Source organism: Tachysurus vachellii, chromosome 19, assembly GCF_030014155.1.
Source record: "Tachysurus vachellii isolate PV-2020 chromosome 19, HZAU_Pvac_v1, whole genome shotgun sequence".
NCBI lineage: Eukaryota > Metazoa > Chordata > Actinopteri > Siluriformes > Bagridae > Tachysurus > Tachysurus vachellii.
The window spans coordinates 10,357,666-10,427,629 of NC_083478.1; the positions used below are offsets into that span (position 1 = coordinate 10,357,666).

The window sequence follows — 69,964 nt, forward strand, 5'->3', positions numbered from 1 at the left end:
CTCCTGTGAGCTGAGAGGAGAAAGTAAAAGAAGTGAGCAGGTTCTGTGCGTCTGAGCACACAGTAGCCTCGGATTCCTGTTCCTGGAACCAACAACCTGCCACAGTCAAAGTCACTATCATTTTGACCTGTATCTGCATGATTTTATGCGTTGTGTCACTACATTATTGGCTGATTAGATAACTGCATTAATAAGCAGGAATACAGTGCTTCAAATTAAAAAGGCCAGTGAGTGGATATTAGCTCACATTGTTTAAGATTATATAATTCTAAAGAGTTCTAAATGAATAAAAACCTACTTATAAACATTTAGAAGGAAAGTTTGAAAATGGTTCAATTTACTTTGTTTTCATTTTGTGCACACTTTCTGTGCCATTTTGAGAATACAATCAGCAACCTTGGACATAAGCACTGCTAACGCTTCTTTACTGAATAGTATTTTCTCCTCTCTGAAATGTTTTAATTCTAACCAGCTAAATGCTTTCCTATTATTGGCTCAATAATGCCTGAATAAAACAGGCCATTTTAAACAGCTGAAATTGATTCATTAGCTGAGCTTGATTCATCATTTGTGCTCAAATCACAGATTCTTTTGATGACATTCGACAGCTGTATGACATCAAACTCCTGCTACATCACAAGTCTCAAACGCTCGTTTTATTGCAACTTTGATGAATAAGGGCCAGGGGGTTTGTAGTGTTATACTGCTTGCATTAGCAGGACTGTTAACCCTGCAGGTTAAACCTGCACACTCAACTTCATTGTAACAGACCTTTTCAGAGCTTTTTCTAATACGAATTACGAATATGAATTAGCATTAATGGTATTGAAGCAGGAGTAGTAATACACCTACTGTCTCCTGCATCATATTTCCAACAAGATCACCCTCTTCTGACAATCAATCTAAAGCAATTTTAAATGAAACCATCTAAACTGGCATCAATCTTGACTTTTTTAAAGACCATTAAACAGCCAGAGGCATTAATTTGTACATGAGAAAGAAAGACAAGACTTGTCTATGCTCGAGCAGTTAATGTACACCACCATTGTGGCTGTGGCACATGTGGCGAGCTTGATTTATCACATTAAGTACTTTATGTGGAGAAGCTTTAATGATGCTTCATGATGATGTCAAGAAATTCAGAATCACAATTTGAAGAGTAGCAAATCTCATATTGTAGAGAAGTGGCCTAGTGTTAGATATTCTTCTAATCCATTGTTGTGTATAACCTAACATGAATCCATGGAGACTGATAGTTATTTTTGAACTATGTTTCTGCCTCAGAGTGGCATCAAGAAAAAAAATTGAATGTAACACATGAATCATCAGCATTGTCTTATAGTATTTAAGTGAACGTAATTCCTCATTAATGACAGAACGCTTTAATTAACCCCTCCATTTTCAAGTGCATATTGTAAAAGCATATCATACACAAACCTTCACTCAGACTGGTATAGTTGCTGACAGTGCTCTGGGATAACACGGATTCGTGCGAGTTTGTGCCAGCGGCTCCGGTCCTGTAGTTCAGTGCCTATATATGTGAGATAGTGCCTCTACTATGACTCCTCTAATAAAAGATTTGACCATTTCTGTCCAGTACTGTTTTACTGTGTGCCTTTGTTTTGCCTCATTTCTGTCCCCTAATTTCAGATGAATGTGACAGTAGACCTATCGCGTTCCTCGGACGATGAATAAATCCGGCCAGCACACAGAAAATACGACAAACGGATTGTGCTCAAATGTCACTACCATTCATTATGAATGAAGTAGAAGCCACCATAACATCTTCAAAGGTTGCCAGGGGCTCTTGTAAGAGAGGAGCAAATGATTTTCTAACCTTTCTGAGTTGCCAGTTATTGGTTCGATTTATGACTCCCCTTTCAGTAGCCTGGCAGTTAAGGGTCATATCATAGGATAGATGATCCAGTTTAATGTGCATAGAAGTATTTTTATAGTTTTTTTTTATAGCAACCTTTATTATATTTAATTTATTTCATTAAATTCATTCAATTCAGGACAGACTACAGTACAAAGTGTGCTGAAATCGTGTGTGTTTGTGTCTGCTAGACTCATACTTGCTTTGCTATCAGAATCTGACCTTTTAGGAATATTAGCTCTGTCTGAGTAAACAAGGCTAGCTATTACATTTAGATCATTCTTTTTGTTATTGGGGTGTGTTTTTTCTTTATTAGACATTATTAATCTGGACTATTAAGATTCATAAATTGTGTCAATTATGGGTAATAAACTGTAGGATGCTTAACATTCTGTCTTTATTCTGATAGTGTGTGAGAAAGACAGAGAGAAAATGGTATTTTTGTATCCGCTACCCTGGCAACTGGCCCTGACATTTTGAGAGATTTCATATCCTGTACAGAGCATCCTGTCATGGGTTTTTACCTTTAATGATTTCACATTTATGCCATGTCAGAGCTTGCTTTGTACTGATGAGTAACACAGTATAAAATAGAGGAAAAGCTACAAATTTAAGCAAATAATGTTACCTGGCTTTATTGATTGTTATACATTAATAATAGCTGGTACAATATACAGTAGGTTACAATTTTCACTGATCACTTGGATATCTATTCCGTATCACTTCCATTTAAAATTACATATAGTTATTACTCTTTTACAGAGGTTGTCAAGGAAAACACACCAACCCAAACCTAGCAACCAATCACATGCTGTGTCACAATGGACCCTATGAAGTACTGACATCTAGGGACATTTTCAAAAACTGCACCATGGGGGGAATAATCATGATTTATTTAAGTAACCTATCAGAAATGAATTTGTTCTAAAAACACAATAAGCATTTTTAATTTGAAAGCCTGTTTATAGATCTCAATAATGACTGTAGTTTGAAGAATTGCACTGAAGCATGTATCTAAGTTTTTTCAGCTTAACATACCCTTTAAAAAACACAAAAATTCAAATTTACTTATGAATGCAAATTATTCATCAGAGTCATTTCAGAAAAGAAATACACAAGACTGATTCTTTATCCATCATGCAAAATCTTGATTACTCCTTCCTGATGAGAAGGCAAAATTATTTTTAAAAGTCAATGAATTGCTCCACTGTTTACTCTTATGTAACACACAGCAAAAAAATAGTTAGTAAAATTGTTAAATTTTTTTAGTAGAGATATTACAGCCTGGTCCTCTCGCACTCGTTTCTGCCAGTGTGATGGGTATTAATCCGATAAGGACCTTCCATAATGCCTTTGATTGCCTTGACACTTCTAGGGTAAGAGAGCTTATCCTCATGAAATATACGGTCAGCATATTGGACTAGGCCACTGAAGTTCACAGGACTCAAGGTATTTTCTCATAACTAGTTACCTTTGTGGGATAAGGCATACATATGACCTGTTCTAGGTTATATTCAGACCGGGCATAAGTTATAAATATTGGGCTTAGGTAGCAAATCAAAGCATGTCTCTCAATGCTGAGCATGTGAAAAAGTAAGTTTAACTAATGTAGGAAATAAAGCTGAGAATATTTTGGACCTAGCTGTTCAAACAGATGTAAACTAAGCTTATGAACTTCCAGTGAGTCAAAGGATTAAAGTCCATAGCTATTCTTTAACACTTTTTAAAAACTATACTTAATATAATAAGAAATTATATAATATGTCTATCTTGAATAAGTAATCATATTGATCAGATTTCTGCATTAAATAACACATTTATTTCTATACAAGTTGATGTTCTGCCCAGTTCTCAGATAATGATAAAGAAATGCCTGACAATGAGATAACTCTGATATGTTAAAAACTTAAAATAGTTAAGTATGAAATAGATTATTATGCACATATAGAGTATTTCATATAATATACCGCTTGAATACCCAAAATGTTCTTTGGGAATAGTTCTATATGATAAACTAAAGGAAAGCTTCTGTTGATCTCCATCTGAACTAATTGAGTGAGACATGTTGATATGTAATAATCCCTGTTGTCATGTTATCCGAAACCATCCTTGTGCCGGATCCCAAAACAGTAGGGTACTGAGCACTAGGTCAAAGGAACACCAACGGCTTTTGTCTATGTTGAGTTGTTTTCATTTTTTTTTTTAGTTATACATATTTACTAATTAGATACAAGTTATAAGATACAAATCTGCAATAATATTGTATTGGATATTTTGAGTGAGAAAAGATGAAATGTAATAACGAACATTGTTGGTTGAGAAGCTGAATAAGAGCTTTTTAAACCCTTACGCACAATGGGTCAGCGACTCAGTGACGAGACGGACGATAAGGAAATCGATGTTGCTGAACTGCAGGAGTGGTATAAAAAGTTTGTGGTGGAATGCCCAAGTGGAACCCTTTTCAAGCACGAGTTCAAGAGCTTCTTTGGCGTAACTGACAACCAAGAAGCTGCAGACTACATTGAGAACATGTTCCGTGCTTTTGATAAAAATGGGGTGAGTAATGCAGTCATTTTTCTGCACTGATGTTAATTTTAATAGATTTATTGTAACAGTAAGACTAATGAAGTCTCATTGAGGCATAAAAGATTTGTTTTTATTATTATTGTATATTGGTTTTCTATAGTATTCCTTTTTTCTGTTTTTCATAGGACAACACTATTGATTTTCTGGAATATGTTGCAGCACTGAACCTGGTATTGCGAGGCAAGCTGGAGCATAAACTGAAATGGACTTTTAAAATGTATGATAAGGATGGAAGTGGTTGCATTGACAAGACAGAGCTAAAGGAGATTGTGGAGGTAATCACCTCCTGCCTCTTGATCAGTAGTTTTTTAGACCTGAATCAACATGGCTTGAAACTCTAAAGACCATTATAAAACTGACTGATAAGCTGAAATGTTAAAAGAAATTGATCAATGAAATGACAGTAGTTGTGTAACATAGAATTTTATTTAAGAGTTAAAGAATGATGAGCAGAAATTCAGTTTAACCTTCGAAAGGCCTGGTACTCACACACCTGAAAATATCAATCAAGTAAACAAATTATATTAAAGTTTCCCCTATTTAAAAAAAATAGATCAGTTTGCTATACGTTGTTTTTGAATCTAGAAAAGTTGGTAAGTTAATAATCCTTACTGCTCTTAAGATGCTTCACTTTGTAATATTTAGCCTGATTTTGTAGTCAATCTACCGAATGAAGAAGGCTTGCCATGGAGAGCTGGATGAGGAGTGTAACCTACTCACCCCAGACCAGGTGGTGGACCGAATATTTGAGCTGGTGGACGAGAATGGAGATGGTTAGATCATGTTTTGTTTTGTTTTGCTTTGCTTTGTTTTGTTTTGTTAATGTCTTCTACTAAAGCTACATTCACACTTGCAGCAGTTTTATAGTAGCTGTACTATTAAGTTGTTCCTACTAATGGTTGCCATAGAAATAACGTTTATCAGTGGGTGGTGCAACAAGCATTAAACTTGACAGCAAGTCAGTTTTCCTGATGCTAAAAACCATTCAAATTTGTCATAATTAAATAAAATTCCTAAAAGAATAATATCACGGATCTCATGTGCTCTACTACTGTATATTCATTCTTATTGGTTGTTGCTGTACCAAGTCTCTCCATATTATAGACTTTGTCGCATTGCTGCACACACCCACATCTGGTTTCCTGACTGACAGATGTCACTAGCTTATGTGGTTTTGTTCCTGTGAGTCACTGTATATCATATTTATTTAATGATTCCCATAAATAAAATTACAAGCACATAAAAACAGACTCTTTAAATTCACTGTTCAGGGAGTAGGGTAACAGTGTTTACACTACAGGAAATACTGAAAAGCTGTCAGACTCTCTCAAACATCTGAAACAACTGAACCCCAGATAATCAATTGGATTATTCATTGTCAACTGATCCTGAACTTCTTTGTATCACATATCAACTGAACAAAATTTGGGGTTGATCACTTTCCAATGCAGGAAAATTAGATGCCTAATGAGAAACCAAAGGGAATAAGAATGCTACATTTGCCAGTTGTAAATATTCTCCAAATATGGGTATTTAGTATGACTCAATATGACTCTAAATCAGGACATATCCGAACTGAATGAAACATAGTAGCAGGGGAATGTTTACATTTGGTGCACATAGGATCTATGTTTCAGAATACCTTAGACAACTTAGTAATAGAAATATGCAGGCAATGAAAAACTTTCTTAACTAAAATTGCAAGAGACCATGCCTAGTAAAAAATGAAGAATGAATATAAAATAATTTATTCATATTTTCATAGGTTGTCACCAATCTCTCTTTTAAACTGCCTTCATTGCAGAGAGGGAAACCTGGTTATTTTGTATTGTGGATATATTTCTGTGTGTGCCAAATTAAATGGTAAAAAATAAATAGCTCATAAATTGTTTAACAATCCCCATTAATCTTTATTCTCCATGCTATATAAAGAAGGAGTGATGTTGAGCTTGTTCTCTCTTTACATAGGGGAGCTGTCACTGGATGAGTTCATTGATGGCGCACGGCGTGACAAGTGGGTCATGAAAATGCTGCAGATGGATGTGAACCCAGGAGAGTGGATCAATGAGCAGCGGCGGCGAAGCGCCAACTTCTAAAGCTGTAAATCCAGAATCCAAATGCCTCCTCAGCCAAGTTTTCACGCAGTCTGTTCAGTTTTTACAATCTACCATAAACACTATTAGCTTTGTGAATAAAGACTATGCAGCGAGGCAACCTTTTCCGGAAGCAAAAATCGACCTTTAAAATGGCACAGAGATATGCACAAGGGAAATGCCAATTCTTTTTTCCCCTGTTCATCTGTAATATTGCAAATGCAACTTTCTGTATATCAAAACTTGCATTGTATTTTCTAATAAATTTTACTTGGCTTGGGTCGAGGATGGCAATTAATTAAACAAAAAATTAGGCATTTTTTTTATATATAGATTTAATTTAAAATAAATTAAACAGACATTATCATTCCATTGTATGTTTTGACAAATTTCCCAAATGGGTATTAACATGTTTGTCACTTATAAATAAGGTGGCTGTACACACATATGATGTATTTTTTGTGAATGTTTAAAAGCATTATCCATAGAAACACTGCATTTCACAAGACTTGTGAATTGTGTTCATACAAAGAAGACATGTTTGTTTGTTTGTTTTTTCAAGAAAGATTGCTTTTATTCAATTTTTTACGTTTCTTTTTAGTTTTATTTAATGTGGCAGATGATTTCCCACTGTAATTCAACCATGATACTATCCAGAGTATGTTGAGGGTGTAAATACAAAAGTGGAGATAAGCCCCCTGGAATGGAGTACTATACTCATTTAAGATTAATTTAATAAAATTTAAGAAATATTATGCCTGATATCAGACTCTGAGTCTTCAATATGGAGCCACTGCCATACAAAAAAAGCAGTGGCACTGCCATAAAATCAGTCCTGAGTGAAAAAATGTAGCAAAGCACTCAGTCTACCTGTAGCTTTTTGTACCAAATTAGTGTGTATGTGTTTGTGTGTATCTGTTAGAGGATTTTAACACCCACTTAAACAAACATTAATGAATACTAAAAAAATAATTCATACAGAAAGTACTAAATACCAGTCCAAGTTCTCAGAAAGATTTAACACTAGGTAACTGTGCTCCAATAAATTCATTCATCTATTTTCTGTACTGTTTACCCTACACAGAATCTCAGGGAGCCTGGAGTCTATGGGTACAAGGCAGGGGACATCCTGGACAGAGTGCCAACATATCATAGGGCACAATAGCACACATGGCCATTCACATAGTAAGGACAAATTTAAGTTGCCAATCAGCCTGCAGCACGTCTTTGCACAAGTGGAGGAAACCAAAGTACCTGGAGGAAACCCTTGAAGCACAGGGAGACAATGCAGGAACGGGAACTAACCCCCAACCCCAGATGCAAACATGGTAACCACTTTCCCAACAAAAACAAATTCACATCTCATTAAAATATATTTAACACTCTTAAGTTAAGGGGTTTGATTCCTGCCTCTGCTCTCTGTGTGCATGTTATGCCTGAGCTTCAGATGTTTCCTCCATGTACTCATGGATTGGCTGATTCATCTCCCTAAATTGTCTCTGGTGTGTGTGCAATTTTGCCCTGCAATGAATGTCCCTCTCTTTTTGCCATGAGTTCACTTGGTCCCCATAACCATGTGCACGATCATCTGTACCGAAAATTGTTGTAATAACTAAACAAGTATCACAAATGAATAGATAAACGTCAAGCAACTAAATCTAACATAACCTTGATTTTTTCTGATTTTGTGTTATGGCGTTTGAAGTTTGTGTTATGGACAGTTCAGTGTGCACCCTACTGCAGAGATAAAAGACTTCTATATATTTAGGGATAGGCTTGGGTGTGTTTTGCATGGCATCGAGCGTGGCTCAAACCGGCAACATCAACACACAGAGGAGTGGGTGCTACCACTACACAACTATTTGGTGTGACTACAGCTTGACTACAAGCAGGAAAACCCAAACAGAGGAGATACCATAACAGTGTACTAAAAGGGACAAATAAAATATAAAAATAAAAAATATGCTTGAGAAACTTTAAATGCTTCAGGGGTAGTTTTCACCAATACTTTAGTAATATTTTTATACATTAGTGCTCTCTTCTTTCAACTGTTTCTTTCTTTTTTCCTGGCCATGTCCTGTCCCTTTTCCCCTCTTTTTTGTATGCTTTTCCACAGGAAAGCCCAGAGGGATCTCTTAACTATCCTGCCTGGAAGGTTCAAGCAATCCAGAACAATCAGCCACGTGAATTCTGCCTGGACAACTGAGCTCTCCAGGATGGCTGCTCTCCCTCTGTGCCTCTGCCACCTTCTCCTGTTAAACCCCATTATACATTATCTAGAAATGACCACCAGAGTATCACATGACCACTATCTTCTCATTGGAATAATAAAAATACACCACCAACCAACAAAATGCATCATGTTGTAATTCTGCTATCTAATATCAGGGTTTCAATTATATTTCAGTAAAGTCACCCAATCCTAACTCCTTGCGTCGTTTAAGATTTTGAATAATTGTTTTTCTAAACTCATTCTTAACAAGGCTGAACTTTAGATGTCTTACAAAAACATAAATTGATTTATATTACAGTATATAAATTGACGTAATAAATAGTTACTGACAAATTAAAATTATAAAGTGTGTTAGCTAACCAGAGCTAGCTAATAAAGATTCATGACAAAGATCAAGGGCTATAGCTAATTTAAGTTAATTTAATTTAGGAAATTATATAGATTTATAAAGAACAGATTGACTTCAAACAACTAGACATAAACACTATGTCTGCTAAGTCTATTTTCACAAATAGAGAAAGTGATATCTTTTTCCATTATGTCTGACATACAAAGAGCCGCTGTTTGTTTGTGTGTGTGTGTGTGTGTGTGTGTGTGTGTGAGCGCGTGCGTGCGTGTGCCTCTGTCGCCCTCTGCTGGCGTCCGGCGGTGTAGAGCGGTTTCAACAGTCTAGGTGTAAGCTATTAAATACAAAATATAACGTGCTACGTGCAAAAGTGCTTAAAGCAGCATTGGTTCACTATGTCTCAGACTTAGGATACCATTAGCCTAAAAAATCTGTTTGGAGGAATTATAGCACTTTCTTAAATACGTACACAAACTGGGAAAATATGAGCTAGTTTAAGTGTTTCAGAAGAGGCATAATACTCTATTCTAGATATATACAAATATACAACATTGATTCTATAGATAGGTAGACAGACAGACAAACAGACAAGCAGACAGACAGACAGACAGACAGAAACCATCATCTGAATCATTTAACTAGCCGTCCCAAATGGCTCGAGTCATTAAATGGGCTCAAAAATTTCTATTGTAGTAACCTCCCAGTGGGCAGTCTCAAGAAGGTGCACGCTGATTGGCTATCCACACTTCCGAGCTCATGGACTTCCGTGTTTGCCCTTACGTTAACGCTTGGGGGATCAAAGCTAAGTTTATAGTATCGGGTCGCTCGTTTGTTAAAGGGCTAAAATCCAACCTCGACTGAAAGAGCTGGATTGATGAATAAGGATGGAAAGTAAACTGCGGTATAAGGAAGGAGATCTGTTCTCCTGCCCCAGCACAGACTCTTTGGCTCACTGCATCAGTATGGACTGCAAGATGAGTGCAGGCATTGCTGTAATGTTTAAAAAGGAGTTTGGGGGTGTTAAAGAACTCCTTGCACAACGTGAGTGTCCCAACCGAGTCAGTGTTTACATAAACCTTGACTATCAATATAAGTTGATTCATTATTATCTCCACTTGTCTTCTTACAGAGAAGCAACCAGGAGAGTGTGCTGTGCTTAAGAGAGATGGACGGTTTGTTTACTACCTGGTGAGATCATTATCATGGTTGAATCAACACTGTTTTGTTTTCATTGTGCTGTTAAATGACTAATTCTGTAAAGGTAAAGTAAAACCGGATTGTAGTTCCACTACTGTAATGTTTAACGTGACAATAATAGTAGTTTTGTAGGGAACTACTATTCATAAGTGTTATGCAAAGCAAAGTTATTCACTATATATTCCTTTAGTTAAAAATGGATTAATAATGTACTGAATAAAAAATGGTAGTGGCAAATATATCTGGTATAAGGAGAATAAAGTATTTCAGGATGTAATTGGGAAATAATCAACCTTGTGTTGGTAATCACCCAGCCATTGCTTATTATATAAGAGCACAGCTCATCATTGATTATCATAAAACAGCAGACAGTTATCGATTATATTCCTATAACAGCACACCTTATCATGGTTTAATCATTATGCAAATAAGTGTATCAGTATGATTGTATTGTTTGTACTTTTTAATTCAACCGTGTATCATTTAATCCCCAAAACAGATCACAAAGAAAAAGTACAACGAAAAACCTACCTATGAAACACTCAGACAAAGCTTGGAAGCAATGAAAGCACATTGCTTAGAAAATGGAGTCACCAGGCTGTCAATACCACGGTATGGTGTGTTTTTTTTTTTGTATATCACTGGCTCATATTAATGCTACATATCAGATTTTTCTATTTACTCATTATTGTTTAATTTCAATGTGGCATCAATATTTACAAGGAATCAGAACATATACATTTTTTGAAAATTATACTTTTCAATATATACTTGGGGCTTTAGGATTGGATGTGGTTTGGACAAGCTGTATTGGAAGAACGTGTCTGCAATCATTGAAGAAGTCTACCAGCACACAGATGTAACCATAACGGTATACTCCCTGTCTTCAGCCCAGAAAAGAGATTTATAATTTGAGTGCCTGGATCATTTTTGAATTAAAGCACCTGTTTCTATTCTTGGTTTAGAGATAGCATGGAGCCGCTAGAGCTTGTAAATAATTCTCTCATGCAAAACATTTATATCTGTATCTCTGAATAAATCAATTAATTACCTAATATTAATTATCATTTAAAAAAATTGAAACCCTTGTTTATAGCAATCCTTGTTTGTTTCCCTCTTTGGCACTTTTCTTTTGCTGGCATGTTCTTAGCAAAATTAAACAAAGATGCATATAATATATTGTGAGTGATGTTTTTGCTTTATGGCCTTTGAATAAATATACAATATAATTGTGGTTTTAAAAATAATTTGTCCAGCTGGGCAGAATTCCAGACTGTTGGGAATCACAAATTTTTAGCTGGTAAAACAGCTTTACTGAGTAAATATAATTTAAAGTGCATATACTCCACATACATTAAAGCAGTGGAGATTTTAAATATTCCCATCTGACCAGCTCAGATTTGCTTCAAAGATTATTGAACTAATTTCACATTCACTATAAATAGTGTGCAAAATTTTAGGCTTGTATCAGAATTTTTGAGATATTTTTAGATATACAGGTAATCACTTAAGTGATTACTGGACTATTTATTCTAGATCCATGAATCTTTCTGGGATTGTTGTCTAGCATGAAATGTTTTAACTTTTAAACCAGAACTTCCACAGATACCTGTTTGCGGCCTACTGATCACTGATACTATTACTACTACTAATAATAATAATATTAATATTAATCAGAATCATTATCATAATGTGGTATATAAATATATTACTTATAGTCAATGTTTTAACAAATATCTTTAACTTTCTGATTTATGGGGTTTTACTTATTACAATAAAAGGTATTATGTCTATTATTGTTAGTGTATGACTACCATATAAAGAATTGTACAATTTAGAACAAAATGCATGATAGATAGATAGATAGATAGATAGATAGATAGATAGATAGATAGATAGACATTGAAGGAAATATCTGATAAGTACTAATTACTGTTCAAAACTTCACGCCTGGCTTATGGGCTAAAGTGTCAGGTCTGAATCTGTTTTCTGTTTCCCATGAAAAAAATATAATAAGTGATCTCAAACCATGTGGTAAAATGTGTTACGGTCTGATGAAACAAATTCCAAAGGGTAAAATAATTCCATTATTCCACAGGGTATTTCTAAGGAATAGTCAGGACCCGACGCTGTAGTATCCATATGTAGAGTTGATTAGAAAATTCAAAAGTAACCTATCCAAAATACAAGGCAAAAACGATAACAGGAAGCAGGCAAAAGGTCAGTAACCAGAACAGACAGTTGGCAGGGCAAACAAGCCAGAAAACACAATCCAAAAAGCGAAAACCGGAAAACAGAACAATAGTCAAGAACAATGAGGCAGAAATAACAATGGAAAAACAACAGCTTTGAATTGCAGCAAGACGAGCAATACTTCACAAAGAACCTTCAGTAGAACTCGGAAGTAAGTGTTAAGTGTTAGTATTCTAGCAAGGGTTCCCTCTGGCCACGTGGAGAGGGAAGTTCTCTAGGATCACCTCCCAGTGTCATTCTTGGGTAACCCCACGATCTGTGGGGCAGGTCCATCTGGGTGGTATTTGTAAAAAGTCTTTGATTAGGGATGGATCCAGGACGTCCCTAGCATCAACCCAGGACTGCTCCTCTGCCCTCGCTGGTCAAGGCATAACCTTTGGATCTTTGTCGGTCGGTGATGAAGTCTATAACCAAGTGTGACCAGGGTCGAGGAGCATGGGGTTAGCTATAAAGGTGCAGTGTAAACTGGAAGTGTTAGTATTCTGGTAAGGGTTCCCTCTAGCAGTGTGGAGGGGGAAGTTCAGAGGATGTCTTTACAGTATGTTTGGTGCAGATCATCAAAAGGGCACCATACCCACAGTGCAGCATGGTGGAGGCAGCATGCTTTAGGACTGTGTTTCTTCATGCAGAACTGGGGTGTTTATAAAGGTGTAGAGAATCATGAATAGCTATAAATACCAGACAATTTTAGTTCAAATGTTCAGGTGACTGCTAGAAAGTTGAAGATGAAAAGGAATTTCACTTTTCAGATGACCCAAAGCATACATCCAAAGCCAAGGAATGGCTTAACCTATAAAAGATCAGTGCTTTTGAATTACCAAGCCAGAGCACTGAATCCAACTAAACAATCTGTGGAGAGTCCTGAATCAGGCTGTACACGCTCCAAACATTTGATGGGTCTAGAATGTTTTTGCAAGAAAAAGTGGGAAAATATTCCTAAGTCAAGATGCTGATAACTTCTGCAACTTTTCTGTAGCACTGTTTTTGTGCCACAACTCATCCTTTACATCTCAAAAACTAATGCAGGTTTAAGTCTGACATTTTGCACAATTTAGCAAATCTGAGACGGTCAGTCTTGAGCCTTTGGTGATTTCACATGGGATTTGCCTTGTCATGAAAGAACTGAAGTTATGAGTAATTATGACTCTATTTTGTTTCCAAAGTAAATGTATATATAGTATACATATAGTATAGTATATATAGTATACAGTGCCCCCTTAAATACTGTATATCTTTACAAATGCACAACATTGTTGGAATACACTAGAGTGGTGTTTAAATGAAATTTAATTTAATGTAAATAGAGTACAAGTGTAAATAATAGAGTAACATAAAAACAATAGAAGCTGGTGATTAAGTACAAGTGTGCAATATTTGTACTCCATTATTGTCCTATTCCATTTGTACTCCATTATTGTCCCATTACTGGACTATTCCGATACATAATCGTGGTTCTGTGTTGAACGGACATTGAACAGGACATCAAAACATTCCACCTGATAAAAGATGCACGTGCAGTGAGAGGAAAACTATGTCCCTTAAGAGTTAAATCCTAGGGGGAAAAGAGAAAAGTTTTAGTGAATGAAAAAAAGACAGCATTCTTATTATAAAGCTAACACAGGTTAAATTGAATAGTGCTACTGAAGCACAATTGTCTGGAAACAATTCTATTTCAGATTTTGGCAAGCATTATCCTATGACTTGTTCTGAAACAGATCTCAAGCTTTTGTGGACTTTTTTGGCTATTTGCAATCAGGTTCAGCTCCTGATTATAGACACTTATTTAATGATGCACCTACCCTAGTGAAGAAGATCAGTCAGCTTCTCATCATAATACTCATAGTTATCTTGACAGTCCTCCCATGGTGTAAAACTGTCTTCCTCATTTTCCACAAAAGTGGACCATACGTAGGTGAAGTCCAGTGGCCTCATCATCCGTAGTTTGCACCCTGCATTTACCAAGGCCTTCAGCCCTGCCTGTATTTCAGGCTCCTCCCACAGGAAGAGACGGGAGCAATGAATGTTGAGGCGCAGTGTTTTTCTGGCCCGCAGGATCTCTGCTAATTTATTGGCACATGCTACACAGGGACTGGATGATGTATACCAGGTGACTGTGTATTGCAGCGATTTGTCGTATTGAGGTAAAACCTGCTGGAAGAAGGCTTCCTCAGCATGCGCACCTGCATGCTCATCCTCCAAGTATCCACGAAGACCATCAGGTTCTCCTGCATCACTCTTTATGTCCACTTGATAGCATAGGAAGGTCTTGTTTCGGCCTGAGGAGTACTCAACATTTTTGAACTGAAACTTGAAGAAGGATGGGTTGAGACGATCTCTGCAGGTACAGATAGGAATGATAATCCACAATGTTTTCACATTACAGCATGTAGCAGTAATCAGTTACATGATATCTTTCCAACTTGCTCTTATGGTGGAACATATTATCACAGATTTTCATCCTGCCAAATTAAAAGATGTTAATTATATAATAATTAATGTTAATTAAATATATATATATATATATATATATATATATATATATATATATATATATATATATAATGCAGCAAAATATGTAACATTCTAGCTAGCTGCTTAGTTAACTGACACATTTGCTGTAGTTTTATAATGTAAGAAGATAAAATATAATAGTGTTCTATTAGAAACCTTGACAAATGGTTTCATATTTAGTGTTTAAAAAGTTTAATATGCCTGCTAAAGTCTCACTGGCGGTAGACAAATACACAAGCTATACTCTGTTAATAATAGCTTTAACCTTATTAAAACAACACTGATGAACGTTTGAGTATTATGTGTAGAACTTGAAATAAGGCAAGAAGTGTCAAGTCATGCCTACTAGTTGTGCTGGAAGCAGGTACGTATTATATTAATCACAGGCCACATCATGTTATACTATATTTTCCTTTATCAACTCCTTTAATAAAACCAACTTTATCTAATATTGGCTTTTACATAGTTATAATCTCCATCTTAGCAACATGGCAGCAAACTGTGTTAAGCTAAACTGCTTAGTCATTGATTTATAACTTTTACATAGTTATAAATCAAGTATTAAGCAGCATTGTTTGTCACTTCATATTATCTCCCGTTCGGTCTTAACCCAGACAGAACCTTATAATACTAAGGTGACTTGAATGCTTCTATAAATATCCACAGTTCTATATTTTCTTTAACAATGACAAATGGAGATTTGTTAATCAGAGATAATAGCAAGACTGACTGGAGTCCTTATGCAAGTTTCACTTACCCTACAATGATCTCAAATGGAGGTAGCTCCATAGGCTCCAGTTGAAATTCTCCATCCTCTGTACCACCTTGAGCTCCCTGAACTGTCTCTCCATTTCCCTTTGGCTTCTCGTCCTCTGGCTCCGGCTTGTTTTTCACCTTGTCCTTTACCTTCTGTTTGTCACTCTCTGTGTTGTTTTCCACTTTTTTCTCCATCTCTTTTTCAGCCTTGCTCTCCACACTCTTCTCTTTCCTTTTTACTATATTTGCCCTGCCGGTGGCCTTTTTCTCTGCCATGACTGAGATCAGTACCTAGCTTAGGTCAGAGAAGACACTGTAGTAACAGTGTAATTTGTGTGTCAGTAAGCCAAGGACAGGGCTAGGGACTAAAGTCTGGGAGTAACTGTGTAGAGCTGAGTCTATAGAGAATGTCACTGGAAAATTAAAGGGCAGCTGCTCTCTCCTGTTCACAAGCTATAAAAAGAACCTAGGATAATACAGGACATTGGGGTCTGCATACATGCTGATATTTTGAACCCACCACGTCAAGTGGACCAGTACCAGTGACATTGTTTCTGTCAAGGGGTGTCATTTCCAGCCCTTTCCTTATTTTTCATTTGATATACTATAATACAGTACATAATCCGGACATATGTGTTTGACTCCTGCATTCTGCTGGATATTAAAGTTGTGTACACACCAACAACACAGTTTATTAATAAACATTTTGGCAGTGTGTCCAGTATGAGTCAGTCCCTTCAGATACTTCCATAGACTAAACCCTAAGCGATAGCGCCCCCACACCAAGGCCAACTAAAGGTCAGTGAAGCCCTGGCAGTGGGACACATTCTAGTCAGGCCAAATCAGGTACATATTAATTAATGTGACATTTTAAACAGAAAGAAAATATTATTACCATAACAGTTTTCTTACTTGACAGGTATTCCAGCTCTTTCTTTAACAGATCATCAGTGTGTACATTACAGGGTGTACAATGCATTTGCTGCACTGCAGGATCAGCAAGCAAATTTTTAATGTAGTGTTAAGGGAAGATAATCTCCATCTTAGCAACATGGCAGCAAACTATGTTAAATTAAACTGCTTAGTCATCATTGCTCATTCTATCACATCTATTAGTTTCAATCCAAGAAGAATCTAATCGTAAACCTTTTTTGATAGTGTAATTGATGCAGTGGAGGAAAATGATCATAGAGCAGTTTATGACACATGGAGTTATTTTAAGTGCAGCATAAATCTGTAGCCATGAGCATATTAGATTTGTGTATATATACAGAGCAATCTTGGCCAGGGACTTTCGAGTTGGGAGTAATATCAGAACACAAAGACATATCATCAGTCTCAGTTTCAGTTAGGATAAAAATTGCCCACCTGCTCTCACTGACTTGGAAATTACTTAGCGAGCAGAGGGAAATTTAATTTGAGGTATCATGTCTTCTCTTCGTTAGATAGCCTAAATAAGCATGGCTCCACTGCTGCAGTCCTCCATGTCATTAAGTTACATTTATAAATGTAAGTGCTTTATTTTAAGTTCTTCCTCCAGTGTAATCACAATCTTTCATTCGTTTATTTTAGCTGCGTGGTGAATTCAATCAAAAACATGTTTTATTGTTGATTTTTTAAATATGAAACCCTCAAATTCCCCGACCTGTCTCCTAACATACAGCAACTACCACCTGGAATAGGCTAACACAACTTCCACCAAGACATTTGAAGCCAGCCTATCACATATTCTCAACTGCTGCTCATGCTGAATGACAGAGAATTTATTTAAAAATACAGGGTCCAGATTTCTTTAAAATCCAGTTCTTAAAACTGTGATTTACAGTAAGTTAAGGATGAAAGATTTTGATAAGTTTGAGATTCTGTGATAAGTGCCTCCTCGCCATGCTAGCTCTTAAGTATATATTGAGCAACAGAACAGATGGAAATACCCATTTGACTAATAATCAGATGTATTCCATTTAAAAATTAGAGAGGAAATTATTCAACTTGACAGCTAACTTCTCTATATGCTTTCTGCTCAAAACAAGGTGCATCCAAGCCTGAATTAATATACATATAGCCTAGGCTGTACACTGATGTACAAAGAAATCATGCATATTATGTAGTTTTTTTCCCTTTCCCTGTCAGTTTCTTTTCCTTTTCTTATTGAATAAGCTAATCTTTTTCATCCATTTGTCAGGTGAAAAGCACAATAAGAATAGTGTCTGCCATTTTCCATAATTGGTCAGAAATTAGCATGATGGCCACATTCAAAGATTCAAAAGTTTGAGCAAACCTTCTGTACAAGACTGGATAAGCATAGAATACAGTTAATCAGCTGTGAAACTCTTGGCAAGTGATCGATAGGTCCAGAGCTCACAGTGCTGTCTGTCTGTCACAGTGGAGTCTCCCAAAATCAGTATTATGTTTACTCATCAAAAATGCAAAAATGGAGAGATTTCTATTACACTTTTAACAAGTTGGAACCTTACAATAAGCATAAGTTTGAACCTTACCATGTTAAACACTGAAAATTAATGATCAGACACGCTTTGCATTGCCATTATAATTTTGCCACCCATTGTACATTGTTCTTAAATACAGTGTTTGTTTAGCAATTCAGTTTGAAATCTGTCTTAAATTGTTCACACCTGATTGAATGAACCTTTTCTAATTATCATATGAATTTAAAAAGGTTGAAAGGTTGCCATTTTCCTGCTCTTTGGTGGTAAGGAAAGCACTACCTGTCCACATTTTGAAAGTGTCACTGTAGTTGACAAGAGTATGCCCAGGCAGCATGGTCCGATTTTCCCTCTTGGCTCCTAGCCATGGATGGCTTTGGCATACACACACATTTTTATGGGACTGGCATCATACACATGGTGTATTCCCACCTTTTGCAAGTTTTCCCAAGGTCCAGATCCAACCCAACTCTGACCATGATGAAGTGCTTACTGAATGAATCAAGAAATTCAATTCAAACTGTTACTGGTTTTATGGGGTAAACAAATAAAGTGAGACATGGGAAAGTTTAACATTTATGCAAACAAAGATGTAATCTATTGTGGATGAATTATAGAAACACCAGCTTTTTAAAAATTCCCTATGCTGCTTGGTCTACTGGACGACTTGACCAGTGACGGCAGCACAGAGCCCTTACACAGGGGTATGTTTACCAACCATAGCCATATAAACCCATCATGAATTGGCTGCTGTTAGTGACAAGCATAAAGCATGAACTGGCCGTAAGTACTGTATGAACTTTTGAAACTTATGAACTCCTTATGACAGGACAAACACTCTTTTACCACACAGGAGCTGAGATTTGCTGAGAGCTGCATTTTCAAGCCTATTAACAATCTGTGAGGTTAATGAGGAACTTTATTATCATTGTTAATTTCTTAATCATTTATTTGGATTTTATAACAAGTGTAGTCATAGGTCAACATATTCCGTTTCAATGGCAGCAAATTTTATCATTTAGGACTACAAAAGGATCACTGTTGTGCCCTGATTAAGCCCATATTCCTGATGCTCAGCTCTATTCTTAGATTCTCTGATTGACAATCTGATAAATAAAAAAATGTAAATACAACCAATGTAAAAAACAAGTAGCGACAACAGCAGGTTACGTGTGTAGATCATGCCACATAACTGGTTCAATAACAGTCCTGTATACAAAGAGTTGCTTTAGTGTTGTGTTGGGTGACTGCAGTTTTATGCTCATAAATACTGGGTTTGAGGTATCCTTTAAAAAAATTTAAATCTACTGTCAGTATCCTTTTAAAGCAATTAAGACCACAATATGCTGTAGTTGGCCTTCAAAAAAATCAATGTATCTAAGTTTTTTGGAAGGAGTCTGCAGTGTTCGGGTCTTAGGGTTTTGCTTACAAGGCAGAATATTCTTTCCACTGCTGTTGTTGTAGCTGGGACAGTAAACACTTTTTTGGCCACTAGTGAAAGTAAAGGAAAATCAATAGACTTGCGCTTCCAGTACTGCAGGGGATCTTCATCTGTGGGCTCCTCGTGCAAATATGCAGCCAGCTCCTGCTCCATACTCTTAGCCTGTGTTGATGGCCTTTCTTTGATAAAAGAGAATAGTCTGCTGCGCTTAGATGGGGATGGCTGAGCATCTGAACTGGGCTCTGGTAGACTCACAGGCTGACTGTGCTTTCCCATCTCCTCCAGGAGAACCTGCTTGTGCCAGTCCCGGTCACTACTCCATGAAAGTTTAAACTGTGGGTCCAGGGTAGTGGCTGTCACAAACAAAGGATCCTCCAGGATGCCAGCTAATTTCTGGTCCAGAGCATGAGTCAATCCTGTTACCAGTCCTGCACACTGGTGTGTCACAACCTCTGCCAGGTGCTTACGAAGGCCCAGGACACTGGGGAGGGCAAGACTGATAGACACATGCTTGTCTCCTTGGACCATATCTGTGGCTTCCTCAAAAGGTTCCAAGATCTCAACTAATTCATGGAGCATGGCTTTTTCAACACTGTTGAGTGCCAAATCATTTCGGTCCACAATATCCTCTAGAAAATCCAATGATTCAAGCATTTGTCGCATTGTCTTTAGCTGGGTGTTCCAGTGTTTGTCTAAAGCTGAAGGGCACTGTCCATTTCCTACTGGTCCAGGAACAAACACTTTACTAAGTTTTTCAGGAGTCACTGTAGCAACAACATAGTTGTAAAAGCAAGCCGCTTTAGTGAGAGTGGTGGATATCTGAGGGGAGGAACAGATCCCTTCTTGTATGCACTGGCTCAGTGAATGGGCAAAGCAATCTATCCTACACCGACCCAAGCACTGATTTAACGAATTCTGCTCTTCTGCTCCACAAACAGCATTCTTACCTTCGCCTGCACAATTTTCTTCATCACTACTCTCTTCCTCCTCATCTTCCACAACACCATTAGTGTGGAGATAAAAACCAGGAAGGCCAAAAGTTGATCGGCTTACACAAGGGAAGGGATCGATAACGATTCGAAACACCTTACCCGAGATATCATGAACATGACAGATCTCATCAAACTCAGTGAGCATGCGCTGAGTGTCTCTATAATTTTTGAGAGGAATACATGATAACAGAGTGGATTTGATCTGCCAGTCTGGTGTTATGAAATGGCATGTCACACCCAGGTAGCCAGAACAGTTGTTGACAGACACAGCATTGTATGTGCATAGATCCAGGGTTATACTGCAGGAATCGACTCCTGAGAGAGCCAGCTTAGTCGCTAGCTGTACTTGGTAGCTGTAAGCCGGAAGGAGCTGCTGCTGTATGTAATGACTTGGCTCTGGGACATAACGAGGCTCAAGGAGCTTAAGTAGCTCACGGAAGCCTTCATTCTCTATAATCTGCACAGGCTGCAGATCCCGGATGATCATCTTGGTAATTGTTTCAGAAATGAGGGACTGTCGTGGATCACTTCGTTCAAATTTCGTTGTTCCTGCCACACTCTGAGAAGCTGTTCGACTGGTGCCACTTATGCTTGTGTAGGACTGTACCGATCCAGAATAGGCCTCTCTTTTGACATCTTTTTTCCTCAAAAACTCATCATACATTGCTTGATGCTTACGCTGAAAGTGGAAAAGAAGATGGCTGTTAGTGATTACTCCACATGTGAATAGTGAAACCTTCATGTATTGTTTGTTGTATATCATCCTCTGCTATCATAAAGGCATTCAATATATTCCTTCAGGGTTCCCACTCTTTTCCAGAGATCATTTTCCAGGACTTTTCCAGGACATTTCAAATTTAGGAAAAAAGACAAGGATCACAGATTCACGACATAAAGTAATATGTTCTTCTCTCCAGAAGTCTTAAAAACAACTTTATGGCTATTACTTAACTATAAAATTAGAAAAACACCAGATACACACACACAGAGCTTTTGAAGTTAAACTCTTCAATTTATTATAATGAACACATTATAACAACTGCTAAGGCCCTTCTTGTTAAACTTTCCCTTCCCTCTTCCCCAACTGCATTCTCAAAAAAAAAAAAAAAAACGGCATTATGAAAAATAACTGCAGAAGCATTCCCAAACGGAATAAACAACATTTAATTGTCTATCCAAAACATTCACTGCATTAAGCTCCAATGAACAGTATCCTTTTGAACTTTTTAATTTAGTTGCTTAAAAAGTCTCTTGCATGTTTTCCAAACTTTGTTCTAGAGCTGCTAACTCACTCACTTTTCTCTGTGACACTTTTGGATAGGCATTTGATTTTGACAGTAAGGTGAAGTCATGCTTTCTCTCTCGGTATTTATGAATGTGTCATTGACGCACTTTCACAAACGATTCGTTAATAAACGCATATTCAAAGAAACGCCACTGTATTGTATGTTGCTAAAAGCGTTCTGCTCCGACTTTGTTTGGAACTACTATGGTTAGTGAAGGATAGAAAGGAAGTCACTTAACTTCTTGTTTAGTGAACTGTTGCAAAAATCAATATCACATTTGCAAACGTGTTTTTAAGTTTATATAAGTAAACCTATTATAAGTTACCGGCCTTCGCCTTATGTTTACAACATGTTTACAACAGCAAGATTAAACAGCATAACAAAAAACTCAGCGTCCCTGAACAGAGCGCTTTCTGTTAATAATGTTAATTGTTTCGACCAGTTGTAAACTGTTCTTTAAATGATAAATAATTTTCCAGGACAAGATTTTTTCCAGGACAATTTATGTTTTCTCTCATTTTCCATGTGTTATCCAGGACTGGAACAATGGTCATTAATTTTCCAGGATTTTCAGGTTTTCCAGGACGCGTGGGAACCCTGTTTATGTTTACATATACCAAGATTTCTCACAGGTTTTTAAATAGTTAAAGGTTCCTCACTTCCTAAAGAGGGTCTTGAACCCTTTGCGATAGGGAAACCCAACAAACCTTTTTAATATACATAATCAATTGTCCATCACAGCAGCACTTCCAGACTTCATTCAAATGCTAATCAGAGAATGCTAATTCAAATATGTATTTGCAGTTGCACCGTCCTTATTAATGTGCTGCATAATTTGAGCCATTATTCAAATTCAATTACAAAAAATGCATTTGCATTTTTGCACAATGTATAACGGCTGCAAATAAAAGTCCATTTGACATTTCATTTTCATGTCTTATTAGTTATCATTTTGAAATATTGTAAAAGTGATAGCAATTCCCCAGTTTGATATTGCAGATTTTCTTTCTGTGCTCTAACTTGTCCAATAATTAAACTCAAATCCTGTTACATTTGCATTTTCATTATCCACAATGTAGCCCTGTCAATCAAATGCGGTGTGTGGGATACTGAAGAGAAATTATTTGTGTGCACAACTATGCAAGTATTTTCCGGACTATTTTCAAAACTAATTGCATATATTATTTGCAATTGCGTTTTTTGTTTGTTGCCACCTAAATATGGACATAACTCTAATAAAAATGCAAATTGCATATTGCAGTTTGCACTTTCGTTTACACAAACATACAATGTCTACTAAATTTTAAATGGAATAGCAAAGTCCATTTGCAACTGCATTTCCTATGTTATGAGTTATGACCATGTCATATTGAAACAGCAATAGCAATTACACCTTTTGATATGTCACTTCCTTCGTGGTGTGCATGGAGCCTCCCAAAATTTAAATGGAAATGCGAAGCCCATTTGCAATTGTATTTCCCATGTGTTGTGAGTTATGACCCTGTCATTTTGAAATAGCAAAGGCACTTATCTCCTCCGCTATTTCACTCCCTCTGTGTTGTGTATGCCAAATTTTCGAATAGAAACACAATTGCCTCTGCATTTGCATTTCCCATGCCTTATACAGAAACCTGTCAATCAGTGTTGGGGGTAGGAGCATACTAAGGGGCATGATTGTATTTCAGCTGATCAAATGCTTCTTGACAGTCATAGATCTAAGAGGAAGCTCAGAGGGGACCGTGCCTTCTCTGTTGCTGCCCCTAGGCTATGGATCAACTTGCCTCCGCACATCAGATAGTCACCCACTGTTTCCATGTTTAAAAACCAATTGAAAACGTATTTTTATTACCTGGGTTTTGTATAATCATGAATTATTACTGCTATTATTTTATTTATTATTATTTATTTATTCAATTATCTGTATTTTATGGTGTACAGCATTTTGTGTCAGCTGTAGCTGTTTTTAAAGTGGTTTATAAATAAAGTATTATTATTATTATTACTATTATTATTATTATTATTATTATTATTATTATATTTGGAATCTACACCAGTCCCAGGAGACAGCCAAGAAGGAAAACATGCCGAACAGATAATTGTGCTGATGCTTGTCGACACTGATTGGCAGGTTTCTCTTCAAGGCATCGGAAATGCAGATGCAAAGGGAATTGCTCTTCCATGTGAATTTTGGCAGATTCCATATGCAATGCAGAGGAAGTGAAAAAGGAGGTAATTGCTATTGCTGTTTCAATTGACAGAGCCATAAATTTTGAAATGGACTTTGCTTTTCCATTTGAAATTTGGCAAACATTGTACATTTGTGTAAACAAAAATGCAAACAGTAATACGTGATTTGCATTTTCATTTGAATCATGTTACAATTTATGCATCTACAAATAGAAAACACAACTGCAAACACAATACGCAATTGGTTTATAAAATAGTTTGGAAAATAAATCCCTAATTTCTTCTGTGCAAAATAGGGAAAAAACAGTTTACCTATGCAAACCACAGATGCATATTCTACTACACATGCATGTGGGCTATGATTAGGTTTAAAGGTACTGATTTGACAGGTGAAATGGTGTATCAACAGACATAATGTTGGTCACTGCAATAAATGAAATACTAAATTCACTGAACAAATATATTATCATCATTCTGATTTACTCATTTTTACAAAGGATTTTTATAATGATATATCTACTATTATTGTCAAGAACAATTTATAACCTTCTAGGAATTAATTATGTCAGCAAATTCTGTGGCTTAATTGTTGGACCTGACTGGTCATTGTGAAGCTTTTGTTCAATGGACCCGGACCTAGACCTGGACTTGGAAACCTTCCACCCAAAGCTTGTGAACTTGATGCCAGTTTGTATCAGGGTCATGGTTATTTATATTGCTCTGTCACAAACTCTTCCATCTTGCCAAACGTCCAAAAATCCCTTCAGCCAAAAACAAGAATAAATCAAATTTAACTTCAAGGCTCTGGGGTCCTCAGTTCAATCCTGAGGTGTGGTTATTGTCAGTGTGAGTTTTATGTGGGTTCTCTGGTTTATTCCCATCTTCCAAAAACATACCGGGGGTGTACTGGCTATGCAGAATTGACCCTGGGTGTGAATGAGTGTGTAAATGTGTTTTTGTGATAATAGACTCATCCAGCTGAATTCTCACCTCACACCTAGTTTTCCTAGTAAGGCCCTGGATTAGTTTCTGACCTGAAAATGTGCAAATACACATTCTGTAATACACAATACATGTTTGAATACGTTCATACGTCACTTACCTTTAAATGTGTAACGAAGTTAGAGGTAACTGTCCGCTTTGCCTGTATTCTTGTGCCACAGGCTTTGCAGTTAGACTCAATTTTGCCATTTTCGCCCTCAAAGACAATATTGAAGTAATCGAGAATGGACACTCGAGAATTTGACGCCATCTGTGAATGTGAAATCCTCGGAACCTGAAGCAAAGAGAATCCCTTACAGCCGACAGCTTTCTGTTTTGCGCTTTTGCACAATTCCGTGATGGCGTTCCGGTTCAACAGCCTCTGCTGATGATGATCTTCAGTATCTTCACCGTTGTCCTACATGACAACACGCTTGTTTTCTGCAAGTGCCTTTTCAGCTAATGTTACAGCAAAAGCATCGTTTTTGCACTATGGAAAATGCATGCAGTTAGCAATGTTGTTTACTTGTCCGAATCGAGACAACACACACCAAGGTTAACATCTGGCGACTGTAAACAGCTATGTGTGTGTGTGTGTGTGTGTGTGTGTGTGCGAGCGCGCTTTGGACAGCAGGAAGTACCCACTAAAAGGGAGGGTTTTTCTCTCCACCATTAACCTACCACCTAGAGGAGAGGGAGAAAAGACGCAATCAAGATGAATAAAATGTGTCTGAATAGGTTTTACGATTTTCTTAAGGTACTGGTTGGCTAAACGGTTTCTCTCGATAATTAGTTGTATCCGTTATTATTAAGTAAAAAACAAATCTAACTTTTATAAAGTGTCCTGAGAAGAAGGGAGCTGAATTCTTCATTGTCAATTTAAGATTTTAAACAAAGTGCTGCTTTTTTTTTTTTTAATGAAATCTTTATGTTTCTTGTCCTTTAACTAATTCACTAATAAAAAATAGTTAGGTAATGCATTTAACTTGTTTTAATAAATTAATATGTTTAATTATTTATGAGTGAATAGAAAATGTTGCTTGAACTTTTGTGAACCCTTTAGATATTTCTGTATTTTTTGCATAAATATGATCCAAAACATCATGAGATTTACACTCAAGTCCTAAAAGTAGACAACCAACCCAAACAAATCTAAGATAGATAGATAGATGATACTTTATTGATCACGGAGGAAATTCAAGTATTCAAATATACTATACTTGTTTGTTTTTTTTTATTCAGGAAAATGTTCAAATGTTGTAAATGTTGTTCACAAAAGTATGTGAACCTCTAGGATTAGTATTCAATTTGAAGACCCTCAATTTGAGTCTCTGTTGAAACTCAACTTTCTTATTGAAACTCTGTTTTCAATAAATGGGATGACAATCAGGTGTCAGTGAGTGTCCTGTTTCATTTTAAGAACAGGGATATATCAAATTCTGATATTCACGACATGTGTTTGTGGAAGTGGATCATGGCATAAACAAGGGAGATTTCTGAGGACTTTAGAAAAACAGTGAATTTTGCCCATCGGCCTGGAACAGGTTACAAAACCATCTCTAAAGAATTCACGAATTTAAGTTCATTGCTACCCTTCCCAGACGTGGTCAACCAAAAATGATCACTCCAAAAGCAAGACATGTAAGTCTGTTGGGGTCAGAAAGGAATACAGGGTAACTTATAAGCAATTAAAGTAATTAATACATTAATTAATTAAGCAATTAGTACACCTTGGTGAAAGGAGAAAGCCATTGCTCTCATTAATCTCTAAAAAGAACATGAAGTTCGTACAATGAAGTGCCCATAAAGATCATGTGGACAAGCCAGAGGACTTTTGAAAAAATAATTTGTGGACAAATGAGACTATAAGTTTTTGGTTTAAAAGAGAAGTGTTAATAACCTTATACCCTCTGTGAAACATGGTGGTGGTAGTATCATGCTTTGGGCCTGTAATGCTTCATCTGTTCAACGACAGCTTTCCATCATTGAATTCAGAAATATAAAGACCACAAGTCTGTCTACCAAAAAATTATTTAAAAGGGACAAAGATGATGATTTGGAAAGGCCAATTCAAAGTCAACCAAAACTTTGAATATGGTGTACTTAATCCAAAAGGAATGTTGTGAAAGACCCTGACGCAAGCAATTCATGTGATGATACTGTAAGAAATAAAAAAATGTGTGAATATAAAACGATGAGAATGAAGATCTTAATGAAGAACAAGAAGTTTATTCCAGTATAGCAGTGACAAAATACATGAAGTACTTTGGGTTCACTGGAGTCAGTAAGAACCCAGGACAAATCCTACTCAAGCATTTCATACTGTTTTCCTCTTTGTAGTTTAAATGAGGTTCTGCTTTGAATGTGTATTGAGCGTAATAGCTTAGTGTCTCCCAAATGGCTGGGATACACCTTGTTGTACACCAGTGTTTTCAATTGTTATCAACCAAATGGTCACTTTAAATGGTAATCGCAGTCACATAGACCCTTTGTTGGTGGCGATCCTTGATGTCCTGCTTCTGCTCCCATTCTATCAATTGAATCAAGTTTATTCATTTAGAGTTTTAAAAGTATTACCTTATGATACGTAAGCCTTTAATCTTGGAGTGGAATCTGGGTGCATTTATTTGTAATTTCTTACAATACCCACCAAAATCCCAGTGCTGAAACTGTTCTGTAATTAGGAATGGAATACATTTTTTCCAAGCCATACTGGAAACTTTACTTGCAGTTATTGCTCCACAAAGGTTCACATACATTTGCTGGATCATTTTTCTAAATAATAAAATGAAGTATAATATTTTGGGCTCATTTATTTGATTGACTGAATTTGACTGATTTGATTAAATTTGATTTATTTGATTGGGAGACCCCCATTTGCCAGAAATTCAATGTAGAAAAAAAAATCTAAATTAAGTAAGAAAAAGTGTTCAGATTTATTAATATTTTCCAATACTGTCCCTGGTTAACAGGAGGGTAGCCATAGCTGTGTAGACATGCTTTTGTCAATTTGAATTTTGTCAATTACCATTTATCACTCACACTGAAGTACATAAAAGAAATGGGTGTAACATCTGAAAAATTAAGTTAGGAAATAAGTAAAACACTCATGTGCAATGCATTATTCTTTCAATTCAGAAGCAATCTTCTGTTTATCCTTCATCTGAGTCTGCATCTCCAATCTAGTTTTCACAATTGCACTCTGCAGGGTTGAGATCTCAGCTGCTAGAGTAATAACTGCAACAATGGAACAAAACAAATACAATATAAATGCACAGGGAAAAAACAGTAAAACTGTAAGATTAATAACATTTTTTCTATGGACCACAAGGAAATACAGTAAGTTTCTTTTAGAAGTTTACTAGAAAACATTATTAAAGAACAAATTGGCATAATAAGTAATTCTAATAAACAGCCTAAACATTGTTACAAGTAAAAACTAACATCTCCACACATAGTGTGTGTGTGTGTATATATATATATATATATATATATATATATATATATATATATATATATATATATATATATATATATATATATATATATATATATATATATATATATATATATATATATATATATATATATATATATATATATATATATATATACACACACACACACACACGCACGCATATATGTGTGTGTGTGTGCGTGTGTGTGTATATACATATTATATTAAAAACTGCTGACTGCAGGTCTGTGTGTCAACTTTCCATAGTTTTACACTTACCTTCTCTAAAGGCTGCCTGAGCTTGCTTAAGGTTTTGTGGTACAAGGATCCCAAACCATTTCAGAGGATCTTGATGCTGACCTTGAGATTTCCCACTCTTTGTATTTAATTGAGGTTCCTTCTCAAATTCATCTTTTGAAGTGTCTTTTTCTTCCATGTTTTCCTTCTTTTTAACGTTTACTCGCCTTCTGAGCCCTGAAATTAGAAGTATTTTGATTTTATAATGTTGGGACTGTAAAAGGTGACAAGATGGCGCCGCAGATTGCAGCCTCGGCACGACTCTCTCTAGTACTTTCTTTCTTTTTGTTTACGGTCTGTGTGTTTGGTCACCCTACAGTGATAACTTACAATAAAAGTTTTTTGGAGCTCTTAGTTGGAGGAGCAGCTGCTCTCTATGGTACATGAAGTAGCTTTACTTGCGCCCCACCAGCATGCTAGTAAAGCTACGACAGAGGGGATTTAGAACTGCGCTCCCATCGATTCACCTGGCAAACCTCCGCTCATTGGCGAACAAAATGGACGAACTAATTCTTCTTAACGGAACAAACAAAGACTTTGCATGCTCTGATGTTTACTAGAAACTTGTTTTCTATTTCTCTCTGTTTTACCGAAACTACTGAAACCGATTGCGTAACAGAGCTATTGGGAAAATGAAAGGCACGGAAAATGCTTCTACATTAGCTAACGTTTATGCACAGATGTACAGTTCTGTAAACCCTTTTACTCACCGCTGCGATTCACTCTGATCGTAGTCTACATCCCACCGCAGGCCAACGTGAGTGTCTACAAATTCAGTAACAACAAGCCATGGTTCACAACCAAACTGAAAAAACTTCGACATGACAAGGAAGATGCCTACAGAGGGAAGGACAAAGCTCTGTATAAGCAGGCCAGTCACCTACTGACAAAAGAGTTCAGAATAGCCAAAAGAAGCTACTCTGCAAAGCTGAAAAGCAGGTTTTCAGCTAAAAATCCTGCATCAGTGTGGAAAGGCCTGCAAGACATCACAAACCACAAGAGATAACTCACCCCCCAACCACCCCGCTGTCGTCATGAATACCTTTCAACAGCTGGTATAGGCCCACCTAAAGACTGTAACAGAACGGATGCTGGATGCCCTACAGTTTGCCTACCAGGCAAACAGATCAGTGAACGACGCAGTCAACATTGGGCTGCACTACATTCTGCAACACCTTGACTGCCCAGGGACATATGCCCAGATTCTCTTTGTCGACTTTATTTCGGCTTTCAATACAATAATTCAGGAAATTCTCCACTCCAAACTCCTAAAGCTCACCATACTCCCTTCCATCTGTCAGTGGATCACCAGCTTCCTGACAGGTGTTACCTCCAGCATTCAGACAATCAGCACTGGCACTCCTCAGGGATGTGTCCTCTCTCCACTGCTATTCATACCAATGACTGCACTTCAAGTGACCAAGTGACTGTTAAACTCCTGAAATTTGCAGATGATACTACGTTCATTGGTCTCGTCCAAAATGGCAATGAGTCTGCATACCAGCAGGAGGTAACGCACAATAAAAACAGCAGAATAATAATTGGTGCTAATTGGTGCTCACTCCCCAGGACTTGTACCATACCAGAACCAGAAACCGGGCAGGAAAAATCACTACTGACCATTCACACCCTGGACACCTCTTTCAGCTCATCCCTTCTGGCAGGCGCTACAGAGCTTTGTTTACCAAAACTGCCAGACACAGGAACTGTTTCTTTCCCCAGGCAATCACCCTGATTAATAACATAATTATATTCCCTGCTTCATATCTACAAGTAATACATTATCAGAACTGTCAGTCATCACATCATCCATATATGTTACACACACTACTGCCGCTGCATATTGCACAAAAACATAATACTGCAGTACGATGCACTTCTCACACTTCATGTACATAACTGATCAGTCATATATGCTGTATTCATATTTAATACTCATACTTTCTATATTGTATCACATCGTCTGTATTGTCTTGTATAGTCTGTATTATATTGTATAGTATAGTGTTATTTATGTCTGTACTTTTGAGAGTCACAAACAGCTGGAACCATATTCCTTGTGTGTGTCAACACACTTGGCCAATAAACCTGATTCTTTGTTGTTAAAATTCCATAATTTCTGAGAAAATAAATAAAATAAATACACCGATCAGGCATAAAATTATGATAAACTTAATATTGTTTTGGTCCCCATTTTACAGCCAAAACAGTCCTGACCCGTTGAGGCATAGACTCCACTAGACCACTGAAGGTGTGCTGTGGTATCTGGCACTAAGATGTTAGCAGCAGATCCAATAAGTCTTTAATTTGTTAAGTGTGATTTCCATGGTTCAGACTTGTTTGTTCAGCACATCCCACAGATGCTCGATCGGATTGCGATCTAGTGAATTTGGAGGACAAGTCAACACCTCAAACCATTCCTGAACCTTACTTTGTAGAAGGCCACCGCCATCAGGGAATACTGTTTCCATTAAAGGGTTGTGGGAAAATAATTTTAAGTCATTTTATTTCCTTTTATTTCTAGTGTATTATTGTTTTATCGTGTATAGGCCAAATCAAGTGAAAATGCTAGTTAAATACAAACTATATATTAGTCTTGTGGTTCCTGTCTCACACTAATATGAATGAAAAGGGAACTCAGACATCATCTGTCTCTTTGTGCCATTTGTCCCACTGTTTAAGGTGGCCATTTGAACATGACACACTTCAAGGTCTGAGTCAAAAAGAAATGCCAAGCATAAGGGATGAACTCATCCCTCTGATAATAAAGTGGACTGTTCTGCTGATGGGATTAAGGGTGGGTGAAATTCCAGGATTTGGTGTGTGACTGTTACATGCTTTCATGCTTTGATTGTTACCTGAATGTTTTGTTTCTATCTGAAGGGACTGCCCCTAAAATGTGTATAATTACAATGCATTACAACTTTAAGTCAGACTTAATGACTGCAGCACCTGTACCAGTACGTTCTGACTTGAAGACCCATGTTCATCGTGACTTTAAAATAAAGACTACTGCACAAGGAAATCCAAGTGGCCTGATCTTCTCTGAAAAAAGTTCACAACAAGGTGTACATGGTCTGCAATGCTTAGGTGGGTGGTACGTGTCAAAGTAACATCCACATGATGTTCAGTATCAGAATCAGGTTTATTGGACAAGTGTGTTGACACACACAAGGAATTTGGTTCCAGCTGTTTGTGACTCTCAAAAGTACAGACATAAATAACACTATGCTATACAAGACAAAATAGTATAGTGATAGTGCATCCTGTTGCCATGTGTTCCCCAGGTGAGCGTCGCATCAGACCAGGCCACCTTATTCCTTTGCTCCGTGGAAACATTCTGATGCACACTGTTGGCACTTTCTTTTGATGCTCATTGTTGGCACGTTCCCCTAACTGATCTGCAGCCCCATACACAACAAACTGCAATGCACTGTTTATTCTTACACCTTTCCATCAGAACCAGCATTACCTTTTACAGCATATTGAGCAACAGAAGCTCATCTGTTGGATCAGACCACACAGCCAGCCTTTGCTTAACATGTGCATCAGTAAGCCTCGGCCGCCTATGGCATTGTTGATACTGACCACTGCAGACTGGGAACACCCCACAAGAACTCCAGTTTTGGAGCTGCTCTGACCCAATCGTATAGCCAACACAATCCATGCATAAAATGCTAGAAAATCATAAATTTCAGTCCTACCTCCATCTGCTGCTCCAATGCTCTCTATTGTTTCACTCCTTTTTAGTGCTTCATCTTCATCACCTATTCTCTCACACTTGAATTCGGCTTCACCATTTTCTGACCGGCTGAATGTCAGACATAAATACACAAATGAAAAGTAAACATTCAAGGAAAAATAACTCTCTAAATTACTCCAACTACATTTCATACCCTAAATCTAAATACTACAATACTAAATAGCAACCAGTGCCTGTAAAAACTGCATAGCAAAATCAAAGAAACAAAATGTACAAGCACTTCTTTGCACAGGCCCTGAGACATATTAGTCTTCAGGAGGCTATTTGCTTCCACTATTACATTTTTGTTGAAAAAAAAGGAAGGAAAAAGATATATATGTATAGATACAGTATATATAATATACATTAATAAATTACAGAAATATCTAGAAGCACCTGGCATGAACATGTACAAGTGGCTCCATCTCACTGGCATACTGCAAGGCTGAGACTTGCTTGTTCCCCATCGAATACCGGGCCTTCGAAATGTTAAACCATCCCTGTGAAAAGACACATTAGACTGGTTTAAAAACAGTAAAACAAAATTAGTACTCAACTAAAATACAGATACCATTTTCAGTTTCTCACATCTTCTATGAGTGTGTTAAGTTTTTGTCTTTTCTCTTCCAAAATTTCAAGCTGATCCATAAAATAAAGTAAATGTTGGTCTAAGCTCAGAGAGGCAGCATCTAGACCCATTTCCAAACACGTGTGATTCGTGGCTTGAGGATTAAAAAAAGTCCATTCAGGTTCGTGCAGTATGACAGAATAAGTCAAATACTGTGATAAAGCTTCATTATTTGTGCGTTTCACTGTTTGTTCGGCTGTATTTTCTCCGTTCACCGCATCGCCATTGAGGTCACATGACATCAAGAGTCAGCTGATAACTGATGACGATACTTCCGGGTTTCTGTCGCTGCAAGCAGCGGACACGTTTATAAAATAAACCCCCACAAGTGAACCATGCAAAAACAAAATACGCGTAATCTGTAGGCAATGCTTTCTTATCCCAAAATGAAATCATTTTTTTTAAATGTTCTCATTCTTATTTTAATAAAAAAGAAAAACATTCATTCCCATACCGGGAGTCGAACCCGGGCCGCCTGGGTGAAAACCAGGAATCCTAACCGCTAGACCATATGGGACTGGTTAAATAGACCGGTCATATATCAATGTTGTATTACACTATGCCCAATAACTATCTTATTTGCACATTATGTCCGTATTAACGCAAGTGTTCTAGACTCGCTTATATAGATAACTTTTTCCTGTTTTACCAACACCCGCTTCCACTAAACACGTAAGTAATCAACATTGTTTAATTGAGTTTGGCGTGTAGTTAAAGTGTTCAGCAAAATGTCACGTGGTACTCAAGGGCAGGGACCTAAAACTTTAAGAGTAGCTTTGGTTTTCTCAGCTCTAGTCATATGTACTCAAGCTCGAGTGTGGTAATTTTTAATTATTTAGCTTGTTAGAAAATAAATTAATCCGTTGCCTTTTTTAATTGTTAATTGAGTTGTTTATCAATCCATCTATTTATATTTATATATAGAGCTAGAAAACCTGACATTGTTCAAGATAGTGAAGATGTGACGCTCTGGCTTAACTACACTACATACACTACAATAAAATACATCAAAAGTTAATAACAAAAGTATAATATATTATATAAATAACATAGAAACTATATCTGTAGCTCGTAGCTCCTACTCTTTAGGCTTGCCTCCGAAGGCTTTTTCACCGCCTCGGTAGCTTGCCGTGATCGTATAGTGGTTAGTACTCTGCGTTGTGGCCGCAGCAACCCCGGTTCGAATCCGGGTCACGGCAAAGGAAATTGGGCGGATTACTTATTCATTTTCAAAGCTGCAAATTTGAACCGATTTTCTACATCTTATTATGGTAGTACCTGCATTTAGGATACCTATAAATGCAGTGATTACATAGCACAAGTTTCATTTAGGATGTACTATTGCTCATCTGATTTGAATGATTTTAGTACTTGATGCATTCTCTGATCATAAGATAACCTGTCAAAACATGTTAACAACAATGTACCTATCAACACATGCTACATGTAGTTTTAAACTGGATGTTTTTAAGGGCATATAAATAAATTAAATACAACATTTCTTTAATTATTAAATATTAAATAAGTTTTATGAAAACACCTGCGCAATACAGTGGGACATTTTGAGGAGGTAGGACAAAAGCACTATAAATCAGCACAAACAGGGTGTCTGTAATGGATAAAAAAAATAACATTTAAAGCATGTGCTTTTGGGTTCATCTCTTCAGCAAAGTCCAACCTTTTTTTTGTAACCTTTTTTTGATGTTTGTAACCAATCCCAATTCACCTTTATCAGTGACGTAATCGTGTTCCGAGTTTATCGTCCAGTAAAATTGCGAGGCTCCACAGTACCGCGAGTGTTTATTGGTCACGAAGTATATTGTAGTGGGCTGTAACTCTATGGCGCGATATGTTTATACAGGTACACTGATATTTATGACATGTTTGGTTCATAAACGTGGGTGTTTTAATCTCGGTCCTCTTTATCTCTCGTGGATTTTGATGGATACTAATTCTGTTTGAAATCCAAAGGTAGGTATGGAATGAAGAAATAATTCGTAATAATAATGTTTTTTTTAAATAACTGGTGTATTTTCTGTAAGTTGTCGCAGAGTAGACTAACTAAATATCTATAACATAAGTAAGCGATTCGTTTATTTTCCATTTTGTGTTAATTTTTTACCCTACTGGTTTACATTTACATTTACATTTACAGCATTTGGCAGACGCCCTTATCCAGAGCGACGTACATAAGTGCTTAAATCTCTAACATTGAATACATTAATGCTGGATCACTAAGTTACATACTTAAGATACCATGAGTTTAAAACATTTGTTCAAAGTTACAATGAAAGTGTCAAAGGTGTGTTTTTTTTTTTAAATGCAAAAGATAATGAAAGAAGTGCTAGTTGAAGTGTTTCCTGAATAAGTAGGTCTTCAACCGCCGCTTGAAAATAGCCAGTGACTCAGCTGTCCGGACCTCTAGGGGAAGTTCGTTCCACCACCTTGGTGCCAGTACAGAGAAGAGTCTTGTAGTATACTTGCCTCTTACCCTGAGAGATGGTGGAACCAGTCGAGCAGTGCTGGTAGATCGGAGGGTGCGGGGTGCAGTGCGAGGAGTGATGAGGGCTTTGAGGTAAGAGGGAGCTGGTCCATTTTTGGCTTTGTAGGCCAGCATCAGTGTTTTGAATCTGATGCGTGCAGCTACCGGAAGCCAGTGGAGGGATCGCAGCAGCGGGGTGGTATGAGAGAACTTTGGCAGGTTGAAAACAAGCCGGGCAGCTGCATTTTGGATCATTTGCAGAGGACGGATTGCGTTCATAGGTAGACCTGCCAGCAGTGCATTGCAGTAATCCAGTCTAGAAATGACAAGAGACTGAACAAGTACCTGAGCAGCCTGTGTGGACAGAAATGGTCGAATCCTTCTAATGTTGTAGAGAAGAAACCGACATGAGCGAGTCACATTAGCAACATGAGAGGAAAAGGACAGTTGATTGTCCATGGTTACCCCAAGGTTGCGAGCTGTGGCTGAAGGGGAGATCAGATCGTTGTGCAAGGATATAGCAAGATCATGACCTGGGGATGAATCACCTGGGATGAAGAGCAGCTCAGTTTTGCTAGGATTAAGCTTTAACTGATGAGCAGTCATCCATGATGAAATTTCTGCCAGACATGCAGAGATCCGGTCAGAAGCTGTGGCATCTGCGGGTGGGAAAGAGAAGATAAGTTGTGTATCATCAGCATAGCAGTGGTAAGAGAACCCATGTGAGGAAATAACTTCACCAAGAGAGTGAGTATACAGGGAGAAAAGAAGAGGACCAAGTACTGAGCCTTGTGGGACGCCAGTGGAGAGTCTGCGTGGAGCAGATGTCACTCCCCTCCATGTTACCTGATATGAGCGTCCTTCCAGGTAGGAAGCGAACCATTCCCAAGCTGATCCGCATATCCCAAGACTCCTGAGGGTGGCTAAGAGAGTCTTATGGTTGACCGTATCAAACGCTGCTGAAAGGTCAAGGAGGATAAGGACAGATGAGAGATTGGCTGATCTAGCAGCATGTAGTTTCTCAGAGACATCTAAAAGGACTGTCTCTGTGGAATGAGCTGCTTTAAAGCCAGACTGGTTGGGGTCTTGGAGGTTGTTCTGTGAGAGATAGACAGACAGTTGATTAAAGACAATGCGTTCAAGAATTTTTGAAAGAAACGAGAGAAGTGATACCGGTCTGTAGTTACTGATGTCTGATGGATCCAGAGCAGGTTTCTTCAGGATGGGAATAACCCTTGCTCTCTTGAAGGTAGTTGGTACCTGACCAGATGCTATGGATCTATTGGTGATAGTTGTAATGAAGGGCAGAAGGTCTTGCGAGATGGTCTGCAGCAAAGTGGTTTGACTCGCAAAGTGCGAGATGGTTTACAGCTGGATATTTTGCACTGATATTATTGAGGCAAACAACTGGGCACCTGTGACAGTGTTGTACATCTCTTTATTAAACACGTGCAGGACTCATTTCAAGTCATGAGCTTTTACTGTCATTTCAACCATATATAGCTGTTGCAGTACACAGTGAAATGAGTCAACGTTTCTCCAGGACCATGGTGTTACATAAAAGCAAAGACAGAGCTATAAGGACTTAGTAAGTAGTCATATATACATAAAGTGCATCTGTGTGACCTGGTGCAAATAGTGCAGGACAAAAGACAAAATATTACAAGACAATACACAATAGACAATAGAGAGAAACATCGTTAACCAGTGTAAATACTGTATGTTAAAACAATATTACATGTGCAGAAATACTAGAATGAACACAGTGTTATAGCAGCAGTTACCTGAGATATTGTAAAGGATTGTGCAAAACAGTAAACGACTGAAATGCGAGCATGTGCAAAGAGCAAAAAAGTGTGAAAAAACAGCATGTAAACAGATTGATGGATATACAGTATATTGGAAGTGTGTGTATTTAGTGTACGACTGTGCAGTCCATACAGTTGATGTGCGTGTTGTGCTCAGTACAGTTCAGTTATTGAAGAGTCCCATGGCTTGTGGAAAGAAACTGTTACACAGTCTGGTTGTAAGGGCCCGAACACTTCTGTGATTTGTAGAACAGCATTTGTGTGCCTGAAATAAAGAATTTGAGAAGGTGTAACTGTTGTATATAACAAAAATATAAGGATTTTATAAGGATATAACAAAAAATTCGACAAGTTTCTTTTGTTGATACAAGCATGTCAGTGTATGACTTGTAGAAGAGATTTGTTTATCTTTTATCTTTTTATATTTTAATTTGAGCGTGTAACTGGTGTGTTATATTTCGTCCGATAAAACCTCAATATTTCATGATAAACTCTGTGTCTTTGCAGATTTCAAAGATGACTGCTGAAACTATAAGTCACCCGTACTGGCCCAGGGACCTGTTCATTCCAAACTACACAGAAAATGAGCGCTCCATGTTGGAGATCGTCACTTTCCTGTTCTCTGTGTCAGGATTGTTGATGTTGTTAGCCTGGACTTTGACAGGAAAGAGTGTTGGTGGAGGAAAACTGAGTAGCTGGAGAAGGTTAGCACTGTGCTGGTTTACCGTCTGTGGCTTTATCCATGGTGTCATTGAGGGTTGGTTCTCTCTCTACTACACCATCATTCCAGCAGATCAGAGCTTCCTTTCTCAACTTTGTGAGTGAATATTCAACACTTAAAATTCTTGCACACTGTAAAATGCCATACATTTTAAAGGTGCCCTGCCACACGTATTTCATTACTTTTGTGGTAATGTGTGAAGTTTACCATGGACTCTGTAACATTTTTTTGTGGAAAAAATGCCTTGGTTACCTTGTTTCAAGCCATTCTAGTGTGGTATAGAAAGCCTGCAGGAAGACTCAGCTATGCTGCTTGGCTCCGATTGGCTAACCTCTAGGATATAAGAGCATGACAATTCATTCACCCAGCGCAATAAGTAGCCTAGGCTTGAGGAAATTTGTTTACAATCACCTTGAATTGCGGCAGAATGGCTTCTTCACAAGCCCGTTGACGTTCAGCCATCCTTGCTGTATAGGAAACTCACTGAGCTATACGAATTCTGGGGGTGCGGTCTCAAGTGGGAGAGCTCATGAATAGTAATGAGCTCAATCATTACTATGTCACACTGAGCAGCTTTTCCAACTGACCTGATTTCTCCCCTTATTTCTTTTAAGTGGCTAGAACTGACTGGGGAGGTAGCAGTTCGTTTTCAAATTCACGACACAACACAAACACATATGGACCTAACACATATCAAAAAATCCAAGTAAAAACGGTTTTGTGTGGAAGGGCACCTTTAATCATATGAGACTTAATCATAAGAATTCTAAACTATTGATCCAGTTGTTGAAAGGCACAAAGCTTAGTGGTTAGCACATTTGCTTCACACTCTCCAGGTTGGGGTTTGAATTCTCAGGTTTTCTTCCGGTAGTCTATTTTCCTCCCCTGGTCCAAATTGCCCAATTGCCCTTTTAAACTTGTCTGTAGAGTGTGAGTTTGTGCATGAATGTGCCCTGCAATGGGTTGGCACCCCATGGAATGTGCCCTCATCTTATTCAGTATTCAATAAGCTTATTAATATGTAAAGTAAATGAATAAAACAAAATAGAATCTCTGGATTTGTATATATTGGGACCCTTATGACCATCCAAACCTTTAATCCATAAAACAAAATTGCCAAAAATGTTGGATATTTGTGAAGTAATTTCACAACAGTTGTATCTGTGTACCCAGTTGATATTGTATTTCCTGTCAGTATTAATTTTCTTTGTCTTTCACAGGGAAGGAATATTCAAAAGGTGATAGTAGATATGTCATGTAAGTTTTAAACATAACTTGTGTTCTGTAATTCATGCTGTGCTGGGTCTACCTTTTTTCACAACTTTCTTCCTCTGTCTTCTTTCTAGAGCAGATAATTTCACTGTGTGCATGGAAACAGTGACTGCATGTCTATGGGGACCTTTCAGTCTGTGGATTGTTGTGGCCTTCTTGTATAATCATTCCTACAGATTTATTCTACAGCTCATTGTGTCTCTAGGTGAGATGTTTTTTCTTTCTTTTATTCATCTAAATGCTATATCTATATGTATTTGTTATATAAGCAGGTAATTAAGCTCATTATTAAGTCAAATCCTATAGGGTTATCATCTAGAGCAAAGGCATCAAAGTTTGAATCTGGAAATATTTAAAAGATTGAAGATAATTTTTATCTGATCATTTACGTCATTGGGCAGATGCCCTTATCCAGAGTGACTTATATTCTTATCTTTTTATACAACTGAGCAATTGAGGGTTAAGTGCTTTACTCAGTGGCCTGGGATTTGAACTTGCAACCTTCTGATCAGTAGTCTAACACCTTAATCAAGATGCACAATGCAAAACTCTGACTAACTCAAAGGCAATGCAAAACTCAAAAAGACCTTGCCGACCCAGACCATAGCCCTGTACATTCTAAATAGGCCAAACTAGACAGGAGAAACAAAGCAGTACAATCTGTGTTGTATGTGAACTATCTGATTAAGAGGTTCTCAGGATGAAATGGTGTTTTTTGAGGAATCTTAAACATACAGTGCAATATGTAGATAGTGTATACTCTTTAGCATTATTTCTGTCATTTTTAAGGGTAAGTGAGATGTTTTGTTTGAATATTTATATCAGCTCCTTATATCAACAGATTAACAATAATCTTCTCTGTCCATAGGTCAGCTGTATGGAGCAGTGCTCTATTTCTTTACTGAACACAGAGACGGGTATATGCATAGCGAGTATGGACACCCCATCTATTTCTGGTTCTACTTTGTCTTTATGAATGTCCTATGGATTGTGATCCCTTTTACTCTTATCATGGACTCATGGTTCCAGCTGAGTAGCACCCAAGCCTTGTCAGACAAAACAGTTCCCAAACGAAAGATGAAATAGATGTGAAAATTGTTTAGAAATGGTAATATGTTACTGTGCACCATTCTAGGTGACATTTAAATGTAATTGTGGTTTGTAGTTATTTCATATTATATTCATAACACTATATGGGTAAACAAAAATCGTTATTTTTTTTTTTTTGCTTCAAGTGATTAAAATTTAAATTTGCTTTTACCTGCATGGAGTGCTGTTGACTTGACTTGTTTAAAGTATTGAAAATGACACGTTTGTTTTAGCGTGTCTTACTTAAATGCATCCATTAAAAAAACATTATCCAGCTTGAACAGGATAGTATGATGATTCAGAAACCATTGTGATGAATGGTTTATGTCTCTTATCTTTGTTCAACTGCACATTAGCGCTGATGTATTGTGTAGTGTATTGGTTCTCAATGTAGGTTCCTTTGTGAAATTTCCCCATTGTAGGACAAATAAAGGTATGTCTTATCTTATCTTATCTAGCAAGGCTGTACAGTGAGGCAATGGGAAGGGTCAAACTACTCGATCAGCTGATAAGTCTAAACAGAATTGAAATTCAGTTCAAATAGTGGCCCCGAGAATAATATAGGCTGTGACCTGCCTATAGTTACCATATATGGCCTCCTGTGTACAGGCAGGACACCAAGAGGGCCAGGATATCATTGAGTTAAGCAGCAAAAACAAGAAGCTCAGGATATAAAACCCCCTACCTGAAACACAGCTTTGATATTGTGGACCACATGCTGGCTTATGATGACAAGAAGGAGGCCATCAGATGTAAGAGGTTACTACATACAGAAAGCACAAATTTACAAGTTGTACTTAATATCAAGCTGAAATTGTTTCAAAGCAGCTCATGGAAAATGAGTGAATACACGGCCATACATAGACACTGATGCCTTGATGCTACAATGCAAGGACACCTAAAGCACAGCCCCAAATACACAGACATATACACAGACTCAGACTTACACACTGCAAGGGAATAAAGAGGTTTCTGAGACTTCATCTTAACATACAAGTAGCTCCAATGCTGTATTTGTTGAAACTCTAGTTCACAAGTATGATACATATAATAAATCATAAAATAATATATGATGATGATCCCTTTTTTCTTGTTTTCTTGAAATGTTACTTCAGTCATTGCTGCCCATTGTAATGGCAGGGCTGTCAAGTGTCACGCATTGAGAGTGACAATCACGCATTTTGGTCTTTTCTCACGTTCTCCAGCCACACATTGTATTTCTCACGCAGAAAAACGTAGTATTTATCAAATATTTAATATGCCGCAGTGCCCAAAATGTATCTGTCCGGACCGCTGTCTCTATGGAACCGGGCAGGAATCAAGCGCGTCTCCCCTGGAGCTCTTAGTGGAGCCTGACACTTATCAGCCTATCAAAAAAGGAGGCTACACAATAGCCAATCAGAAAATAGCACTATTGTATATGGGTAAGATTTAACGCAACAACCAATGAAAAAAAAAGCAAATTAAAAGAGCATCACTTGATCACACATAGATATATACACTAGATGTAAATGCGTCAAAACCGCCGCCATCTTTGTACGGTGCTCCTTTACCTCAAATGCATGGACGATGTTCAAACGAAAGAAATCTAAAAACCAGACAGCAAGGGATTACATTTCACAAATGAGAATGTGTTTTATGATATTGAATGTTAGGAAATTATATTTCTGGTTACGTTGGTTTGTTTTAGTCCTTGGTTAACGACCGCAGTTAATCCATGCTAGTTACTCATTAGTTTTTGACAGGAAAACAATGTTTGTAGATTCCGAAGCTCTTAATAAGGAAATTAAAAATTGACCCATGCTTTTTTGCTTAAAGGTGAAAACCCAACTTTATGTATGTTCTGTAAGATTCCCTTATCTGTCAAACATATTTTATTAGATTGTCCTGGACTTAACACAAGCAGAATGCTCTTTTATCAAGTTACTTCACTTAAAGACATATTTAATGACATTATGCCTGAAAAGGGTTTGGATTTTTTTTATCTTATGTTAATTTAAAAAATTTATAATTTGACTTGCTGTTTATATTTGTTTTGTTTTTATTGTATTTATATGATATTTGTGTTTTTGTAATTGAATTTTTGCCATGAAAATAGCTTTTGATTGCTGACATGGCATTAAATAAAATAATCAGAATCTGAATCTGTTTGTAGATTCCCAAGTGATAAACAGAGACATCAGTCATGGACAAGTTGCAGGGACACTAAACACTTTTTTTTTAAATGGTTAATTCAGCTGACAGTCCTGGAAGGATGGCACCAGTTAGGCTGGCAGTTCAGCCTCAAAGTCAAACTTTGTTTTTTTTTTTTGTTTTTTTTTGGTTTATGTGACTTTACTTATTTAATGTTGCAAAAATATTGCGGGAAAAGAATAAATAAAAGATTGAACAGTCTTTGGCGCCTCAACTATCTAACTTTCACATTATGTTCTCAAATTTGTGATTTGCTTCCACCTGCAAATTGCTTTGTGTATCATATTTAATAAACCAATACAATTTAAATGTTTAAATGAACATGTATAGACACACCATTGTAGCAGTGTTGCATGCAGTAGGCTATAAGGTAAGTAGTGATTGTTCATATGAAGTTTACTCAAGTGGAAGAATGTAAGTAATAAACTTACACCTACTAGCACTATGCATTATATTGTGAAAAAGTAGATTATCTTAATATCAAAACCTTAAATTTTCTCTGGACCTAATGATAAATACATGTCTGACCGTTGGAACGACCAAAAAAACTAGAAAATGGCATTCATGACGATTTATGGTGATTTTATTTCTTTGAATACATTGACGCTGATGCATTAAGAGGAGGGGGTCCACTGTACCAAGATGGCGGCTCAGTTGACGCATTCGTTCCAATGTACTGCCGTATACAAGGCAACATCTAATGTATATATCTATGTTGATCACAGAGCACAGAGTAAGTCATGATCTCCTGTTCTAATGTTACAACAAATTCACAACTTGTTTGACACAAACAATGGCATTTTGACTGCTGTTAGAGATGTTTCCCAGATAATCAGCATCAGTTTTTCATGAGTGTCTGTAACTTAACCAACAGTTTTACAGCCTGTTCACTGACAACACCTGCTCAGAACAAGTAGTCTAGGCCAGTGGTTCTCAAACTGGGGGCCCTGAGATGGTGCCAGAAAGCATCTGAGTAATAGAGACCCCTGGTTACTTTTTTCAAAGGTGACTGGATTGAACCAATTTGGGAGGCTATAAATGATCGCAGCCTTGGTTTTAGTGCTTCCACATTATGCCCAGAGGGTATTTTCAATGGTCGGTTTGAATAAAAACTCAAAACGAAACAGCTTGTCTCTGGACTGGACATTGTCCTCAATCATGACCCTAAAAATGGCTGTGCTTGAGCCGAACTGTTTTAAATGGGAGCAACATTACAAATGGTAAAGGAGTCCAAAAAGGCAGCAAACACCTACAATAAACAACACCAGTCATAATCTCTCTCTCTCTCTCTCTCTCTCTCTCTCTCTCTCTCTCTCTCTCTCTCTCTCTCTCTCTCACACACACACACACACACACACACACACACACAAATTAATAAATGGAAATTGAATAAATACTTTGTATTTTGTTAAATTGTGCTCAGTGATCCTTATACCAAACACAATTTATTTGGGGGGGACGACACTTTGCTCGACGTACTTTGCCGTAACCCGTACTTTTTTGTGCTGTATTTTGTGGTCGTCACTAATAACCCGAATCTGGTCTTGTAATGTCAATGTAGTGGTTTTAGAACATCCTTGTTTTTATTAAGAAGCAGTCGGATGTCACAGTGCTTTAAAAGCTAGATGAAGTACAATTTTACAGATATTTTTCGGTCATAGCTTTCTAAGGTAACCCAGAACCCCAGACCTTTCCCAGATAATTTCCCTGACGTGATCTGTTGTATGATCAAATTTAATGCCTTCAGGTTCCACTTAGCAAAGACAGTTTAATTGAAAATTTTCAGTTTAACCTGCACAATAAGGACGCAACGAGGTCGAGAGGCGTGGCTTTAAGCTAAATCTTCGTCGCCGAAATAGCTCAGTTGGGAGAGCGTTAGACTGAAGATCTAAAGGTCCCTGGTTCGATCCCGGGTTTCGGCATTTTCAAACCGTTTGTTTCTTTGTGATTGAAATCTGCGTCACTGCACCTTCGTTTGTTTTTAAACAAATGCGAGATACCGTGTGCACTTTCTGCAGTACTTGAGACGACTATGAATGACTTTAATGCTGTCACACAGTTTCTCTCTTTGTTTTATAATCACTCCTTGATGAGGGTTACATACCCATTTATAATATAAGCCCTCGTCTTCATGCGCTATGGTAAAGTTGAAGTAAACTTTGCTCTACGAATCTCATTAGATACCTGAATGTACAAGGAGATTCTCTTCTCTGTTCAGGATACGGAATTCAACTATAAAAATCTGCATTTAAACATTCATTCATCTTCTACCGCTTATCTGAACTACCTCGGGTCACGGGGAGCCTGTGCCTATCTCAGGCGTCATTGGGCATCAAGGCAGGATACACCCTGGACGGAGTGCCAACAAATCGCAGGGCACACACACACTCTCATGCACTCACGCGATCACACACTAGGGACAATTTTCCAGAGATGCCAATCAACCTACCATGCATGTCTTCTGACCAGGGGAGGAAACCGGAGTACCCGTAGGAAACCCCTGAGGCACGGGGAGAACACGAACACGAACACACACACACACGCTCGAACCACCAGGGATTGACCGACAGAGATGGAATGCGCTAGCTCGGATTGGCCGATTGGCCGGCGTAACCAGCTATATGTCCACCAGAGGGCGCCACAGAGACATGAAAGAGGTTTTGATTAAAACCATAAAATGCTCGGCATAATTCTCACGACATTTTGAGATATATTAATGATAAAGTGATCTGGGGCATTTTACAATTCACTTGGTTTTAATCATTTAAACACAATACAAAAACACACAGTAACCATGTTACACAAATATAAATAGTTTTATTGCCATTTGTACAGCATACAACCATAATACATCCACCATGCATAGAACAATATATCTTGCAATATAATCCTCACATCACTGCATGAGCTTCTAGGGCTCTTGTAATGTTAGTGTTGTATATTTTTGATAAGTATACACATTGGTCTATTACTGTTATTACTAAATTATTACTGCCTTTAATAATTTAAATCATGTCCTGATTTTGCAGATCCTTAGGTAAACATTTTGCTCAGCCTTTGCCCAAGCTTACTGTCAAACTCTTTTGCCTTAGCATTTACTTGTTTCAAGGCATTTTGGGCAGAGGTAGAACCTGGCTGGAGTTCTAGGACTTTGCCAAAAGCATGACGTGCTTCTTCAAAGTCTTCTAACTGGAGACAGGCTTGGCCAAGGCGATACCAGCCTTTAATGTTTGCTGGATCTAGTGCAGTAGCTTTGCTGCTGCTGTCCCTGGCTTTTGCTGGCTGGCCAAGCCTGAGCTGACACAGGGAAAGATTAGAATGGAGTTCTGCTTTCATAGTCCTATACTCCTCAGTTAGGATCTGGGTGCTTTTTGCCACTGTCTCTCTATTTGACTCACTTTCCTTATCAAAGGCATTTGGCTCTTGGCTTCCATCAACATTTAGAACCCCATCTTTCCCTTTGGTATGTCTCTTTAGAGTGATGAGCAGCTTAATAGCACAGCAGTAAGAATGCATTGCTCCCCAAATGTCTCCGTTGCTGAAGCGCTGGCTGCCCCGCTGCTTGTGAGACAGCACCCAGGTCCACTTCTCTGTAGGGAGCATCTGCCAGGACTCCTTCCCTGAAGTGAATGAGTGGAGCTGCAGAGAAAAACACTCACTTTTTGTCTCTTGCTGCTCTCCTGTCTTCTCTATCCCAGCAGCATGAATATCACTGGGTGCCATTTTCAAATGCTGTTGATGGGCCCTAACTGTGAACTAAAGAAAACAGAATCAGCAATTTGAAGAAACAGCATATGACTTAAGTGCATAAAATTTCTAATAAAATCACCTCTCTACAAACTATACTGTGCTTAGATATTACATGTTAAATGTTTGATATGTAAATGCTTACTATTTATCACAATAACTATATCATAGAATAACCAGTTGAATAATACAATAAAACAATTGCATTACCTTAAATCACCTGAAATGATTAACATTCTATTTGTTTAAGTATTCACTTCACAATGGCAAACACAGTTCTGTCCAAACAGGGCAAAAAACTTTGTGTATTCATATAAATTGTATTGATATTGGTTATTTTTGTTCAAATCTGCTAACACAAGCACATCATACTAAACAAGCACAAGACTGATTTACATTTAACTTAATAGTAAATGGTTTAAGACAGCATGGGAATGCAACAGGGTAGCTTTGTCACCTTACAGGACTCTGGATTTTTGAGGTAGCAAAGCTACCACCTGGTTTGATCTTGAGCTCCTGTCTGTGTGGAATCTCTCTTGTTCTCTCATGTCTGTGAGGGATTCCTACCACCTGCCAAAACATGCTGATAAGTGGCCTGGCAACATGAATGCTCCAATCCGGGATGTATCCCTACCCCTTGCCCAGTTTTTCTGGAGATAAGCTCCAGATCCACTATGACCCTGACCAGGATAAATGGGTTAATGAAGATGAATGAAGAAAAAATGAAGTTATTAGTAGCATCAGAAACTCTCAGTCATCTGCTGCTAGTCATAGCTGTGACTTAAGGTGGTTACTGTAAGAATTGTATGGTATGTCCGTTAATGTGTCGATCAACTGGGGAAAAAAGGTCAAAATGATTCTCCAAGAGCGACAAGCTTCAAACTGGCACTTACCTCACAGGTCTCCCCAGGTCTCATTCCCTCCAAACAGCCCTCTATAATGTCACACTGTCCCTCTCCAACACGCAGCAAAAGCCACCTGCCCAATGGAACCTGGAGCACTGAATCTTGTGAGCGTGGATACTCTGTAACCTGCACAGAACTGTCACTAACTTCCAGCACAGCTTCATCCGAGCTAACAGGCTGGGTATTATCTTCTGTGTGGTTCTTGAGACGCACTCTGATTCTGCATACAGACCCTAATAGAGGTGTGTCGTCTCCTCGCTTTCTCTCCCCTTTCCACCTTCTGTGCACCTCCCAAAGACCACTAGGACTCACTGATATCCATGAGGTTTCACTCGTCACTTCCGTGGCCATAAATGATTTCTAAAGATGCCTAAAGAAAGAAAATTATTAATAATGGGTGAAAACCTAAATCTAAGTGCAGACAGGATTTGATAGGAAGTGTCATTTCCTGCCATGAGAAGAAAGGAGGAAAACCCCATAAACACAAGAACAAGTATAAAAAGTAGAAAGTTGTTTGTCTAAGGTTTGCCTTGGTTATGTTTATTTTAATTAAGGAGACACTTCATTACAAATGCATATGTAACAAGCACGGTTTCAGCACTTCACGTGCGCCTCTAAAGGAATCAATTTAGGAATCAATTAAGGTACGTACGACTCTAAAATATAGGAATCAAATCTAATTACCTATTTAACGTTGATCAAGAAGCTAACTACCATGGATCCCACTTCCGACACTGCGATGTGAGCGTTTTCTCAAAAACTCAGCTCTTTAGCACCACATATCGGACTGGAGAGACTGATTTATAATCTCTGAGATTAAATATAGTTTCATTTCTACCACAAGGTGGCGCTCGTAGCTCGCTATTTTTATTCGAATCTAAACTTTTCTATATAGCTTTTATTTAACACGAGTAAAAGACATGTTTCCTTACGTTGCTGACAATTCCTTGTCCATATATATTTATATATGGTTGCTGCTTGGAAAAGTATTGTTGTCACTAGAGTTTAAACTTTATTTAAATAGGATGTAAGTTTTTCATTTGAGACACAGCCTACATGTATTCTGTAAAGGTGTACTGAATAGCAGGGACGAGAGATGACGACAGAATCCTGTAAGGCTATATATGCACTACATAAATATTGTGTAAATATATCTCTCTCAAAGAATAATTGGTTAATAACTACATGACCAATCAGGAGATATTTGGACTTCAGACTGTGTGTACATACAGGTTGTGGCCGCGGGGGGGCGCTTCAGGGCATTGAGCACTTGGCCGTTTCCTGGGTGCGTCTGACGTCATGAGCAGCGCAGTAGCTATGTGGCGGAGTGTGTGAGGAGTGTGTGAGGACGTGTTGCCATGTATGTAGATTTAACATTAACACTTTGAACTGGTTGGAGTTTGTGTTGAGTATACATTTCATTCATTATGTATATATAATAAGGAGTTATACATATAATATAATATATGTAATATATTTAAAATAATAAGGAGTCATCCAACATATAACTTTTCTAATTTATATTGTGTATGTATTTTTATTTTTAAAAATAATTTGCATCAAATCACACACACACACACACATACATATATATATATATATATATATATATATATATATCTGTGTACATATAAGCCATGTTAAAACAAAATGTTAAAAATCTCTTGATTTATAAAATATAAAAAAGTATAAATCATGTGCTTAATGTTTCTGCTGTTAATTAGTTTGTTAATGCTGTAATTTTGTTATTTCGGTGAGAAGTTAGTGATCTCATAGCCAATTGGACCAATGCAGTTACAATGAAGTTTAATCAGAGAAAAAGACAACAATTTCAATCAAGTATTAATTGTTAAATATGAATATTAATTGTTAGAAACAATAGTTATAGTAGAATAGTAGTAGATACAGCAAACACTGGACTCAAAGTTGAATTAAGGGGACACCCTGAGTTCAGGGGTGTTTTCTTTTTCGTCAGGTGCCAGGAATCCAAGTTACCATCTAAAATAAGAATAAATGGGCACTTGTATGGCATTGTAGGTGATGTAGGAAACCATTAACCAAAGTAAACTTTCCAACATGTCAATGGAAGACATGTGTTCATCTATAAATCACAGATTTTATAATCATATGGCACAACTGAAGATAAGATGTTCATTGTAAATATTAACATGCAATTAATTCAGGATGTGTGTTTTTCCCCCTTTTTTCCTCGAAATTGTTTACTTATACCTAGATGCTTATACTACATCTGACCCAAGCTGAAGTTGCCATGGAAACACCCAGCACTACCCTAAACTTACCAAAATATAATGCACTTGTGTAGACAGAAGTCTCTCTCTCTCACACACTCACACAGAACATAAGCATATATGAATGGGTATTTTTGTGCATCAGACACTAAATTGCCTTATAAATGTGCTTCATAGAACGAGGCTTCTAAAATATTGGGAAAGCATTATTTAGGACATTTGTGTATATTGATGAAATAAAAAAAAATTAAATTTTAAAACTATGTAGAGTTTTGTTATTGCTTCTGTTTTGATGCGCAGACCTGGCAACCCTCAGTTTGTGTGTGTGTGTGTGTGTGTGTGTGTGTGTGTGTGTGTGTGTGTGTGTGTGTGTGTGTGAGAGAGAGACAGAGAGAGACAGAGAGAGGGCGGGGGAAGGAGAGTTGAGGAACACATTGTATTGACAGCGGCCGTCTCCACTCTTTCGCTTGGAGGACAACAGAAAGTGAGACGTAGAGACGCTCCTGTTCACCTGGATATTACGTTGAGAAGGAACTTCGGGCCGTCGAGTTGGAGGAGGCTGATGAGTGCGACAGTGTGTGTGTGCGTGTGTGTGTTGCGGCGGGCTCCGTTTAGCGAAAGATGAACAAAAACCACCGAGTGCCGAGCAACCAGTCTCTGAGCTCCGTGGAGGTGAAGAGCAAGGTGCGTTAATCACTTCTTACCCACCACAGGGATTAGTCTCAGTGTGGTTCATCTCTGTGTGGCCACCATTAGCCTTTACTGTGTGTTTTTATCTCTAGCTACTGGATTGTTCCACCAAACCTTATCAGGTTTCAACTTAATTGTGTTAATCATTAGTAGCTGCGTGGGAAAGATACCTAGTGAAGCATTTAGTGTAAAATATCACAACACTTCCGACATTGTTTTATGGATGTGGTTTGGTTTCTTGGATGACTCTAAAATAAGTCTCTCTGTGTTGTTTTTTTTTGATGAAGTGCTCAAGCTTTGCTAAAGGTTACAGCTTGTCCTTAACACAATCAATTTGACACTTAAATTTACAGGGTTACAAATATAAGTTATATATACACACACATATAATCACTTGTAGTTGTTGAATCGGAAGTTGGTGTCGCTCACCTGTGACGTGAGCAATTAATTTAGTCAATTTTCTCTATTTTCTTAGCTATTTCTCTTAAATGTCTGCTATTGCAGACATGTTTTTCCCAAAAAAATTCACATAAAACAAATGAGTCTTTTCATTCTGACAGTGTTTAATGTTATAGCTATAAGTCCAACTTTTGTTAGGCTCTATTCCCTCTCATTAAAGTGCTCCTGATACCTGAAATGGGAAAAAACTCATCTCTTTCCAGGATATTTAAGAATGCTTTTATTAATCATAATATTTCCTGTTTTTATTTGTTTTGTTCATCACTTCTCAGACAGAAAGTTATTTTAAAAGTTTGATGACCCGTTCTGTTCTAGTCAAGTGTTCATCCAGTTAAATGGTCTACAGAAGGTGTATGTGCACGTCTGCAGTAATGGAAATGTTTACAAGTTTACAAAAGTGTATTTCTAATTTGGGGCTTTTCGATGATGTAATGTCGCTACTTCAGACTGCTTGAGAATCTGATTTTGTCTTTATACGTCGTTGTGGCTTCTCTGTTAGGAAGCATGAGTAAAAATATTTAAATCTACTGTTCAGAAGTGTCTGACGACTCTTGGTGATAAACCTGCTGCTCTCCATCATCATCATCATCAGTACTGGCTAACAGTCGACCCCATTTTAAAAATGTACAGCATAACATCAAAAACACGTGGCGTCTTGTCATCTTGATTATCGTCATGTTTAAATTTGACAGTCATTGGTGAAGGTGTTGGTAAGTTATCCTCCACAGCAGAAAAAGTTTCTTGTTAAACTTTTTTCTTTATTTTGCTAATTCTCTAACCCAGAGAACTTTTAAGGTAACGACGATGTTCAGACGTGACAAGGATGTGGTGTATCTTAAATGCTATTGGCTGGTGTTTAAATCATTTAGGCACTTCAGCACTGTTACTCTGGCTTACCATCTTAAAAGTAACCAACTTAACCTAAAGAAATTAATCTGTTTTTTATTGATTTGTGCATCATAAACTGTATTTAACATAAAGGAAGTTAAATATTTTTGTGCTCATAAATCCCAAACATTAAACCCAACAATTCCAGCATATTCATATGCATGCATGAGAGAATTTCCAGGCCCTGACCCATAATGGTCAACAGAATAATTAAGGAAAAAACTGCCCATGGTTTAGGCCTACTATAAAAAAAAAATATATTTCAAAGTGTTTTTGAACCTTGATCTTTGTGGATTTCTGTGTACCATATGGGGTTTTGCAACATGACAGGATAATCTGTTTATTCCTATGTCGTTTATAATAATTGGTTATTTATTTGTTTTAATTAGAGTTCTTTTAATAGTTGTAGATATTGCCTGTGTTTGTGTGTATAATTCCTGCTGTTTACTGATGTCTGTCTGTATCTCATGCCAGTTTGGAGCAGAGTTCCGTCGCTTCTCTCTTGACCGCTCCAAACCAGGCCGCTTCGATGAGTTCTACGGCCTTCTGCAGCATGTGCACCGAATCCCCAACGTGGAGCTGCTGGTGGGCTATGCTGACATCCACGGGGACCTGTTGCCAATTAACAACGATGACAACTACCACAAGGCTATCACCACGGCGACACCCCTGCTCCGCCTCTTCCTGCAGAGAAAAGGTGAGGATTGGTTCGTTGGAGAGACGTCAGAATTATGCAATATATATCTTTCAGAGATAAGCTGAGCTTTGAAATCCAAAGAATGAAGCCTAGCTGAAGTATGAAACAATCTTTAAACACATAATGTAACCAGAATTAGCTTGAACTGTGAATGTTTTATGGCTCTGTCAGGTTTTCATATCAGCAGTCATGCAGAAAACTCTGACATTATTTTGGTTAGCCTGTAGCCTAACAACGCACTTCTGTTTAAAGGGGAAAACACACTTGTTAAAAGCTCTTGTGTTATTATTAGTACTTCATTTCTGACAGAAATTTAAAATGTGAAATGTGCCATTAAATTATGTGGAGTTCTTGTTGTAACAAGTCTGAGATGTTGTGAAGTTTATCCCTCACACTCTCCCATTTTTTTGCAGTTCTTTAAGAGATTCTCGATAAAAAAGAAAAAAAAAATCTGTTTGAAATTTTATTTTGTCATAACTATGGTCAGCTCGTGTTCATGTGTTTAAATGGATTCTTAAGTTTAATGGAATTTAAATGCTGCTTGATTATCGGTAAATTTAGTTGACTGTATTGGGTTCTGCTGTGTTGTTAATTTCTCTTCAGGGAACATTTTATAATGGTGTATTTTCCTTTTAGCAGAGCCCCCAGTGTGACTGTGTGTTATCAGGTGGACTCAGTCTAAGCTGTGTCTGTGTGCCATATGACAAATAGACGCTAAGCCACTTTGTCAGAAGGAGATTACAGGGGTCACTGTGTAGCACCGCATGTGCCTGTGTTTAAATTACATGCTAGACGCTAACATCCTGCTGTGCCCTGTATCTGGCTGCTCTCACCCACCCAACCACCCACTAGTTAGCAGCACAGCCTTTTAAATGCAGATAGAGGAACACCCTGTTGAGATGAGAGTCTGTCACTGTTAGTGAAAAATAAGTTGGCGGTTCTCCCCTGCCATCAGTCTGACAGACAGTCACAAGTCATGACAGGATTCTCCACACATCAGGTTGTTCCTGCTACAGACACATTATTCTTGATTTTTTACTCCAACATGTCCAAATTAAATAAATGACTCCACTACTTCATCAGCTTGTATCAAGATAAGAATTGTGGAAGTGTTGCAATATTCTTTGCTGTAGTACATTTTTGGACAGAGTGCAAATTGCTCAGATTTCACACTCTTTGCTAGTAGGAGAAAATTAGCCGATTTTGCTAATATGCATATTATTCACTATATGGCCAGAAATATGTGGACACCTGATTATGACACTCATATCTTGGTCTTCCCCAAACTGCTGCCACAAAGTTGGAAGCACACAGTGGTATTGGGTTTCTTTGTGTACTGTAGTTTTAGTTTCCCTTGACTGGAACTAAAGGGCCCAAACCTGTTCCAGCATGACAATTAAATGTTTATAAAGACATGTTGGTTTTTTTTTTACTCGTGCCTGAAGTAGAAGAACTCAAGTGATCTGCACAGAGCTGGGGAATCAACCTCACTGCACATCTCTGGGATAAACTAGAATTGCAGATTGTTCCCCAGACCTTCTCACCCAGCACCAGTGCCCAACCTCATTAATGTTCTTGTGGCTGAATGAGCATAAATCCCGACAGCCACACTCCAAATCCCCAGTGGAATACCGTTCCCAGAAGTGTGGGGATTATTCTAACAGAAAAGATGGAACAATGTGGAATGGGATGTTCAACAAGCACATATGGGTGACGTGGTGAGGTGTTCACAAACATATGGATATAATATGCATTGTATTGAATTTGAAAAATTAAACATAGTGACAGTAATACAAATTGTATCAGCACAGGATCAAACATTTATGATCCTGGTAATGCCATTAATTCGATTCAAGGTCAAACTGGTTTTGTGTTTCTGTTCATAGGCTTTTAATAGGGTCAGTTTGGGTCAAATTGCAGGGTGCTTTCACACCTGTTTGTCTGGTCCAGTTTGTTTTGTCATGGCATATCAGTAAATGATCACTGATATGCCATGTATGCAGGGCTGAAAATACACACAAGCCATACTTCATTATCTTCATAAGCTTCACCAACTACACACACATACATAATAAAAAAAGCACAAAAGAGAGGCAGCTGATGCTCAGCAAATGACTAGACTAGGTAATTATGTCCACATTAAAACATGTTGTTTATTCGTGTCCACCATTTCTTTTATTTTTTCTCCAGAACATATGGCATTACCTAAGCACTTTTGCTATCCTTTGGCTCAGTTTGCATCTCACAGATCAGTTTAGCAGCACACATCCACATCTACTGTATATGTAACTATGACTTCTTAGCTCAGATGGGCTCAGGCCAGTTGTCTACATCTGAGACTTATGGTTTGTGGTGTTCTCACCTGCCCTGACAAACTGCACCAAGGTTTGATTCAAACAGACTAAATACTGTATTTGTGAAAGCATCATCACAGTGTTCTTTTGTTTTCCTGTTAAATTGTCAGCTCAGTTTGCAATTCTGTCTGCTCCATAATCTCACCACCCCCACATTCTAACCCCAAAACCTGCCCTTCTTTATGGTCTCCTTTATGGCTAGATGATCAATGCAAGTTGTAATTGTCATTGAAAGTACATTAGAACAGTTAGCTGATTATTACAATTTGGTCACATTACTGAAATGAGTGAAACCTGTTCACAAGTTTGTCATAATACATTTTTAATCAGCAAGTATCTAGGTGCCTAGTCTCAGTATCAGAGCCACAGAGGGCAGATTTCATTTGTGCTCTTTTCTGGCCACAATCATCAGGCTCTTCAAGACTGCAATCTCTCTGTACTTACAATTCTAGCAACAGTTTCAAGTGGGTGAATAATGTGTTTGAACTGCATATTTTTTGTGGAGGAAGACAGTGATGAAACCCCATTTTTAAAAAGCTTTTTAATTGTTTTGTCTGTAGCAGTTAGTCAGAATAAACAAGATGGTTTAACTTTTTTTAACAGGCTTCAAGGAAAAAGTCTTTGGTTGGTCAAGTGATATGTCAGTCAAATTTTCTGTGGTTGGAAGGCAGGACTTGTTTATGCTTAATGTTTATTACAGAAATATAGAAGACTCTAGTATATACTGTAAGGTGCCTCACAGCGTCTGTTTCAGCATCTGTACTGAAATCCATATAACAATTAAGATTATTTGATTTGTTTGCACTTGCTTATGCATGAGATTGGTCAGTTTGAGATTTTCCTGATTAAATTTGACTTCAACTAATAAAAGTTTGAAAGCTCACCGCACTAGTGTAGGACAATTATGGGTAAGCTTTTAAATCATGTTGTGCTGTTCACTCTATAGTCCTGTTACAAGAGCATTTTGGCTATAAGTGTATCTCTCTTAAATTAAGAACATCATTTTAATAAAATGTATGAACGGAAATGGGTTCAAGGTAAAGTTAAAATAAGGTCGTGGAGAAAAGCCACAAACTGCAACACGCTGTTCCTAGTTTGTTTTGTGAATCTCACTTTCTAATCAACTTTTATCTCTCTAACATAAAACTAAACCACTCACTTCATCCACTTACATTGGATTTCTAACCAGGCATGTTCTATGTCAAACCTATGACGTGATACAATTCACGAATCATGGTTAGTCTCTAAATGTGTAACAGTCCCCTTTTTGTTCCTAATGTTCCACCGAGGGGAACTTATTTACAGATTATGATTAGATCTGATTACAATTCACTAAGCTCCAGTGTTGTGTAATGTAGTTCATGCAGACTTGTGGTTATTTGTGTGGTTGGAGATTGTATTGAAGATTGTATTAGACATTCTTTAGTTTGCTTCTGCTGTGCGTGAGTGTGCACGTGTGTGTTTTTTCCTTTGTCTTTATTCACTAGGAACACTTTTGCATACAGAAGTGGCCTGAATCAGTGAGTCAGTGTGATGAGCTTTTCATGCTGGTATGCGGTATTGCCTTAATGATATTCTTACGTCAAACCACTCAGCGGTTTAGCATGCATTGTACATGTGTACCACCCCCCCCTCCCTGTGCCCTCCATACACACTCACTCTCTTTCGCACAATGCACAGACGGCTGCAATGGCACCAGTCTCACGCCTGTTTACCTGTCGCCATGGTAGCAGTAAAGAGGCCCGAGCCTCTTTGCGCTTAACGACGAGAGATTCTTCAGGGCTGATTGGAGCAGCAGAGCACGCTGGGTTAAATACCATGAAAATGCACACACATTACCAATCACATACCAGACACACACTAGAAACTCATTATCATGCACAGTCATGGATGTTTTGTTTGGTTAAGGTGTGGTGGTACGTGTGAGTCTATAGGCTTGTTTTCACCGATAACTGTTTCCTGTTCTCTGGTCTCTCTGTGACTCATCGGCATGTTTGCATTCATGGTCTGATCCCATGATGATCTGAATACGGCAATAGGTTCAACACCCCGTGTTAGTTTTAGCTGGCATAAGCATAAATCTGTTACAGCAGGTGATTTATTCCCTTTAAAAGGAGGATTGTCTAAAACATTTGGACTAACTCCCTTATATAGGAATGAGATTCTGAAGTTGGGTGGCATCAGAAGTAAAAAGGTATGAAAACAGTATGTATTGTTGGAGCCAATGCCAGTTCTGTAATATACACCTAACCAGGGTGTGGTCCCAGTCATCATTTTTATTGAATTATATCTGTTATTTGTAAATATTTATAAACTGTTATTTATCTATTAAGAAAAGCCTGCATGACTTTGTTCTGCTGTTCGCATTTTCATCATCAACTAACTGATGTGAAAATATCAATGCGTAAAATTTGCGTTCAAGGAAGAGAAAGTTGTTCAATGTGTGTTCACTCAAACCTGAGAAAGAAATGACAAATCACCTCATGCTCTGATCTGCAGACCGCCTGTCAGGATTTTAATTAATTCTTCAACGAGTATAGGAAATGAGCTGTCTCCTTCTCCTCCCCTTTCCATCCTTCACTGCTTTCCTCAAGCTCTTCTGCTAATACAGTAAAATTCTCACGCGCAGCGCTGACTGTCATTAGTGTAACCCAACTTCATTTCCTTTCTGCCTCCTCCTCGTCGTCCTCCTATGTGCTACAAGGTATATCTACAAACTCCTAGGCTTTTAGTTCTTGTTAGGTATTTTTACTTTGTTCGTACAAGGTTCAGCTCACTTGCTAGTTTGTTTCTTGGCACAGCAAGGTAGTGTTGACATCTCTCAGCCACTGTGTTACTCTTTGTATGGAGATTTTGTCCATGTTCTCCACCTGTCCATATTGGTTTTCTCTGATTTTCTCCCAAAAAATGCTAGGAGATGGATAGGTTACTCTCAATTGTCCCTCTTTGTTTGAGTGTGTCTGTGTCTGTGTGAGATAAATATGATTATATTCAAGATGGTTTTACTTGTGAGGAAGTCATGTTTTTGTTGTTTTTTTTTTTTTGGTCACTCCAAAAACTACCGCAGCTTTTATCCAGACTGTATTAATCTTAAACAGGTATTGCTTTCTTTCTGTTCATGTCCTCAGTTGAGGGTAAAGACACAGACTTATTTCTAAACTAATAATATCCACATTATTGTAACCTGAAACCGTTGCTATTTGAAGCAGCGCACCGCCTCAAACCACTGATCTCTTCGTTCTGATCGATCCAAACGCAGCATGAGATCATGTTGCAACAGTGATTAACAAAACATCCTGAATGGACTTTTAAGAAGACTGGCTTACACGTCAAAGAGAAGAGTTTTCTGTGCTTCTAACTGAGCCGGAAGTTCTCTGCGTTATAGTGAGGTGCATTTCAACAGCAAGATAAAATGAGTTCAGTGATAGACTCCAGGTCTAAGGTGCGATTTATGGCCTGACATTCTTTCAGACAGGAATGATTTTAGTTCAGAGTTCAGTAGTGTAATGTTCAGACTTTAATAGGAATGGGCGTTGTATAGTTTGCAGGCTGGAGTTTCCTGAGCCAACAGAATCAGGTGATAATGTGTAACAGTCTTCCTGTTTCTCAGGTGAAACCAGGAATTTGTTTAATTTTCCATTCATCACCCAGTAGGGGGTGTGTGCTCGATACCTGTGACGTACACAGTGATATTTTTTTGTTTCAGTTTGAGTAATATCGTCCCTCCCCACAGGTTATATTTGAACTGGAAGAGGAGAGTGTGAGTAAAAATTCAGGATGGTATGTAGGTTGTCCTGTAACCGAGGAACTGTATTATGTCATAATGCCCTAAGGTTTGTGTGTTTGCGCATATGTGCTCGTGTGTGCACACAGAGGTAGGATAAGATGTGATGAGTGGTGAGCAGAGCAAAGCCTGTTCCAGACAAGCAAGGCCTGTGCTAGGATTTCTAAAGAAAAGGCAATAGAGGCGAGGGGGTTGTGCTGTTTGGAATGTGGCCAGTCTCTGTTCGTCTACACTGACCAGATTGGACAGGACAGCACATCAGACATACGAGTACAGGGAATGAACCATGCATGGATGGCAGGGAGAACAGGAGGGGTAAAAATTAAAGGGGTAGACACAGTACAATTTTTGTTTCCAGGGACTTCCATTTATATGCATGCGAATGCTGGAGATGAGCAACGCTTTCACGTTGAGCTTTCATTTCCGGTCATCATCATTTGCATGTTAGTGAAGTTTGGTGAATAACCTGCAAATTTATCTCTTGTGAAGACGTGTGAAACTGACACTAAAAGTGAGGGAGCAAATATTGTAAATTCATGATAAAATGAATTTAAAAAAAAAAAAGGTTGTCTTTGAAGAAATTTTGTCATGCTGGAAATCTATTGTACTGTCCATTAAATGGTGAAAATCCAGAGAGCACAAAGTGTGGTGGCTGCTGTACCCTCGAGCATTTGCAAGCTGACTCGTGAAATTGGTGAGAAATATGGTGGTGTTATCCAGTTTGCACAACCGTAAAACCTTTTCCACTCACACAGGGTTGCCCTAGTTCTGCTAAAGAAAACATTTCCACGGCATGCAAACAGTCAAAATTGGCTGCTATGTTCATGATATTCAAGCTATGTACATGATATTCAGGTAAAGATTTTCCTTTAATTTGTCATCCATCTGTGTTTATATGAGTAAGAAAGTCTTAAGCCGCGTTCACACTGCAAGTCTTAATGCTCAATTCAGATATTTTGCTCAGATCTGATTTTTTTTGTTTGGCTGTTCACATTACCTTTTAAAATGTGGCCTATATCAGATACCATTGTGAACTGTTTGCTGTTTCGAACTGACCCGCATGTGCAAATGAACAATAACAATGACGTCACACGCAGCACGCCGTTGCGCATAAGTTGGCGAGGTTATGGAGGAAGTGAGCATTTTCGCTTTTCTTTCTAAATGTTTGTGTAATGGCAGCACAGAGACGCAGTTTTGTGAAAATTTTCGAATGTCGAGGGCAACTTTTGATTATTTGATCCATTTTGTAGGCGTAGTCACGTTTGTGTGCGTACTCGCCGGTGCATAATTGTGACGAATGTCGATGTAGATTGACGCAAAAGTCGCATCAAATCCGCCTTGGTTGTTCACACTGCGGCCACATTGGAAAAAATCAGAATCTGAATCTGATCTGAATCTGATTTGAAAAATCAGATCTGGGCTAGATTTGAGTGTTCACACTACTCCTGAAGAAGTCTGACCAGGTCACTTGACCCAAAAAAAATCAGATTTGGGCCACTTTTACCTGCAGTGTGAACGTGGCCTTAGTTTTATCACTAATTTGCTATGTGATTACCGTGATTATAGAAAAAAAACAAACCCAAGATGGTCCTACTTAAAAATTGGCTTAAAATCTTATCAGCATGGCTCTGTGATTAACTGTGGAGCTGTTAACCTGCAAACACATTTTCTCGACTAATCAAGTTACTTCGTCTGTCATTCAGAAGTCAGTAACATGTCCAGGTAGACTGCTGTTTAGTCTCCTCACCTACAGTTTCTCAACTACAGCTCAGTACAGCAAATGTGTATTCCTTGTCCCCTTATTCCCTATTTCACCATGCTGCTGAGGAATGTGCTTCCAGACACCAGCTTTAAACCAGCTACAGTAGCCTCAACTGAGAAAGAAAGAGACGCAAAACAAGCCAGAGTCCCTGTACAAGAGCATGGAGGAGTGGGACAAAGAAGAGAGAGAGAGAGAGAGAGAGAGAGAGAGAGAACAAATGTCATAGCAGAGAGAGGAAGGAGGAGGCGGAGAGAAAGAGAGAGAGATGACTACGGTCAGCAAATTCACAGCTGATGTAAGCTTGTATCCGAAATGGCAAGATGCACAATTAATGAGACTCCTGTGTCCTCCCACTCTCAGTTTTATTAAACACACACAACACACTAGCCCAAATAAAGAGGTTAGGACTCCTCTCTTTCTGTTCTGTGCCCCACACACAAGATCTACAACAGCTTCCTGTCCTTGTCTTTCTTCCAGTTCTCTGTACAATAGCACCGCAGTCTGACCTACATCCAGCTAATGATATATGAAAGCTAAATCACTGTGAACACAGACGCCATTAGCAGCACATGAACAGATGAACCCAGGTTGTGATCAGCTTCTCTGTGCCTTACATTCTAACCCTGATCTAATGATGTGAGAAGTGTCGAGCTTGTTGTCATGCAATAAAACATTTGCCTGTAAATAATTAAAAATTGACAAACCACGAAAGTTCCTACCAGCTCTGTTATATTTAACTAAAATCTCACTTATTAAAAGACAGTACAGTGCTTGTAGACATTAAGGCTTTACTATAATGATATTAAGACTTTAAAACTTTAAATTTTACTAAAGAGCAAGAATAATATAAATAAATAGATAGCTAATATAAATTATATATTTATTTTTGCCAATGTATTGATCGTCAGCATCAGTCCAGAGAATGGAGACTTTTCACTTCTGGATGCCAAGCATCAGAACATAAATTTACATTTATGGCATTTGGCAGACATCCTTCTCCAGAGTCCAGATATACAAAAGTGCTTTTAAGTCTCTATCGATGAATACTATCACACTGGTTCACTAGGTTACAGTACTTAGGATACCATCGACCTAAAACTGTTCAGGGTTTTTTTTTTTTAAATCATATAACATACAAGGGAAAAATTGCTAGTACAAGTGTTTCAGGAAGAGGTATGTCTTCACCCGTCGTTTGACGATGTAGTGTCTGTCAGGATGCTCTAACACTACTGTTCTTCTCCGACTCCTTTCATCTAATGTTTTATTCTTTTCAGACAAATGAACATAAATAGCTTGTCTGTCATTCAGGTATTTATAATGATGTTTAGCCTAATAAACAGTGTAGCATAAAGGCTCAGCCTAAATTGTTTCAATGCTCATTGTCATGGTTACATTCCAGTAAATAAACTTATAAACACTGATTTAGAGCTGGGATGAACAAATCTATAATAGATGATCACAATCTGCTATTAATAAAACATTACAGGGGATGCTGTTTTAATAAAAATTAAAGTGGCATCTTACATCACCCTGGAGTGATGTGGAGTGGCATCTTACATCACCCTGATGATGATGTTATAGAAATAACACGTTATGAAATGTTCCCAGTGCTATCATTTGTTTAATATATTGAAGTATAGCATATCCCTTTTATGTCTTTATAGAGTTTAAAAGTTTAAACAGTTTAAAGTTGTGGAACAACCATGAAACAACTTATTTCTAGTGTTTGAAACATTTGTTTCAGTTCTCTCATTGACTGTTGGACACTGGAGACTCCTTCCATAAATGTATCCCCTCTATCTCTCTGTCTCTCTCTCTTTCTCTTTCTCTCTCTCTCTCTCCTCTCTATGTACCTTTGTTCCTTGTGTGTTATCAGTTGAAGGTGTACTTTATCCAGGCAGTGCCACAGAGGTATTCGCAGAATGGGCCCAGAATAGCAACACCTCAGGAATTTTTCTTTCCCTGTTGAAAGGATTTTTCCCCCCCTCACTCCCTCTCACACCCTCTCTCCCCCTCTCTTGCTTACCCACTCTTTCTCTGGTCCTTAAGAAGCACTCATTATGCCCCCCTCCATCTCTCCGTAACTGGAACACAGTGGCACACACCGACCACGTGGGACATACACGGCCCGAGAACCTTAAAGAAACAGGATGTCTTTCGGAGACGCTCTGTGTTAGGCTGTCCAACAAAGCATTCTGACTTGTTGGGTAGTAAACCCAGCATTGTAGAGCAGCTTGAGCAGCAGTGTCTTGAAGGGAGCCATTCAGTAAAGCGAGACATGAGCCATCACATCTGTCATATGGCCTGCTACAGAACTACTGAATATTGGATGAGGCGAGGCCGTGTCGCAGGCTGTGACGGGCCGGCACACAGAGCCATTCATTCAGAAAAAAACAACACCACATTATAGCAAAATGTAACATAATACACAATATTCTTCACAGGATACTTTTTCTTCACAATCTTGAGATGCTTCAGCCAAAATGTTATAATCATCATGCTCGAGTTAGCCAGAGTGTGCTGCATTTAAGCATGCTTTTATATACCATATGTGCTTAAAAGCAACACTGATCAGTGACCTACTGAAGCTAAATCAATGTAGGTACATTTCCAAGCACCTGTTTCTAAAAGAGTTTCCTTCACCATGTGAAAAAGGATAGCCAGTTGTGACAGTGGTGTTTTATTTCACTGATGTGAGGCCCTATTCTCACATACTGACACACACAGCCTCTGTTGCCCAATGGCTGAGACGTAGTCAGTGATGGTCCAACTACATCAGAGTAAAGTTCTGCTTTGAGCTCCAAGCAGAACAGTCATGGTTCATATAATAGTCTAAACCAAATAACACTCTGCCTGGCCCAAAAAAATGGTCACTGTTTGGATTTAAATGAACAAATGCTTACGAGATTAAGATTGGATCATTATGCATTATGCAGTGATTAATATGTTTTAGCTGCCAAATATTCTTTAACACTAACTGATGCAGTGTGTAGCTTCTAAAACAAACTAAAAGGGCAGAAGACAAATCCTGGGCTTGTGGAAAAGATCTCAGTGTTTCATAAGGGGCAGATTGTTTCATAATAATAAAGGACACCAAGCAAATAAACTATGGATATTGCTAGAATCACTGGAATTGGGTTACACATTTGGATACTAGGGAACTGGCAACTTTGCAGAAGAAATGCGGTTGCAAAATAACCTTGAATGGTGGTGATCAGAGATCTTTAAAACTCTTGGTGAAATTGTATTGTGTTAAAATCTCATGGCCATGTAACTGTATACTACAGAAAACGGCAGATTGTTCTGTCCGATGTTCAATACGCAGTTTTGAAGGGCAACAATTTGATCAAATTTTGAAAGTACAGTTAGTTTGCAAGATTTTAGACACCATTAGGTACACCTAGTGTTTCTTTTTTTAATATTAAATTTTTTTTTCTGATCTGTTGCTGTTATACCTTTCACTTATAAAAGTGTTATAAGCTTAATGGATACGGTGTTGGATTACTGTTCAGAAAATTGTGAGTTCGAATCCCAGGTCCACCAAGCTACCACTGCTGGGCACCTGAGTAAGGCCCTTAACCCTACATTGCTCACTTGTATAAAAATGAGATAAAATTTAAAGGCGTCTGACAAATGGCGTAAATGTAACACAATAAATTTTGTCCTTCATTTCAGGTTGCAAAGCAAAAAAATGTGAGTATTTTAAAGGGGAGCGATTGATTGTACATCTTTGTGATGGAATTCTTTAAAGAAACCTGGACCTGCAGAATTCTTCCCAAAGGCAGCAGTTTTTTCCCTCTAATTGGGCCATGGGTAGGATTGACTCTTCCTTACGTTGACTAGAGCTCTGGCCTTGGCCTTTAGCAGTATGCAGCCTATCGATTACTTTCACCTTTCTATTGATTAGACAAGCAATGTGTGACGAGCATTCGGCATGGGGGAAGAGTTAGCGCAGTGGTGATGAACGACCGATGAAGCGTTATGCTCTACTGTGCAGACTGAGCACATTATAAGCACTCGTAATGATATTACGAGATGTTGTTTGTACATGATTGTGAATTCAGGTTAAAACAGAGCAGCTCCAGATATCCTTTTTTTACCTCATGGGGAAATTGAAAGGGAGACCATTGCACTATTAGTTATTATGTGTTAATGAATCCTTTGTGCACACATATGTATGTGTATTTATTTGGCCTATGTTTAGGTTTAGTCGCTAAAATTAATTGGTTCATTTGATTTGCTACATTTATTTGAAGAGACAGTACGTCACCTGTTACTTGTACTGTAACTCTCTACATGGTTATTTCCAAAGGAGTCTACTGCTCGGAGATGGATGTGTGTGTGTTTAATAGAAGGAGAAAGTTCTGCTTTGTGGTTTGTTGCCCCTAAATTTCATTATTATAGGCCACCGTGTTGGAAACTGGAAAACGCAGGGTGTGAGATTTTTTTTGTTTCTGGTGAAGGACAGTGAGCAGTAGAGACACAACAGAGAAACTAATGCTTACCAAGTTAATGATTAGAAGCTTGGATAAACATTACTGTTTCCAGGAGTTGTGATCATGTTCGACTTTTGCCTTTTCCTTATATATATATATATATATATATATATATATATATATATATATATATATATATATATATATATATATATATATATATATATATAAACTGTATTTACATTTCCTTTGTTACTTTGCTTTCGCTCTCATCTCATGTTAGTACTTTGATCCTGACTACAATTGTTCACATTGGTGAAAGTCTACGAGCACAGGCGTGTGAGTAAGTCTCTGTGGAATTTGCAAGCGGCTGTTGACAGAGAGAAGGAGCACAGGAGACACTATGAAAAGGGAGGGAGTGCGACGGGAGTCTTGGCCCGGGTTTACAGTAGATTAAACTTTAGATCAGTAGTGAAACTAACGAGGCAGGCATTTTCCTCCATGGGATCCCCTTTAGTTTTCCTCTTACAGCAGTTCTGTGGGAATGGAGTTTTATAGCAGGAGTCATTTGGCCTGTGCAGTGAAAAGAGGTTTTTGCTGAGGAAAGATAGGCTTAACACTGATGTCAAGTTTTGATTGGTGTCTGTAAAAAAGCCTGTTACACTGAAAGGAAAAGTTCTATCATAATGCTTTGAGATGTATAAGCTAGAAAAGGCTGCTGTCCTCAGTGTTATTATACTGTATGTGATTATATGTGTGTTTATATTTTCTTTTGTAGATTTGTCTGTATATAAATGGCTCGCAAAATGAAAAAATGTCATTCCTATGCTAATGAGTTTTTGTGTAATCTCTTTCTGCAGAGGAGGCAGACTACTCTACATTTGGCACAAACTCTTTGACACGAAAGAAACCTCCACTCGCTGCAGTGCTCCTGCGCCCTGATGCAGGAAGGAAGAAGCCAGCAGTAGTCATCAGCCTGCCCCGAGACTTCCGTCCCGTCTCGTCCATTATCGACGTAGACGTGCTGCCTGAGACGCACCGGCGTGTGCGCCTTTACAAACACGGCCAGGAAAAGCCACTAGGCTTCTACATCCGAGATGGCTCGAGCGTGCGTGTCACGCCACACGGCCTGGAGAAAGCACCCGGCATCTTCATCTCGCGTCTGGTGCCTGGCGGCCTTGCCGAGAGCACAGGACTCCTCGCGGTCAACGATGAGGTACTCGAGGTGAACGGTATCGAGGTGGCCGGGAAGTCTCTGGATCAGGTCACAGACATGATGATAGCAAACAGCCACAACCTCATCATTACGGTGAAACCAGCAAACCAGCGCAACAATGTGGTGCGCCACAACAACGGTGGAGCTGCGTCAGGGAGCTCGGGTCGATCCTCTGACAGTGGAGCCAGCTACTACAGCTACACGACGCCGGCTGCCATGGTGACAACACCTGCACACATCATCCAGAACTTCCATCCTGAGGAAGTGGACAGCGATGAGGATGACGAAGACTTGGTGATCGAAGCAGGGGGTGACAGCAGGCTTGCCTCTAGTTCAGGCACAGAGGCTACTAGCATCAGCATGTCCACCCTTCCCAGGTACAGGCCTCACCTTGACCTCCGAGACTCCAACGGGACCTTTCAGCCTACTGTTATGAGCAGCACCAGCATGGGGTCACCGAGGAGCCATGACAGAGGTGTGCATACACGGAGCCTGGAAGAGGATGGCACAGTGATTACACTCTAGAGACAATAGAACATCAACAACAACACACACAGCTGAATTTACACACTCAATATACTGTATAAAAACAGTATATAAAATGATCCTAACCACATTATCCACACACAGGCAATTCTTTTGTGCCATAGGACTAACAATGTCTCTACTCTGTGAGACTACTGAACCCACTCCTTGAAAAAGAGCATCTGTTTTTGTAAATTCAGTTCAAAACTCACAGCACTTCTCTTTAAGCACAGAGCTTTTCTTCCCTGCTGGAGGGGATACACACTTCCCTTTCCTGGGAGCACAGTAATAGGTAATGGACTTGATGTGTGTGGAAAACAAATAATTGCACATGTTTGCAGGTTTTTCTTGCCTGTGGAACTACAAAGACGGAACTCTCTCTGAGACACAATATCAGTGATGACAATCTGTTTAAACGCCCTCTCCAGAGTCATGATCCGAACCACAAACAAATTTCAGTGACTTCTGCATCTCACAGATAGCACAGTAAACACACTATGGTTACACTGTTAATCTAGGAGATGTGCGTGGAGGCCTGACAATGGTTCAACTGTCATATTTGCTTCCTGGAGCGCTTTTTATCGAACGTTGACTAAATTTAGGATGATTCTAAAATTTTCTGTATATGAATGTTTCTTAGGTTTATTAGGCCTGTAGTTGGCCACTGCTAATGCTTTTAATCATTGCCAAGGGCCCAAAAATCAAACATATTTTTGTAGCAGATATTTAAAAAAATTTTTTTACCATTTATGTTTATGACGAGGGCCATGTCTCTGCCCTGTGACATCTGATTTACATGTTGTGTTTTTTCTTAACGTAAAACATCACCAGAACTCGACACTAATGGTTGAGCTTCAACGCAGCTAACAGACATGTCCACTAACTTTTTTTTACGGTGCACTCTGAAGTGAAGTGTTTCATGTATGAGGAGTGTGTTTATGCCTCTTGGAATAGTGCTGGATATTCAATATAGCACAGTTTTAAACCACCACTACCAAACATGTGGTACGTAGATATGGGCTGCAGAAGGAGCACTTTTTGTAACAACTTTCTTCCAGGTGATATGTCGTGAACTTTGAACTGAACTCTGACCTGCAGTAGATCACTGTGGAGCCTTTCTGTGGTTATAACAGAAGCAGCCTAAAGATATGAACATGGGTGGCTAGTGGTTTGTAGGCCTGTGTGATGTGGGCATTGGCTGAATTATTCTTATCTCATAAAGATATGCTCTACAAAGGCACCTTCTATCATGGAAAACACACACCTGTACTTGTTTTCCCATCCCTGACTCACCTAGACAAAAGTTGCACTGTTTCCCATTGAGGCAAGAGTCTGCTTAGTTTTAGGACCTGAGAACAATTCCTCTCATGCTTCTGAAACTCTGGCTAATGTATAAACATCTATAAATGAGACTAAATCATAAGGAAACACTTAACCACCAATTACAATAACTTATCTACCCCAATCTACTGCTTCAAGATAATATGATTATTGCTTTTGTAAGCTCAAAGGTGATATAACAAATACACTAGATTTTATATTAATGGATGTAATGACTATACATCTTGAATGTGATCATATTTTGATTGACTGCTGTGCCTCCTGTACTCTTAAACCAGTGTTCTTGGATCTTTATCCATAGTGTAGGATGTGTAGCATTCTCCTTCTCCTCACTTGTACTCTGATGAGAATCAAAAACACTGGATGACTGTGACCAGAACACCTTCCTCTCTACTTTTATCACCATACATAGCCACTTTAATAAACCAACCATTATAAAGGCTTTTCATGGTTCATTATACTGTACTATGACAAGGTTGACCTCTCATCCTATCCTATAATTCCAAGCTGTTCTTAAATATAACATGATCAGACTGCATTTTAGGAAGCATTGTTTATTTATTTGGTTGCTAATCACTACACTACACTTCTGATTGTTATCAAAGTGACTATTTATTTTCTAATCATCTCTACGGATTTTATTCTTTCTCCTTTTTTTTAAGATTACATGTATCTCTTTTTTTTTTTTCTTCATAGAGGAGCATCTCTGTAAACTCAATATAGGGACACTTTTTATTTTATGGGGTTTGTTTTAATAGGCTTTAATTTCTTCTAGAGCATAAGCTGGAGATAACGTGCTGTTTTCCATACTGTGAATTTATTTCATTTCTGGAGGAGACCTGAATGAACCACCGACTAATGGGCTTTTTTTTTGTATTTCTTTGTGCTTGTCAACTCCTTTTATTTCTTTTTTAATAATGAGCAATGATTCTTTTGCTTGCTAGATAAATCCTAAGGTATAGATTTGTACTGAAATGACCAGTATTTTCATAATGCTATATACTGTAAATTAGTATCGCATTAATTCAACTGTTTAAAAGAATAAATATTCTATTAAGACATAGGTGCACATGTATACATTAGTCTACAAGCTGGATGAAATAAACTAATGTGTAGAAATGGCTGTTTTGTCATGTTTCTTTTATGTATCATTGTTAGCATGATCCATTTAAGACAATAAGGTCTCTACTGAATTCTATCACCTGCTAAACTTCTTTAAATGTTATATTTATGTCTCTACACATAAATGTGAAGGGCTAACCTCATGTGTAAGCAAGAAAAGTGAACGTATGAGTAATGATTACTAATGTAATACTGCCCCCTAGCGTTAGGGTCATGTATTAGTTATAGAGTAATCGTTATACTGTACCAGCCTTTTTTGAGAACAATTTGTGTCTTTATAAGGCACTTCTTGTAAGATGTGAGGTAAAAAAGCAACTTTCTGATATAATACTATATTAATAAACTTATTATATATTGTGTAAATAGTCAACTAAAGGAAAAACCAACATGAAGTATCCTAGTAAGTTAAGTTTGGGATTTGGGGGTTTTATAGAAGCTGTATAGAATGGCTGTATGAAATGTTCCATACGACACTGCGTAGAACATTAAAGATTGGATCATTCACAAGGTCACTTCCTTCTAAGGCAAAGGTATACAAATTGCCAATAAGTAAATATTTCAAAGACATTCTTGCATTTTATTTATGAGCTTGATCATTCCAAAGGTCTTGATTATTTTAAGTTAAGCTGAGTTTTAGTGGCATAAAATTATTCAAAGGCTAATTTTTAACCCTACATCCTAGTGATTTTAAAGTCCTGTTGATGTCTCGAACAGCTACAGTTTCATACATTAAATGAACTGGTTCAGAATAAGTAATGTGAAGTATATCAAATATGACATTATTATTATAATTATTAAAAAAACATCAATATTATATCAACTCTGGTATGTGAAAGAATATTGTTAGAGGCCTAATTATAAGCAATACAACAATGAAAATGGTTCAACAATGTAGCATACTATTAGGTCACAGTGCTG

The 69,964-nt window shown here is 38.0% G+C and overlaps 8 protein-coding genes and 3 non-coding genes across 12 annotated transcripts; 6 read left to right on the forward strand and 5 right to left on the reverse strand.

Annotated features, from left to right (window-relative positions):
- Positions 1-4,019: 4,019 nt before the first annotated feature.
- guca1b (guanylate cyclase activator 1B) lies at positions 4,020-7,317 on the forward strand. Its single transcript, XM_060894077.1, has 4 exons — positions 4,020-4,432; positions 4,588-4,737; positions 5,121-5,235; positions 6,431-7,317. The coding sequence occupies exons 1-4, from the start codon at positions 4,232-4,234 to the stop codon at positions 6,556-6,558; spliced, it is 594 nt and encodes a 197-aa protein (XP_060750060.1). The 5' UTR covers positions 4,020-4,231; the 3' UTR covers positions 6,559-7,317.
- Positions 7,318-9,887: 2,570 nt separating this feature from the next.
- Positions 9,888-11,508, forward strand: oard1 (O-acyl-ADP-ribose deacylase 1). The gene is made up of 4 exons (XM_060894682.1): positions 9,888-10,175; positions 10,264-10,322; positions 10,831-10,943; positions 11,115-11,508. The coding sequence occupies exons 1-4, from the start codon at positions 10,019-10,021 to the stop codon at positions 11,239-11,241; spliced, it is 456 nt and encodes a 151-aa protein (XP_060750665.1). The 5' UTR covers positions 9,888-10,018; the 3' UTR covers positions 11,242-11,508.
- A 2,345-nt stretch (positions 11,509-13,853) lies between these two features.
- On the reverse strand, positions 13,854-16,913 carry apobec2b (apolipoprotein B mRNA editing enzyme, catalytic polypeptide-like 2b). The gene is made up of 3 exons (XM_060894681.1): positions 15,853-16,913; positions 14,384-14,919; positions 13,854-14,136 (listed from the first exon to the last, which is right to left on the reverse strand). The coding sequence occupies exons 1-2, from the start codon at positions 16,125-16,127 to the stop codon at positions 14,385-14,387; spliced, it is 810 nt and encodes a 269-aa protein (XP_060750664.1). The 5' UTR covers positions 16,128-16,913; the 3' UTR covers positions 13,854-14,136; position 14,384.
- Positions 16,914-18,991: 2,078 nt separating this feature from the next.
- Positions 18,992-25,771, reverse strand: si:dkey-109j17.5 (uncharacterized). The gene is made up of 2 exons (XM_060894884.1): positions 25,304-25,771; positions 18,992-21,407 (listed from the first exon to the last, which is right to left on the reverse strand). Exons 1-2 carry the CDS (start codon positions 25,451-25,453, stop codon positions 19,626-19,628), a joined length of 1,932 nt encoding a protein of 643 aa, XP_060750867.1. The 5' UTR covers positions 25,454-25,771; the 3' UTR covers positions 18,992-19,625.
- A 1,620-nt stretch (positions 25,772-27,391) lies between these two features.
- On the reverse strand, positions 27,392-33,569 carry ccdc115 (coiled-coil domain containing 115). Its single transcript, XM_060894675.1, has 5 exons — positions 33,267-33,569; positions 33,075-33,178; positions 32,641-32,747; positions 28,919-29,113; positions 27,392-28,419 (listed from the first exon to the last, which is right to left on the reverse strand). Exons 1-5 carry the CDS (start codon positions 33,546-33,548, stop codon positions 28,304-28,306), a joined length of 804 nt encoding a protein of 267 aa, XP_060750658.1. The 5' UTR covers positions 33,549-33,569; the 3' UTR covers positions 27,392-28,303.
- A 182-nt stretch (positions 33,570-33,751) lies between these two features.
- trnae-uuc (transfer RNA glutamic acid (anticodon UUC)) lies at positions 33,752-33,823 on the reverse strand. Its single transcript has one exon. It is a non-coding gene; the product is annotated as a tRNA-Glu (tRNA).
- Positions 33,824-34,433: 610 nt separating this feature from the next.
- Positions 34,434-34,505, forward strand: trnah-gug (transfer RNA histidin (anticodon GUG)). Its single transcript has one exon. It is a non-coding gene; the product is annotated as a tRNA-His (tRNA).
- A 632-nt stretch (positions 34,506-35,137) lies between these two features.
- ebp (EBP cholestenol delta-isomerase) lies at positions 35,138-40,849 on the forward strand. The gene is made up of 5 exons (XM_060894794.1): positions 35,138-35,277; positions 38,104-38,413; positions 39,538-39,574; positions 39,664-39,794; positions 40,458-40,849. Exons 2-5 carry the CDS (start codon positions 38,113-38,115, stop codon positions 40,673-40,675), a joined length of 687 nt encoding a protein of 228 aa, XP_060750777.1. The 5' UTR covers positions 35,138-35,277; positions 38,104-38,112; the 3' UTR covers positions 40,676-40,849.
- Positions 40,850-44,720: 3,871 nt separating this feature from the next.
- trnaf-gaa (transfer RNA phenylalanine (anticodon GAA)) lies at positions 44,721-44,793 on the forward strand. The gene has a single exon. It is a non-coding gene; the product is annotated as a tRNA-Phe (tRNA).
- Positions 44,794-45,664: 871 nt separating this feature from the next.
- fkbpl (FKBP prolyl isomerase like) lies at positions 45,665-48,296 on the reverse strand. Of its 2 annotated transcripts, XM_060894814.1 has the most exons (4): positions 48,208-48,296; positions 47,756-47,893; positions 47,512-47,649; positions 45,665-46,627 (listed from the first exon to the last, which is right to left on the reverse strand). In XM_060894814.1, the coding sequence occupies exons 3-4, from the start codon at positions 47,533-47,535 to the stop codon at positions 45,905-45,907; spliced, it is 747 nt and encodes a 248-aa protein (XP_060750797.1). In that variant the 5' UTR covers positions 47,536-47,649; positions 47,756-47,893; positions 48,208-48,296; the 3' UTR covers positions 45,665-45,904. The 2 variants fall into 2 exon arrangements, with proteins under 2 accessions (XP_060750797.1, XP_060750796.1); XM_060894813.1 differs by having other exon boundaries at positions 47,512-47,893.
- Positions 48,297-50,171: 1,875 nt separating this feature from the next.
- pard6b (par-6 partitioning defective 6 homolog beta (C. elegans)) lies at positions 50,172-69,047 on the forward strand. The gene is made up of 3 exons (XM_060893776.1): positions 50,172-50,456; positions 52,284-52,506; positions 65,703-69,047. The coding sequence occupies exons 1-3, from the start codon at positions 50,394-50,396 to the stop codon at positions 66,581-66,583; spliced, it is 1,167 nt and encodes a 388-aa protein (XP_060749759.1). The 5' UTR covers positions 50,172-50,393; the 3' UTR covers positions 66,584-69,047.
- The last annotated feature ends 917 nt before the right edge of the window (positions 69,048-69,964 follow it).

Coding starts and splice junctions, on each gene's coding strand:
- apobec2b (XM_060894681.1), bottom strand. CDS start 16,127: ATGGCAGAGAAAAAGGCCACCGGCAGGGCAAATATAGTAAAAAGGAAA. Junction 14,920..15,852: donor CCATTTGAGATCATTGTAGG/GTAAGTGAAACT, acceptor CTGTACCTGCAG/AGATCGTCTCAACCCATCCT.
- fkbpl (XM_060894813.1), bottom strand. CDS start 47,874: ATGGCCACGGAAGTGACGAGTGAAACCTCATGGATATCAGTGAGTCCT. Junction 46,628..47,511: donor GACCTGGGGAGACCTGTGAG/GTAAGTGCCAGT, acceptor TGTTTTCTTTAG/TTCACAGTTAGGGCCCATCA.
- si:dkey-109j17.5 (XM_060894884.1), bottom strand. CDS start 25,453: ATGGCGTCAAATTCTCGAGTGTCCATTCTCGATTACTTCAATATTGTC. Junction 21,408..25,303: donor ACTTCGTTACACATTTAAAG/GTAAGTGACGTA, acceptor TTCCACTTTCAG/CGTAAGCATCAAGCAATGTA.
- guca1b (XM_060894077.1), top strand. CDS start 4,232: ATGGGTCAGCGACTCAGTGACGAGACGGACGATAAGGAAATCGATGTT. Junction 4,433..4,587: donor GTGCTTTTGATAAAAATGGG/GTGAGTAATGCA, acceptor TGTTTTTCATAG/GACAACACTATTGATTTTCT. Junction 5,236..6,430: donor GGTGGACGAGAATGGAGATG/GTTAGATCATGT, acceptor CTCTTTACATAG/GGGAGCTGTCACTGGATGAG.
- oard1 (XM_060894682.1), top strand. CDS start 10,019: ATGGAAAGTAAACTGCGGTATAAGGAAGGAGATCTGTTCTCCTGCCCC. Junction 10,176..10,263: donor TAAAGAACTCCTTGCACAAC/GTGAGTGTCCCA, acceptor GTCTTCTTACAG/AGAAGCAACCAGGAGAGTGT. Junction 10,323..10,830: donor GACGGTTTGTTTACTACCTG/GTGAGATCATTA, acceptor TCCCCAAAACAG/ATCACAAAGAAAAAGTACAA.
- ebp (XM_060894794.1), top strand. CDS start 38,113: ATGACTGCTGAAACTATAAGTCACCCGTACTGGCCCAGGGACCTGTTC. Junction 38,414..39,537: donor GAGCTTCCTTTCTCAACTTT/GTGAGTGAATAT, acceptor TGTCTTTCACAG/GGAAGGAATATTCAAAAGGT. Junction 39,795..40,457: donor ACAGCTCATTGTGTCTCTAG/GTGAGATGTTTT, acceptor CTCTGTCCATAG/GTCAGCTGTATGGAGCAGTG.
- pard6b (XM_060893776.1), top strand. CDS start 50,394: ATGAACAAAAACCACCGAGTGCCGAGCAACCAGTCTCTGAGCTCCGTG. Junction 50,457..52,283: donor CCGTGGAGGTGAAGAGCAAG/GTGCGTTAATCA, acceptor ATCTCATGCCAG/TTTGGAGCAGAGTTCCGTCG. Junction 52,507..65,702: donor CCTCTTCCTGCAGAGAAAAG/GTGAGGATTGGT, acceptor CTCTTTCTGCAG/AGGAGGCAGACTACTCTACA.
- ccdc115 (XM_060894675.1), bottom strand. CDS start 33,548: ATGTCATGTGACCTCAATGGCGATGCGGTGAACGGAGAAAATACAGCC. Junction 32,748..33,074: donor CTTGTACATGTTCATGCCAG/GTGCTTCTAGAT, acceptor TCTGACATTCAG/CCGGTCAGAAAATGGTGAAG. Junction 28,420..28,918: donor TCAGGCAGCCTTTAGAGAAG/GTAAGTGTAAAA, acceptor CCATTGTTGCAG/TTATTACTCTAGCAGCTGAG.